A 60,948-nucleotide genomic window follows, 5' to 3' on the forward strand; every position below is an offset into this window, starting at 1 on the left:
GTCCAAAATAGGATATGAGATTGAAAATGTAAATTGTTTATGAAAAACGGTTTAAAAACATCAGGGCTGTTCTATGGATGTATCCTAAAATAGGCAAATTCGGTTGCTATCTCATTTCCTACATGAGCAAATACTGTAAAAAAAAAGCATACAATGTTAGTAGAAATTGGTCATCTACAGCAATGGTTCTCAACCACAGTCCTCTAGTACCCTCAACAGGCCATGTTTTGGAAATTTCTCTTAGATAAAATAGCTGTCCAAGATACCAAGTCATTGGGCCAGATTCTCAAAGAGATACGACGGTGTATCTCCTGATACACCGTCGTATCTCTGAGTTAGGCCGGTCGTATCTATGCGACTGATTCATAGAATCAGTTACGCATAGATATGCCTAAGATCCGACAGGTGTAACTGTGTTACACCGTCGGATCTTAACTGCAATTTAAAAATGGCCGCTGGGGGCGTTCTCGCTGATTTACGGCGACGATATGTAAATCAGCGAGATATGCCAATTCACGAACGTACGCGGGCCCGACGCAGTCACTTTACGTCGTTTACATAAGCGTTTTCCCGGCGTATACTTACCCCTGCTTCTATGAGGCGCAGCCAATGTTAAGTATAGCCATCGTTCCCGCGTCAATTTTTTTTTTCACGTCGTTTGCGTACGTCGATTCACACAATCGCTCGTCGCAAGTTACGCTCACGCCGAAACCAATGACGTCCTAGCGACGTCATTGGGAGCAATGCACGCCGGGAAAATTCGCGGACGGCGCATGCGCAGTTAAATCGGCGCGGGGACGCGCCTGATTTAAATGCTACACTCCCCCTAACCACGGAATTTGAATTCCGCCGGGGGATTTAAGATACGCCGCCGCAAGTTTGGAGGTAAGTGTTTAGTGAATTACCCACTTGCCACTAAAACTTGCGGCGGCGGATCTTAAATCAGATAGATTACGCGGATCTAAAGATCCGCTGATCTATCTGAATCTGGCCCTCTGACTCTGTTTTAAAGTACCTATGCAAGACAAGGAGAACCTGCAAACATGGCCTGTTGGGGGTACTTGAGGACTGAGGTTGAGAACCACTGATCTACAGTTTGTTTCTTTTTTTTTCAATTATTTTTTCTAAGTTTCAGTCACATGATCCCTACTCAAGCTACTTAGGCTGGCCTCCTGCATACTAAGGCCCAGATTCACAGAGAGCAAGGCGCACATTACGCCGTCGTAGAGAAAACACTGTACACCACACCAACGTAGCGCGGAGAGGCAAGCATTGCATTCAGCAAGCCAGTGCTCCCAACGCTGCACCAGCGTGGTGTGGGGTTTCGAAGGCGCATGCCGGCATAGGTGGAAGTGGGCGTGAACCCATGCAAATGAGGCGTGAATCCATGCAAATGATGGGCCGAGCACCAAACAGGTACGTATCACGAACTGCACATTGCGCCATGACGTGGACGCATGCACAGCACCCCCCTGCGCCTGCTCACAACTACACCGGCACAACTGCCTAAGCTATGCCGGATCACGCGTACGCCGTGAACATAACGTACGCCCAGCCAGACACACGTCCAACGCACAATACGCCGGCTTGTGTTCCCTGGTATAGACCTGTGCATGTCTGTTGCCGGGTTGCACCTCATTTATGGGGAATAACTTTACTCCTGGTGTACAACTTACGCGCATCTCACGTAGCATGCGCCGGGCACACGCACGTTCGTGAATCGGCGTATTTCCCTCATTTGCATGTTTGAATGGCTAATCAATGGGAGCAGCAACATGCGCCCAGCCCATATGTGCGCCCACCCTACGCCGGCGTGTGCAAGCTACGTCGGCGGGGTGTAGCCTGTTTTTAGGCGCATGTTGGTTCGTGGGTCTGCCGCACACATACGACGGTGCACATTGGCACTTACGTCGGCGTAACGTGTTATACGTCAGCGTAAGTGCTTTGTGAATCTGGGCCAATATCTTCACAATTTATTGGAAAACGTAATTGTTGGCAGCACAGGCACATACATTTTTTTTAAGGTATACTTTTCATTGTTTATATACAAACAAACAAATACACAAATGCACATGTAACATTATTGGAGCAAACAGTGCTCAATCATCAATGAGGTACAGTTACATGGTATCCAGTTAGTGAGTCTCATTGTTACATTCCAAGTTCCAGTATGACGACAAAGAGTCAACTTATATTTTTTGAGAACTCAAGGAGCAGGTTATATATAGTTTAAACTGAACTAACCCAGGGATTCCAAATCTTATGAAAAAAATGTGGGCATCCTCTGGCCTCATATGTCAATTTGTATAAAGGTATAGCTTGATTGACTATAGTGAGCCAGAAGGCTATAGTTGGTGGGGATTGAGATTTACAATGCATAATTATCATTTTCTTTGCATAAAACAGGACAATTTGCAGAAATGTTTGCACATTCTTAGATATACCTTCATCATCTATATATCCTAGCAGGCATCTTAAGGGATTACAGATGTTAGGCAACTGAATGAGGGAGCTGATAAGGGGCGTGACCCCCGACCAGAACTTCCTAATCGGCACGCATTAAATAGAAAAATGTGCCATCGGCAATGCCACATCGGGAACATGTTACATATCTTTATTCTATAGAGTAAACAAGGAGTAAAATAGAACGTGTATAATAATTTGGTTTGAATAACTTTATTTCGGGAAGAGATGACAGACGATACCTAAAGGGAAAGCACTTCCTGACACATATCCTCCGTCAAGTTTTGTGTGAGAAGGGTCAGTCAATAAACGTTCGAGTGGGGAGGGTTGAATATCAATGTTTCGAAGGCCAAACTGTGCCGTAGCAGTATGGCGTATCTGCAGATATTGGAAATAGGCCATAGGAGGAAAGCTATAATCCCTGCAAAATTCGAAAAATGTTCACTATAAATGAATGGAAAATCAATCTTACCCCCTGCTTGAACCAGAATTCTACATGTAATGTATACCATAAAGAAGGATATTTACAATATTGCAGTGAGGTTAACCATATCTAACATAGCATGAGTCAATAAAAACAATGGGGCAGATCCACAAAGATCTGCCCCGGCGCATTGTATCCGAGATACGCTACGCCGCCGTACCTTACCTGGCTTTAAATCGAATCCTGGAAGAATTTGCGCCGTAAGTTACGGCGGCGTAGTGTATCTCTGGCGGCGGAATTCAAATCGGCGATTAGGGGGCGTGTTTCATTTAAATGAAGCACGTCCCCGCGCCGAATGAACTGCACATGCACCGTCCCGAAATTTCCCGCCGTGCATTGCGCTAAATGACGTCGCTAGGATGTAATTTTTTTTAACATAGACGTGAATTAAGTCCATCCTGATTCACGGACGACTTACACAAAAAAAAAAAAAATTCAAATTAAACGTGGGAACGACGGCCATACTTAACATGGCAAATCTAACTATACGCCGCAAAACACCAGCTTTAACTATATGCCGGAAAAAACCGACTAGAGACGAACGTAAAAGAATGTGACGGCCACACGTACGTTCGTGGATCGTCGGAAATAGCTAATTTGCATACCCGACGCGGAAAATTACGCAAACTCCACCCAGCGGACGCCGAAGTATTGCATCTACGATCCAAAGGCGTACGAAGCCGTACGCCTGTCGGATCTAACCCAGATGCCGTCGTATCTTGGTTTGAGGATTCAAACTAAAGATACGACGCGGGTAATTTGAAAGTACGCCGGCGTATCAGTAGATACGCCGGCGTACTCGCTCTGTGGATCTGCCCCAATATATAGATGCAAAGGAATAGTATTTCTCTTACATCTGTAGACTGGATACCATGGCGATCGATCCGGCCAAAAAACATTCACAAAAAAGGAAAAAAGGGGGAACATGTCCCAAAAACAAGGGAAACAGGTAAAACATACCTAACCCTCCTGGCCCCCAACTCCAAACACTTGGGGGCTTTGTTCCCAAAAACAAAACCATAAAGCATGAGGGACATGGTGTAGTCCCGCAACCAACAAACCGTGGCGGGTGGCGATAGAGTTCTCAATAACTGGGCTCTGTCATGGGTTTTGGCGAAGATAATAATAAGATATTTTAATATTTTCCGACAAAAATATGAAAGATCCATTAGGCCTAAAATTTGAGATGAAACACTGAAATGAGAAGTGTTAAGAAGCTAAGCCATATTTGCCCAGCATCCAGGACACTAACAATTGACTTAGCAATATATAACTTTTACAAGCTTGGGTGAAAGTCTGAACAATGGAAACTTTCATCACAGAACAAAAATAAGTGTTGTCCTAACTTTGTTGAATAAACAAGAAGAGGTGTACTATCACCGCTGGTTAGTCATCCTGCCATCGGGAAAGTTTTCACAGATACCTAACTGGGCTATTATCACACTGAAGTAAAATAACTCCCATTGTTTTAGAGAATAAGGTTGCCCTAAGGAAAACAGGCAGTATTGTCTCAGCTGTGTCTAAGGCCGAGTACTCACGGCAGGACATGTCCGATGAAAACGGTCTGCAGACCGTTTCCATCGGACATGTCTGGCCGGGGCCTGCCCGGGGACTTCTGTTCGATGGCTATACACACCATCGAACAGAAGACCGCGCGTAAACAATACGCGGGGCGTGTCCGTGGTGTCGACGCGTCGATGACGCGGTGTCGCCGCGACAATGACGCGCCGGCGTGGGCGGCCTGCCTTGAAAATGCTTCCACGCATGCGTCGAAGTCATTCGACGCATGCGAGGGATGGCGGGCGGCAGGACATGTACGGTAGGTCTGTACAGACGACCGTACATGTCCGGGCGGACAGGTTTCCAGCGGACTGTTTTAAAGCAAGTCCGGGAAACAGTTGTCTGCTCAGAAACGGTCTGTCAGACAATTGTTTGCTGGAATCCTGTCCGCGCGGCTGTACACACGACGGAACATGTCTGCTGAAATTGGTCTGCCGACCAGTTTCAGCAGACATGTTTGGTCGTGAGTACGGGGCCTAAGACAATGGCAAAAGAACCCAGTTAATTAAACACCAAGGACAACGATAGGCCTCCATCTATGAGACGGACATATAATATGATACAAGTCAGAGATATTTTAAAATACACATGATATTAAAAGAATATATGTTGATATGAAATAAATAATAAGTAATGTTTAGATGATCAATGACATCTTAGGACAGAGGGAAATATATCCGTTAAGTTAGAACTTTGTTCGAAGAAAGAATTATATGAGAAATTTGTTTTAAAAATAGAAGTGCATTATACAAGCTAATCAACATTATGAAATATATCACATTGTGATTATAAAAATGTGAATTAACCTGTAACACATATCCATCAAACACATATCAAAATGATTAATGTATCCACATTAATAAGTATTTCGCATTGATTGAAATATAAACCTATGCATGATTGGAAAGAATGTTGTTGGGAAATATGCGGTTATACAGGAATATAAATAAGCATATTATGTGGGATACAAAGGTATACTAATTGTATTTTATGAAATGTAGAGTTGCCAGAATGGGTATGTGTATAGGTATATATAGATATATCTATGTATACATATATATAGAGAGATAGTTTCCCCAAAAATATAAATATTAACGAATGGATTATCTCACAATAAAGGTGAGACACCTAGTGGTTGGAAGTGATATTACTTGAGGTTCTCCAAGCCCAGAGAACAAGTTACTTATTAAGCTGTCAGCCAATAGAAACCAGACACGTCTTGACAGGAACGCCCATATGTGCCACAGGCCTATGAGTTAAGGACAGTTGTCAGATGGGCAGAACTGAGTATGATCTTTATGGTCCTATTGTTCTGATCAATATAAAATTAGAGAGTGAGAGATCTAAGAAAAAAAAAAGAGGAAACTCAATGGAAAGAATGAAAGAAGACCCCAAGGAAGACCCCATCAATAGGAGCACCCCATGAGAGCAGTAATGAAGCAATGACTGAAGTATGATACAGGGAGGACTGACTCCGATGGGAAGGGGCACACTTGCACTATGCATGAAGACTGCAACGATTTTAGCTCTGGTCACTTGCCAGTAGGAAATAGCCATTTTTGGAATTGGTAACTATGTCATTTTTATTTTATCTGAAATCTATTATTGTTCCCAAGAAATGTTGAAATATTGAAGTATTGAATATCGCGTAGTTATGGTTTGTTCTCATAACAAGAGATAGTTCAGTCAGTCAGATCAGTCAGTCAGTGTCAGCGGTGGAGTAGGGCGCTTCGGACCTTCCGCTTACGAGCCTGCTTCCACCCAGACCTGGCAGTCAGAGACCAGGCAGCTGCTAGGCTAGACGCTCCATGATACAAGCTCCCTGGAACCTGGAATCAGCATCTCGCTCTCCACAAGGACTCCTCTCCTCCGCAGGTAAGACCCTGCCTCTCAGGGCCTGATATCCTGGGGATCCTCTGACGGCCGTCCTTATCAGGGCAGCCGTCACACAGACCCCACACTGCGGCTTTCTAGACTACTTTTCGCCGGCATCTATCGCCCGCACGGCCACCCGCTTTCTGGTGGTCCCAAATCACCCCCCCTGGGTGTATTTCCGGCGTTTTTGGGTGTTTTTTCACCCCCGCGCCAGCCTGCTTCATCTCGCGGCGCCGCACCTTAGGAAAGTCCGCGGCTTCAGCCGCGGCCTACCGGCGCACCGCTCGTTTTTACCTTACCCTTAATTCCTAAGCACAGTTTGCTTTGGCTATTCACCCCCACATCCCCAGAGGCCCCCTGTTCAGCAACTTTATCGGTAAATAGCTTTTTTACCACGCTGACAGCCCCCCCCCAGCCCGGGTCCTGTGCTTTGCCTGGCAGCCATTATTTTGGTACACCCCAGCAGCAGTGACACCCAGCATCCCCCCCCCCTTTTTTTCCCCTCCACAAGCCGTTAGTTTTTTGATCCAGGGCTTTGTGCCGATCGCCGTCAGGGATCAGGAAGGAATTTTTTTTTCCCTGCCGCAGCACATTGGCCAGCTTGCCCAGGGTTTTTTTGCCTTCCTCTGGACCAAAAACCAAATCCCAATCCCCTTGAGCTAGGATTCTCGAATCCTCTCTCACCTTACGCCCGCACCCCAGCCCTTGGTGACTGGCAGCAATGGTTAAGTTGCGTTACTCGCCAGAAACCATTTGGGGTCTGAGACAATTCGCTACTACATTGCCTGCCGCCACCACAATAGCTTTAAAATCAGATCAACTTTTGAGGTTCGATCATCGATCGATCATCAAATATTTCAATCATTCAACACAGCTCAAGCACATATCATGTGCTTTGCTTAACACTAGATCAGCAGTTAAACACCGATCAGAAATCCATGATTTCTTACTTCAATACGATCTAGACTGCCTCTTTATTACGGAAAGTTGGCTATCGGACGATTGCAACACCATTCTCGGAGAAATGGTGCCTGCAAACTATCGCATTTTAACGGAAAATAGAATAGGGCAAAGGGGAGGAGGACTGGCGGTGATTCATAAGTCGCATATTGCAATCATTAAACCGGTCCTCCAAAATCCTCTACCTTTTATGGAAACCCTTACGCTTCAACTTCAAGCTCACTCTCAGGAGACTGTTCATATTCTCCTCTGCTATAGGCCCCCTGGGCCAAAATCGCAGTTGATATCAGCATTAACGGAGTTCATTTCCACCTACACCCTTAGCGGTAAGCACCTTTTGCTGCTCGGGGATTTTAATTTGTGGGCTAACTCCTCACAGGATCCCATCGCGGATGCCTGCATCAACCACCTGGAAGGATTTGGACTTCAACAACTTATACACGGACCAACGCATGTTTCAGGTCACACACTCGACCTAATTTTCAGACAAAATCTGAAAATTAACATTGTGGGAAATGAACCTTTGCCATGGACAGACCACCATGCAATCAGCTTCATAATCCCCAGAACTCCATTAGTCAGGAAAGTACCCAAGCCGGTGACAATACACTGGGCTAGATCTCAGAGGAAGCTCCACTCGGAACTCTTCAGATCTACCCTGGGAAACCGAATTGGGGCTATTCCTCCTCAATTAGCAGCCTCAGATACTTTGGATGCCATTAATGCAGCTCTGCTACAGTCAGCCGACTTAGCAGCACCAAAGCGCAAACTCCGCAGCCGGGAAAAAAAGTCCAGCTGGTTCAATAACCAACTGTCGCTATTGAAGCAAGAGCGCAGGAGAGCGGAAGCCTCCTGGAAAAGAAGTCCGTCAGAAGACCATCTCAACATCTACAAAGCAGTAACTACGCGCTACCACAAGGAAATTTTCAAAGCCAAAAAATTTCACTTCTCCAGGGTGATTAACAGCGCAATGAATCGCCCTCGCGAACTCTTCAGGATGGTCACCCAGACCATGAATCCGGGATGTCTAGAAGTCCCCACTTCAGACACCCAAGAGTTCTGCAATGAACTATCGGATTTCTTCATCGACAAAATCGAGAAAATTCGGGTAAGTATTCGGCAAAACAATTCTCCACTCAGCCCCGTCTTCAATCAAAACAACGACCGAACGCCTCTACAATCAACTAAGTTCACTTTGGAACCCATCTCCATCGATACAACAAAAAAATTTATTGGCCTGCTGCGCAACAGCACAGCACCGAATGACATCATTCCCACCAAGCTACTGAAGGAATGTGCCGACATCCTGGCGCCTCCGATCACGCAGCTTATAAATCAGTCATTTAAGGAAGGCATAGTGCCTTCCCTGCTGAAAGAGGGCACAATTCTGCCGATCTTGAAAAAACCTAATTTGGATCCTATGGACCCAACTCACCGCCGTCCCATAACAGGTCTAAATGCTCTGTCCAAGATAATGGAGAAAGTGGTGGTAAATCAGCTGCAACAGCATCTGGACACCCACAATCTACTCGATCCATTTCAATCCGGGTTCCGTCCCGGACACGGGACAGAAACGGCCTTACTGAAAATATGGGACGATGCGCTGGAGGCCGCAGACGAAGGAGAATCATGTCTCCTGGTTCTGCTGGACCTAAGCGCTGCTTTTGACACAGTAGACCACAAATTGCTACTGAGACGACTAACAGAAGTCGCCGGAGTCTCAGAAGATGCCTTACCATGGTTCTCCTCGTTTCTTGGAAACCGATCACAAACAGTGAAACTGGGATCCTTCACATCTGAAAAACGCACGGTGACATGTGGGGTCCCCCAAGGATCCCCCTTGTCTCCAGTGCTGTTTAATATCTATCTTCGTCCTCTCTTTGATATAATCAGTAGCCATGAACTACTTTATCACTCTTATGCAGACGACACGCAGTTGTATTTTCGCATCTGCCACAAAAAGGATCATCATCTAAGATTAGAGAAATGTCTCTCTTCAATAGAAAACTGGATGTCTAAGAGTTATCTCAAACTCAATAATGCTAAAACAGAACTCTTTATCTTTGATGCCAGGCGGAAGAAACCACCGACAACAAACTGGACACCATCTCCCATTCTGGGACAAATCATCGCACCTAGCTCCAAAGTCAAAAGTCTGGGAGTCACGTTTGACACCTTCATGACAATGGACGCACAAATAGGGTCCGTAGTCAGCGGGGCGCACCATTTGATGCGCCTACTACGCAGACTGATTCCATTTATTCCTAAAGAAGACGTAGCAGTCGTGGTGGGAACAATCGTGAATTCCAGACTGGACTATGCAAATGCCCTTTACCTCGGGCTACCCAAGTACCAAATCGCTCGTCTCCAAGTCGTACAGAATACGGCCGCCAGACTGGTGACTGGGAAAAAATCTTGGGAATCAATCTCACCTTCACTGAGATCCCTTCACTGGCTGCCAGTGAAGGACAGAATTGCATTCAAAGCACTCTGCCTGACACATAAGTGCATCCATGGGAAGGCTCCTAGATATCTATGCGACAAGATCAAACTGCACAATTGCAGTCGCATTTTGCGTTCCACCGACCAAAATCTGGTCAAGGTTCCTATAACCAAATACAAGTCCAAAGGAGAAAGAAGGTTTGCTTTCCAGGGCCCCAGGCTTTGGAATGCCTTACCAACCAGCATTCGGTTGGAGCAAAACCACCTGTCTTTCAGAAGGCAGATCAAAACCCTGCTTTTTTGAAAGGCATGAGACTTAATCAACAAGCGCCCAGAGGCGATTCAGTTCGCATGTGCCGCGCTATATAAATTTTTCATTCATTCATTCATTCATTCATAATCAATAACTGGTAATTTTTCGTTAAAGAGTACAATTTTTATTATATTTGTATTTTTACATAGTTCCAATTTTATTGACAAAACAAACGTCCAATATATTTCACATTGTTAACCACTTAATTACCTGCAGTATAGTAACGGTTGGGCATGTGAAATAGACGCTTTTGTTTCATTGTCATTTACATAAAGTTATCTTGAGAACTTACCATGACACAAATCAAAGGTATTGCATGCCCATTTTGGGGGTATTTTATTGAATTTCAAGTCGTTAATGCAACGCAACTGGTATTTTAATTTCATGTAAATATTCATATTTTGTCTACCAATAAATGAGCTATTTTGTATGATCATACGTCTCCGTGAATACGTTTCATATTACAGACTATGGCATATAGATTGTCTTGTATTTAAAAATATCTTCATTATAAAAGAATTCAAAGTAAATTACTGTGCGGGTAAAAATGACCTTAAAAAAGCACAACAGCTCTCAAGTTAAATTATGGTAGGTGACCCGGGCCCTACATGGAATGGGATTTACCTCATTATGATATTATCAATGGAACTACTGTGACAGTTATCCAGGAGTAGTCTTGTCTGGTTAGTAGATGGCAGCATGAGGTACAGTAATGGTTCATTAGTATCAAAAAGAGAGATCATGAATAGGCATGAGTTCTCTGTTAATAATCATGCAGAGTGGTGCATGTGAAAAAAGGAAATCTGTGAAGAAGGCTAATCACAGGTCTGTGAGAGAGAGAGAGAGAGAGAGAGAGAGAGAGAGAGACTTGTAAAGCGCAACACATGCGAACTGAATCGCCTCTGGGCACTGTATCCATTTCATGGGTAAGGAGGGGATCTCTGGTTCTGGTGTCCCTGATCAGGAGGTCCCAAGGTATCGACCCAGTGGGCTGCTTCTTTCTAGTCTGTGAAGAAGTAGCCCGTTCCTTTATGAATGATCCTCAGTCATGCAGGATGCAGCATGCTATAGGGTAGTTGGAGGTCTCACAGTCTCCTTTTAATGGTCAGGAAAGTAGCCCTCTGTTTCTGCATAGTCACTGAGAAATCAGGGAAGATAGTGATCCTATTGCCATTGAATACCAGGATTGAATTCCACACAGAGTGCAGAGCTATAACCTGCAAGCACAGAAACCGGACGTCTGTGTTTACAAGTGATTGTGGTGAGCAGGCACCAAAGGGTCTGAGCCAGAGGTGGTGGGAACTGAGTTCCACCAAGTTCCCCCTGAAAAAAAGCCCTGGGTGTCCCTCATTCCCATCTCAGAAAGTTGGGAGGTAAGCATAAGTGGGTTGAGCAGGACTGATACCCCTCATTCCATTTTTTGCATGAGAAATAGCGTTTAATGTAACATTCACCTCTTTTCAAAGGGCGAGTGCTAAATTTCACACACATTGTAATTTCATTTTGTAATGAGAGTAAAATTAATACTTTTGGAGAGTTCTGATTCTAGGATTTTAATACAGGTTATGCAACTTTAGGGTTAAAGTGTTACTAAACCCAGAACCCTGCATTCTCTACATCTGGTCTCCCACATTACACAGAACATGGAAATGCAATGTCTTTTGTAACTATAAGCTGCTAAATACCTTTTCTCTTTAGCAGTAAATAGCAGTGTTGTGACTCCTATAAGTTCCTGGTTAAAGCTTGTAGGAGGAGTTTTCATACTGCACTCAGCCTTCGTATCAAGATCCAGGACCCCTGATCCTCTGTCTGGACAGTGCTGATTGGCCCTGGGCTGATTACATGAACTATCCCAAGAAAAAATAAAAACTCTCTTTACATATGTATGCATGGTTATATATATTTATACTGTATGGGGTAGATTCAGGTAGGGAGCACGTATTTGTGTGCGGGCGTAACGTATCCTATTTACGCTACACCTCCGCAACTTTGACAGGCAAGTGAAGTATTCACAAAGCAAAGTTGCGTAAGCCTGCCTAATTCAAATGTGGAAGATGTGGGCGTGTTTTATGTAAATTTATTGTGACCCCACGTAAATGGCGCTTTTTACGAACGGCGAATGCACCGTCCGTGAAAGTATCCCAGTGCGCATGCTCCAAATTAACCCGCAAAAAGCCAATTCTTTCGACGTGAACGTAAATTATGCACAGCCCTATTCGCGAACGACTTACGCAAACTATGTAATTGACGGAAAATTCGACGCTGGCCCGGCGTCCATACTTAACATTGGCTGCGCCTCATATAGCAGGGGTAACTTTACGCCGGAAAAAGCCTTACGTAAACGGCGTATCTGTACTGTGACGGCCGGGCGTATGATCGCGAATAGGCGTATCTAGCTGATTTACATATTCTAGGCGTAAATAAGCGTAAACGCCCCTAGCGGCCAGCGTAAATATGCAGTTAAGATACGACGGCGTAGGAGACTTACGCCGGTCATATCTTAGCAACATTTAAGCGTATCTCAGTTTGAGCATACGCTTAAAGTTGCGACGGCGCGAATTTGAACTTACGACGGCGTATCTACAGATACGCCCGTCGTAAGTCTTTCTGAATCCGGGCCTATATGTATAGTACTGTGCAAAAGATTTAGGCAGGTGTGAAGAAATTCTGTAAAATAAGAATACTTTCAAAAATATATATTTTAAGTGTTTTTTTTTATCAATTTACAAGTGAGAGAACAGAAGAAAAATCCAAATCAAATTGATATTTCGACAATTAGTTCATGTATTATAAAGGATGATGAATATTTCATTGGATGCGATTTTTTAAAAGAATTGAAAATATAAACGGCACGCTGGGTTCAATCAATGAGGTTGCCAGTCAAACAAGAAATGGGTATCAGGATATACAATTAATGCAAGTTTGAGACGAACATTTATAAGGAACAGATCTTTTCCAAAGATCGAGAAGCCGGTGGATCAGCCAGAAGAGATATACTGGGACTGGGATGGAGGTCCCTGATTATATGAGATCCGCAACAGACCTAATAATGTCCGCTGTCAAACAGTACACTGTATTCTTGGATCAACCTCACAGCTTGACAATCCAACAAAGAATGCATTTATTTTCAATTCTTTTAAAAAACCACATCCAATGAAATATTCATCATCCTTTATAATACATGAACTAATTGTCCTTCTCTACACACCCCTAAAGAAGGTTACCCCGAAACGCGTTGGGTGTAAAGAAGGTTCTTCTTGTATTTACTTATATGGTGACAATCATTGGAACTGTATATTTTAATTCAATATTTCATCTTTTTGATAAATATGTACAATTGTGAATAAAACTATTTTTTTACTCTCAATATCCTGTATATTTTGGAATACTATTAGGGCCAGATTCACAAAAGGGATACGATGGCGTATCTGCTGATACGCCGTTGTATCCCTGTTTCTATCTATGCGACTGATTCATAGAATCAGTTACGCATAGATATCCCTAAGATCCGACAGGTGTGAAACCCCGTACACACGACCAATTTCCTCGGCAGAATTCAGCTTCCGACCGAGTTTCTGGCTGAATTCTGCCGAGAAACCCGGCCGTGTGTACAATTTCGCCGAGGAAGCCGACGAGGAGCTTGACGAGGAAATAGAGAACATGTTCTCTATTTCCTCGTTGTTCTATGGGAGCTCTCGGCCCGCCGAGCTCCTCGGCGGCTTCAGGGCTGAACTGGCCGAGGAACTCGATGTGTTTGGCACGTCGAGTTCCTCGGCCGTGTGTACGGGGCCTGATAGTTTTACACTGTCAGATCTTAGGATGCAGTACCGCGGCCGCCGCTGGGGGGAGTTTGCATCGTAAACCAGCGTCGGGTATGCAAATTAGCAGTTAGGGCGATCCGCAAAACTTTTTCCCGTCGTTACGTCGCCGCAAGTGTTAGTTTGCCGTCGCAAAGATAGGGCACCTTTTACAAAGTGTAAAATTAGTACACCATGTAAAAGTATACCCGTCTTTCCCGCGTCGCTTTTGAATTTAAAAAAAAATTAAAAAAATTCCCCCGGCGCAAGTTCATTTTTTCACGTTGCGATACACAAAACGTTGGCGCGTCGTAATTTCGCGCAAAGTACTTCAGGAAATTTGCGTCGGGAGCATGCGCAGTACGTCCGGAGCGGGAGCGCGCCTAATTTAAATGGTACCCGCCCCATTTGAATTGGCCGGCCTTGCGCCAGACGGATTTAGGATACAACGCCGCAAATTTCCAGGTAAGTGCTTTGTGGATCGGGCACTTAGCCAGAAAATTTGCGGCGGTGTAACCTAAATCGGTTAAGTTACGTTGCGCCCGGGCTACGTGAATCTGGCCCTTAGTGCCTTAAAAGTCCACCCAGGGGAACCCCCTTTTTCTTTTCTCATATATACTGAATGTGGCACAAGCATACATTTGCCATTCACCCCCCTTTCTTTTATTGTGGTTGATAGAAAAGGAAAACCAAAATCCCTTCTTTGCTGTTAGGCCCCGTACACACCGATGAGACTGGCCCTTTGGACCGTTTTCATCGGTTCACCTCTGAAGTGGCCGTACGGCCTGATATGTGTACACACCATCAGTTCAAAATCCGATTGGGTCAGAACGTGGTGACGTCAAACACACAACGTGCAGAATAAACGAAGTTCAATGCTTCCAAGCATGCGTCGACTTGATTCTGAGCATGCGCGGGTTTTGAACCGATGCTTTTCTGTACTGACCATCGGTTTGGTTCAATTGGGCAGCGGTCCATCGGTTCGGTTTTGAAGCATGTTTAGAAATTTTGGACCGAAGGAAACCAGACCGATAGCCTATACACATGGTCGGTTTGGTCCGATGAAAATGAACTTCGGTTCATTCTCATCGGACCAAACCGACCGTGTGTACGGGGCCTTAGTGTTGATTCAGAAGGGAAAACAAAATCTCACCAGGGCATCTGCTCATTTATTTACTCTCTCTAATAATATTTAAACTGGCACCATGTAACCCTTTCACGGGCAAAGCTGATTTTATGCTTTTTTCCCCATATATTTAAAAATATTTTTTAGGTGTTAATATTACTTTAACCACTTAAGACCCAGACCTTTATGCAGGTAAAAGACCTGGCCAGTTTTTGCGATTCGGCACTGCGTCGCTTTAACTGACAATTGCGCGGTCGCGTGATGTGGCTCCCAAACAAAATTGGCGTCCTTTTTTCCCCACAAATAGAGCTTTCTTTTGGTGGTATTTGATCACCTCTGCGGTTTTTACTTTTTGCGCTATAAACAAAAATAGAGCGACAATTTTGAAAAAAAAAACAATTAGCCAGATTCAGGTAACTTACGACGGGTCGTATTTCGGGTTGTAAAAAATGATCGTGTGTGGGCTACAACAACGTTTTAAACCCGCGCATGCCTAGAAGCAAGTTATGAGATGGGAACGCTCGTTCAGGTAAAACTACCGTTCATAATGGAGTAAGCACATTCATCACGCTGTAACAGACAAAAAAGAGCAAATCGTCTTTTTCTAACAAGGAATCAGCTAAAAGCAGCTCAAAGGCGAATAGAACTTCCCCTTTAGAGTGCCGTCGTACGTGTTGTACGTCACCGCGCTTTGTTCATCATTTTTCAAAAATGATGGTGTGTGGGCAACATCGTTTTTAAAGATGAAGTTGGAAAAACGTTGTTTTTTGTACATGCTGAAAACCCCCCAAAAAAATGTATGCCGAAAAACGATCGTGTGTACACGGCATTAGTCTTTGTATTGTGTGTCTGTGTGCGCCACACTAAGCATGGACAACAGAAAGAGGAGAAGAGAACTGTCTGAGGACTTGAGAACCAAAATTGTGAAAAAATACCAACAATCTCAAGGTTACAAGTCCATCTCCAGAGATCTAGATTTGCCTTTGTCCACAGTACACAACATTATCAATAAGTTTGCAACCCATGGCACTGTAGCTAATCTCTCTGGGCGTGGACGGAAGAAAAAAATTTATGAAAGGTTGCAATGCAGGATAGTCCGGATGGTGGATAAGCCGCCCCAAACAAGTTCCAAAGAAATTCAAGCTGTCCTGCAGGCTCAGGGAGCATCAGCGCCAACTATCCGTCGACATTTAAATAAAATGTACTTGGGTAAGCCAAAATCCTTCTGGGAAAACGTCTTGTGGACAGATGAGACCAAGATAGAGCTTTTTGGTAAAGCACATCATTCTACTGTTTACCGAAAACAGAATGAGGCCTACAAAGAAAAGAACACAGTGGGCCAGATTCATCAATAGATACGCCGGCGGATCTCCTGATCCGCTGTCGTATCTGTGAGAGCCGACGGTCGGATCTGTGAGATCCCACGGTCGGAGCTATGCGACTGATTCATAAGAATCAGTTCCGCATAGATCTCCCTTAGATCCGACTGGTGTAATTACGTGACTTACACCAGTCGAATCTTAGGCTGTAATCTCCAGCCGGCCGCTAGTTGTCGTCGCTTTGTTTTACACGTCGCATATGCAAATGAGGAAAACCGCCGATTCACGTCCGTACGCCCGCCCGTCACTCTTTTTCAACGTCATTTGCGTTCGGCTTTTCCCGGCGGAGAGCTACTCCTGCTATATGAGGGGTAGCTAATGTTAAGTATGGCCGCCGTTCCCGCGCCGAGATTCAAAATTTTTACGTCGTTTGCGTAAGTCGATCGGGAATCCCGATGGCCGCAATTGACGTACCCGCCGCTAACAATGACATCCTAGCGTCGTCATTTGGAGCATGCGCACTGGGCTTTTTCGCCGGCGGCGCATGCGCAGTTAAATCGGAGCGGGAACACGCCTGATTTAAATTGTAGACTCCCCCTAGCCGCGGAATTTGCATTCCGCCGGGGGGAGTTACGATCCAACGGTGCAATTTGCGAGGTAAGTGCTTTATGAATCATGCACTAGCCTCGCTAAATTGCACCGGCGGATGGTAAACCAGGTAGATCTAGCGGATCTAAAGATCCGCTGAGCTACATGAATCCGGCCCAGTAACTACTGTGAAATATGGTGGAGGTTCAATGATGTTTTGGGGTTGTTTTGCTGCCTCTGGCACTGGGTGCCTTGAATGTGTGCAGGGCATCATGAAATCTGAGGATTACCAAAGGATTTTGGGTCACACTGTAGTGCCCAGTGTCAGAAAGCTGGGTTTGTGTCCGAGATCTTGGGTCTTTCAGCAGGACAATGACCCCAAACATACGTCGAAAAGCACCCAGAAATGGATGGAAACAAAGCGCTGGAGAGTTCTAAAGTGGCCAGCAATGAGTCCAGATCTAAATCCCATTGAACACCTGTGGAGAGATATTAAAATTGCTGTTGGGAAAAGGCGCCCTTCCAATAAGAGAGACCTGGAGCCGTTTGCAAAGGAAGAGTGGTCCAATATTCCGGGTGAGAGGTCTAAGAAGCTTATTGATGGTTATAGGAAGCGACCGATTTCAGTTATATTTTCCAAAGGGTGTGCAACCAAATATTAAGTTAAGGGTGCCAAGAATTTTGACCAGCCCATTTTTGGAGTTTTGTGTGACATTATGTCCAATTTGCTTTTTTTCCTCACTTTTTTTGTTTTGTTCCAATACACACAAAGGGGTAGATTCACATACCTACGCTGCGCCCGGCGCAGATGTCAGATACGCTACGCCGCTGTAACTTACTTTGAGTTGGTTTGAATCCTCAACGAATTCGCGCCGTAAGTTACGGCGGCATAGTGTATCTCTCGCGGCGTAAGGGCACGGAATTCAAATTGGGCGGGTAGGGGGCGTGTTTCATTTAAATGAACGAACTGCGCATGCGCCGTCCCTAAAAAAAAATCCGGCGTGCATTGCTCTAAATGACGTCGCAAGGATGTCATTGGTTTTGACGTGGACGTAAATTACGTCCAGCCCCATTCACGGACGACTTACGCAAACGACGTAAAATTTTCAAAATTATACGCAGGAACGACGGCCATACTTAACATTGAGTACGCCACCATATAGCAGTTTGAACTATACGCTGGAAAAAGCCGAACGGAAACGACGTAAAAAAATGCGACGGCCGCTCGTACGTTCGTGGATCGTCGGAAATAGCTAATTTGCATACCCGACGCGGAATACGACGGGAACGCCACCTAGCGGCCGCAGAAAAATTGCATCTAAGATCCGACGGCATACTAAGGTGTACGCCTGTCGGATCTTGTAGATACCAAAACAAAGGTAGGACGTGCAAAATTTGAAATTATGCGGCGTATCAACAAAGATATTTCTTTGAGGATCTGCCCCAAAGCGAATAAACACGTGTATAGCAAAACATGTGTTACTGCAATACTTTTCTGTGAGAAATACTTGATTTTCAGGAAAAATTTCTGGGGTGCCAACAATTTCAGCCATGACTGTATAATCAGCCAAGCATTACCAAATATCTTATGGTAAACAAGCAGATATCATGGGAGATACAAGTTTGACGTTTGGCAGCTGTGAAGTTGAAGAAACTCCCATAGAGACCTCACTGTCGCTAATGATGCCGTCTAAATTGCAGAGGCAGGAGACTATAAATATAGATCTAGCGGGTCAGACAATTTACACCGATTACTACTAAAGTCTAACCTTTAACCTCCACTCACCTGCGATCTACTACATCTACACAGAAGGTATGGGATGAGTAGGGCTCCACCAGATTCAAATGTAACTTCTCATTTAAACCCCATTTAGTGCTAAATTACCATCATATCACGAGTAGAAATATTGCGCTTTATTTTCCAGCTATTACAGAATTTCTACTTTGCCCCTTCTATCTAAACATGCTCATTACAAGTTGGGATTATCTTTTTGTTATGTTAAGCTTTGGTAACAAAGGGCCAGATTCAGGTAGGAGATACGACGGCGTATCTCCAGATACGCCGTCGTATCTCTGAGTCTGAGGCGTCGTATCTTGGCGCCTGATTCAAAGAATCAGATACGCCAGAATTTCTCTAAAATACGACCAGCGTAAGTCTCCTACGCCGTCGTATCTTAACTGCATATTTACGCTGGGCGCTAGGTGGCGCTTCCGTCGATTTACGCGTCGAATATGGTAATGAGCTAGATACGCCGATTCTCAAAACGTACCTGCGGCCGGCGCATTTTTTTACGTCGTTTGCGTAAGGCTTTTTTTCGGCGTATAGTTACCCCTGCTCTATGAGGCGTAGATGAGGCTTACTAATGTTAGGTATGGACGTCGGAACAGCGTCAAATTTTTCAAGTTTTACGTCGTTTGCGTAAGTCGTCCGTGAATGGGGCTGGACGTAAGTTACGTTCACGTCGACTAGGCATTGAGCGGGCGCAATTTAATTTGAAAAATCGACGTGATACTGAGCATGCGCGCGCATGCGCCGTTCGATAAAAGCGTCATTTACGTGGGGTCACAATAAATTTACATAAAACACGCCCACATCTTCCACATTTGACTTAGGCGGGCTTACGCCGGCCAATTTACGCTACGCCGCCGCAACTTACGGAGCAAGTGCTTTGTGAATACTGCACTTGCCTGTCAAAGTTGCGGAGGCGTAGCGTAAATACGATACGCTACGCCCGCACACAAATGCGCGCTCCCTACGAGAATCTGGGCCAAAGTTGATAAAATACTGCTTTTGTTGATTCAGAAAAAGAAAATATTTTGTTGTGGTTGATGAAGAAGACAAACCAAAATCCCTTCCTTGCTGTTATTGTTGATTCAGAAGAAGGGAAAACTTAAATCTGACCAATGTATCTGCTCATTTATTTACTCTCTAATAGGATTCAGACTGACACTTTCCATTGCCAGAGCAGGTTTTGTGTTTTTTTAGCCATGTGTTTCACAGATTTTCAGTATAAAAATGATTAAAGTGAATTTTAGGGCACACAATCACAATACATATATATTACCAAAAGTATTGAGACTCGTACAGTTGGGGCCAACATCCAATCTAGGTCCCCTACATACTAAGGGCCAGATCCACGTTGATCGGCGTATTTTTAAGCTACTACGCCGCCGCTACTTTGAGAGGCAAGTGCTGTATTCTCAAAGCACTTGCGTCTAAAGTTACGGCGGCATAGCATAAATGTGTCGGCGTAAGGGCGCGGAGTTCAAATGACAAAGATGTGGGCGTGTTTTATGTTAATTCTACTTGACCCCACGTAAATGAAGTTTTTTTTTAACGGCGCATGCGCCGTCCGTGGGGGTATCCCAGTGCGCATGCTCGAAATCACGTCGCAAATAGTCAATGCTTTTGACGTGAACGTAATTTACGCAAAGCCCTATTCACAAACGTTTTACGCAAACAACGGAAAATTTGATGCTGGCCCGACGTCCACACTTAACATTGCGTACGCCTCATAGAGCAGGGGTAACGTTACGCCGAAAAAAGCCTTACGTAAACGGCGTAAAAAAATGCGCCGGGCGGACGTACGTTTGTGGATCGGTGTATCTAGCTAATTTGCATACTCGACGCGGAAATCAACGGAATCGCCACCTAGCGGCCAGTGTAAATATGCACCTTAGATCCGACGGCGTACTAAGATGTACGTCAGATGGATCTAGCCCAGCTTCAGGCGTATCTTGTTTTGTGGATACAAAACAAAGATACGCCGGAGCATCCTAGAAGTTACGCCACGTATCAATAGATACGCCAGCGTAACTTCTTTGTGGATCTGGCCCTAACTATATATAACTATATATATTATTCTATCTTTTCATGTGACAACACTGAAGAAATGGCACTTTGCAACAATGTAAAGTAGTGAGTGTACAGCTTGTATAACAGTGTAAATTTGCTGTCCCCTAAAAATAACTCAACACACAGCCATTAATGTCTAAACCGCGGGCACCCCTAAGTGAAAATGTCCAAATTGGGCCCAAATTTGCAAATATTTTGTGTGGTCACCATTATTTTCCAGCACTTCCTTGAACCTCTTGGGTATGGAGTTCACCAGAGCTTCACAGGTTGCCACTGGAGTCCTCTTCCACTCCTCCATGATGACATCACAGAGCTGGGGGATGTTAGAGACCTTGCGCTCCTCCACCTTCCGTTTGAGGATGTCCCACAGATACTCAATAGGGTTTAGGTCTGGAGACATCCTTGGCCAGTCCATCACCTTTACCCTCAGCTTCTTTAGAAAGGCAGTGGTGGTCTTGGAGGTGTGTTTGGTGTCATTATCATGTTGGAATACTGCCCTGCAGCCCAGTGTCCGAAGGGAGGGGATCATGCTCTGCTTCAGTATGTCACAGTACATGTTGGCATTTATGGTTCCCTCAATGATCTGTAGCTCCCCAGTGCCAACAACACTCATGCAGCCCCAGACCATGGCACTCCCACCACCATGCTTGACTATAGGCAAGACAAACTTGTCTTTATACTCCTCACCTGGTTGCCGCCACACACGCCTGACACCATCTGAACCAAATACATTTATCTTGGTCTCATCAGACTACAGGACATGGTTCCAGTAATTCATGTCCTTAATCTGCTTGTCTTCAGCAAACTGTTTGCGGACTTTCTTGTGCATCATCTTTAGAAGAGGCTTCCTTATGGGATGACAGCCATGCAGACCAATTTGATGCAGTGTGCGGCGTAAGGTCTGAGCACTGACAGGCCGACCCCCCATCCCTTCAACCTCTGCAGCAATGCTGGCAGCACTCATACGTCTATTTCCCAAAGACAACCTCTGGTTACCTGACAGGACCGTGGATCTGTGTGTTTACACACACAGATTCACAGTCCTGCCGTGATTACGGGCAATCGCGGGTGCCTGGCAGACACTGCCAGGCATGTACACCGGATCTCGAGCGATGCCGCGGGCACGCGTGTGCGCCCCCTAGACAGCCGGGAAGCCCAGGACGTCATATGACGTCCACCCAGGATGGGAGATCACATCTGTGGATGTCATTTGACTATGGGCGGGATGTCAAGTGGTTAAAGGGGGCAATACACGGTATTAACAACTGGAGTATGTAAACTTTTTATCAGGGTAATTTCTGTTGCCATTATGATTTAAAAAGAGTAAACACAGTTGATTGATAATAAATGGATTTAGCCAAACACTAAACATGAGTGAAAAAAAAGTTTTTGTGTTATCATTTATATTCTCTGAAAAATGGCCAAAAAATCGTAAATTCTGCCAGGGTATGTAAACTTATGAGCACAACTGTATATCCCATAGTTTGTAGACGCTATAACTTTTGTGTAAACTAAAAAATATACAATTGGGAAACCGCAAATACCACCAAAAGAAAGCTCTATTTGTTGGGATAAAAAGGACCTCAATTTTATTTGGGTACATCGTCACACGACGCTAGGAAGGTAAGTGGCTCCTGTCTAAATTGGCCCTAGTATGGCCCTAATTGGCCCAGGACACCATATGACTTCCTGGAATTTGAGTGGAGATATCTGAATGATGGGTGCAGCTACAGGCATCATCCAGATATGGTCTTTTTTTCAACTGACAATTTCCTCCCATGTAAAAGCCACCAGCACCCATCAAATGCAGCCTCACCATCGCCCATCAAATGCAGCCTCCCCAGCACCCATCAAATGCAGCCTCCCCAGTGCCCATCAAATACAGCCTCCCCAGCGCCTGTCAAGTGTCAATGAATGTTTGCTTGCTTCCATTCATTCAGGAGTTTGGATACAGACACAGTCCTCGGCCACCGCTGCGCCTCTGACATTATGTGTGAACGGAGCGGTGGCTGCTGCCTGCGGATGCTGAGACTTAGTTGCTTGCTGCAGAGAGAAGAGAGTAGGAATACCAGTGGCCAGGCGCCCTAGGCAGCAGTGCGGCGGCCCTGATGCCTTACATTGGTGGTCAGTGAAGTTGTGATCCCTTACATTGGTAGTCAGCTAAAAAGCAAACCCCTACATTGGTGGTCAGTGGAGAAGTGACTGCTTATACCGGTGGTCATTGGAGATGGGCTCCCTTCATAGGAGGTCATTGAGACATAGGCCACTAAAATTTGTGGTCAATGGGAACAGGATCCCTGTACATCGGTATTCAGTTTTAGTAGGGGCCCTACTTTGGTGATCAGTGGAAAGTATGCCTCTTATGTTGGGGAACACTGGGAAGAATGCCTCTTACACTAATCAATTTAATGCCCCCTTACATTACTGTTCAGGGTTGTGCCCACTTACATTGGGGGTCATTAAGATCCGACATCTAAAAAATCAATGCGGTCATCAGTTACTTACCTGAAACACAAGAACAAAGGTTCCACAGGTTTCATTTAGTTGACTCTGCTGAGTGATGTCAGTGCTGGTGGGAACTAATAGCCAGATTCAGGTAGGGGCGCGCATCTTTAAGGCGGCGTAGCGTACCGTATTTACGCTACGCCGCCTTAAGTCAGAGAGGCAAGTAATGTATTCACAAAGTACTTGCCTCCTAACTTACGGCGGCGTAGCGTAAATGGGGCTGGCGTAAGCGCACCTAATTCAAATGAGGATGAGGGGGGCGTGTTTTATGTAAATGATTGGTGACCCGACGTTGAATGACGTTTTTTAGGAACGGCGCATGCGCCGTCCGTGTACATATCCCAGTGTGCATTGCTCCAAAGTACGCCGCAAGGACGTATTGGTTTCGACGTGAACGTAAATTACGTCCAGCCCTATTCACGGACAACCTACGCAAACAACGTAAACATTTTCAAATTTGGACGCGGGAACGACAGCCATACTTAACATTGACTAGGCCAGCTATTTGATGGAATAACTTTACGCCGGAAAACGCCTTACGTAAACGGCGTATCTGTACTGCGACAGGCGCGCGTACATTCGTGAATCGGCGTATCTAGGTATTTACATATTCTACGCCAAACTCAACGGAAGCGCCACCTGGCGGCCAGCCTAAATATTGCACCCTAAGATACGACGGCGCAGGCTGTCATATCTTAGCTTGGTTTAAGTGTATCTCAGTTTGAGAATACACTTAAACTTACGACGGCGCAGATTCCGAGTTACGGCGGCATATCTACTGATACGCCGGCGTAACTATTTCTGAATCTGGCTATCAGTGGGAAATCTATCCAACGCAGCTCAAGAAACACCTAGCTACCTCTGAAGGAATGCAAGGGTTCTACAGAAGCCTGGTTGAGAAAAGATGGCATAGGGTGATGATTGGGTTATAGAAGTCAGATTTTTTTAAAGGATTTTTTATTACTAAAACATGTATTCATATTTTGGCAGTTTCCACCTCCTTTGGTCATGACAAACATCTCGGATCTCCAGAGAAATACAACCCAAGTAGTCGGTCTAAGCAATTTTGAGATAGTGAGGTTGATCTTACTCAGCATAACACTTACAAATTTCGTAATCTTCTCCTATTTCATGGCAATTATGCTAAGTGTCGGCTTCACCAACGCCATTGCCCGCCAAGAAGTCCGCTACATCTTGTTTACGCACATGCTTTTCAATGACTCGGTCTATCTCTTCTTTAGCATGTTCTTGTTCTTAACTTCCTATTTTTCCACCAAGTACCCTGCACCTTTCTGCTATATATTTATCATCGTGAGCTCCACTTCTCTGAAGATCACTCCCTACAACCTGGCCATCATGTCTTTGGAGCGCTATATCGCCATATGTTTTCCGTTAAGACACAGCGAGATCTGCACTTTACAAAGAATGGGTATCGCTATTGCAATTACTTGGGCCATTGGAATCTTACCTAATGTTGCAGATGTTTTTGTTTTGACTTTGACCGTCGAGAAAACATTTTTTGCTAGGATTGTAATTTGCAGTCGCTCTTCCTTCATTGTCGCATCGGTCCAGGATACCATAAGACTTGTAAGCCACGCCTCAACGTTTTCTTTGGTGGGGCTCATAATCATCCTCACATACATCAAGATCATGTTGGTGGCTTTCAAGGTTGACTCAAGAAAGTCGTCTGCCTCTAAAGCTGGAAGAACGGTCATGCTCCACGCCATTCAGCTCCTGCTGTGTATGATGGCTTACAGCTACAGCATCGTTGAGACCATTTTTAAAGATTATATCAATTTACTCCCCATCATCAACTTTTGTTTTTTCATGTGCTTGCCGAGGTTCCTCAGCCCTTTCATTTATGGGATTAGGGATGAGCTCTTTCGTAAACAGATTAAAAAATTTACTGTGTGCTATTTAAAAAAAAAACCATAGTCTAAAATAAAATGTAAAAGACATGGGATGTGGAATTAGAATGTTTGAAATACAATGTTTTAGCACAAAATAAAAGGTATCTATTCTATTCAATGTAAAACCAAAACAGCCAATCACAGTAGTCACGTGATTGGAAAGTCCGTCTAGCCCCTAAAGACCCACTAAAAGGGGCATAGTGGGTGGAAAGTAATGCCGCGTACACACCATCACTTTATGTGATGAAAAAAAAACGACTTTTTTAAAAATGTCAATTAACCACTTGCCCACCGCCGCATGTATATGTACGTCCACAAATGGGCGTACAGGTACGTCCCCGCCTTTCCGCGGGTTGGGGGTCCGATCGGGACCCCCCCCCCCCCCGCTACATGCGGCGGTCGGATTCCCGTGGGGAGCGATCCGGGACAACGGCGCGGCTATTCGTTTATAGCCGCTCCGTCGCGATCGCTCCCCGGAGCTGAAGAACGGGGAGAGCCGTATGTAAACACGGCTTCCCTGTGCTTCACTGTGGCGGCGCATCGATCGAGTGATCCCTTTTATAGGGAGACTCGATCGATGATGTCAGTCCTACAGCCACACCCCCCTACAGTTGTAAACACACACTAGGTGAACCCTAACTCCTACAACGCCACCTGTGGTTAACTCCCAAACTGCAACTGTCATTTTCACAATAAACAATGTAATTTAAATGCATTTTTTGCTGTGAAAATTACAATGGTCCCAAAAATGTGTCAAAATTGTCCAATGTGTCCGCCATAATGTCGTAGTCACGAAAAAAATTGCTGATCGCCGCCATTAGTAGTAAAAAAAAAATAATTTATAAAAATGCAATAAAACTATCCCCAATTTTGTAAACGCTATAAATTTTGCGCAAACCAATCGATAAACGCTTATTGCGATTTTTTTTACCAAAAATAGGTAGAAGAATACGTATCGGCCTAAACTGAGGAAAAAAAATTATTATAGCAAAAAGTAAAAAATATAGAATTTTTTTCAAAATTGTCGCTCTATTTTTGTTTATAGCGCAAAAAATAAAAACCGCAGAGGTGATCAAATACCACCAAAAGAAAGCTCTATTTGTGGGAAAAAAAGGACGCCAATTTTGTTTGGGAGCCAAGTCGCACGACAGCGCAATTGTCTGTTAAAGCGACGCAGTGCCGAATCGCAAAACCTGGCCTGGGCATTTAGCTGCCTAAAGGTCCGGGGCTTAAGTGGTTAAAATGACCGCGTGTGGGGAAAACTTTGTTTTATGTCTTGTGAAAAACGACAAAAAAAAATTGAAGCATGCTTCAATTTTTTGTGTCGTTTTTCAAAACGTCGTTTTTTGTGTCACAAAAATATTACCGTGTGTAGCTAAAACGACGTTTAAAACAACGTTTTTAAACCCGCGCATGCTCAGAAGCTAGTTATGAAGCGAGCTTCAATGGAAAAAAGTGCTGAACGTAACCTCGCTTTGCTAGAGCATTTTGAAAAAACGATGGTGTGTAGACAACGTCGTTTTTGAAAATGAAGTTTCAAAAACGTCGTTTTTTTACTTCACAAAAAATTTCGTTTTTTTTCATCACATAAAGTGATAGGGCTAGATTCACATAGATTAGCGGATCTTTAGATCCGCGTAATCTATGTGATTTACGATCCGCCGGTGCAATTTAGCGAGGCTAGTGCAGTATTCACAAAGCACTTACCTCGAAAATTGCACCGTCGGATCGTAACTCCCCGGCGGAATTCAAATTCCGCGGCTAGGGGGAGTGTACAATTTAAATCAGGCGCGTTCCCACGCCGATTTAACTGCGCATGCACCGCCGGCGAAATTTCCCAGTGCGCATGCTCCAAATGACGTCGCTAGGACGTCATTGTTTTCGGCGGCAACGTCAATTGCGGCCATCCGTATTCCAGACCGACTTACGCAAACAACGTAAAAATTTGAAACTCGGCGCGGGAACGATGGCCATACTTAACATTAGCTACCCCTCATATAGCAGGGGTAACTATCCGCCTGAAAAAGCCAAAGGCAAACGACGTAACAAAAAAGCGACGGGCGGGCGTTCGTTTCTGAATCGGCGGTTCTCCTCATTTGCATATCCGACGCGTAAAAGACCGAGGCGACACCTAGCGGCCCGGCGGGAGATTGCAGCCTAAGATCCGACGGTGTAAGTCACTTACAACAGTCGGATCTAAGGGAGATCTATGCGGAACTGATTCTTATGAATCAGTCGCATAGATCCGACCGTCGGATCTCAGAGATACGATGGCGTATCTCTTTGTGAATCTGGCCCACGGTGTGTACGCGGCATAAGAGGTTAAGGTATGGAAATAAGCAGTGCTTTAAGTGGGCCAAAAGAGGTGCCGGTACTCTATTAGGCGCCGGTGCTCCCTCCCCCCCCCCCAATACTGAACATGAAAATACCCTTGGCTGCGTGTGATGGGCACAGTGGCTGCATTTGATGGGCACAGTGGCTGCATTAGATGGGCACAGTGGCGACAATTGATGGTGGCACAGTGGCTGCGTGTGGTGGCACAGTGGCTGCGTGTGATGGCACAGTGGCTGCGTGTGATGGCACAGTGGCTGCGTTTGATGGGCACAGTGGCTGCATGTGATGGCACAGTGGTGACAATTGATGGCACAGTGGCAGTGTGAGTTGGCACAGTGGCTGCATGTGATGGCACAGTGGCGACAATTGATGGCACTGTGGCTACGTGTGTTCGCACAGTGGCTGCATGTGATGGCACAGTGGCTGCGTTTGGTGGCGCAGTGGCTGCGTGTGATGGGCAGAGTGGAGACAATTGATGGCACAGTGGCTGCGTTTGATGGGCACAGTGGCTGCGTTTGGTGGCACAGTGAGGCTGCAATTAATGGGGGGGTTTTTTAGTTAGAGAAGGCAAGCTCAAAATAACTCAAAAATATTTTTTTCTGCAATTTTTTTATTAAAAAACTGATGGTCACCTCAGTCCAACCCCCCCTCCCTCCAATACAGTCAATTATTTTCTTACTTTCTTCTGTTGCAGTCCTGAGTCCAGGATCCAGACAGTAGCAGCACTAGGAACTGTAGACGCAGGCTGAGCTGAGGCTCCTCGTGACTTGGGCTTCTTTCCTTGCCGCCGACACAGCTCCCTGCGCGAGTCCTCCTCTCACCTCTCACCTCGCCTCCGGCGTGACGTCACGCGGCGCACTCCGGGGAATGAACCAACTCTCCTCCATGGGGGGGGGGGGGTCGAGGAAACGCACAGGACAGGAGTGACAGGACAGAGGAAAGGGAGCCAGGAGCGCACTCGGCAGCAGTGAGTCGGCTCCGGCGGGGCGGCATACAGTTTCTATTGTGACTGCGCTGCCTGTCTGACACACATTACCGGCCCGCAACTCGACAAGCCCACCGGCTGCGTTCCGGTACTGTAAACCCACGTACTGGGCGCACGGAGAGGTGCTGGTACTCTCCAGGGCCATTTTTGGAAGTGGCGGTACTGAGTACCGCCGCGTTCCGGCCCAGTTAAAGCACTGGAAATAAGTGTTGGAGTAACTTTGTGACACTCAAATAAACTGAAGAAGTAGCATGGAGAATCTGTGAAACATTATAGAACAAGTCTAGTTGAATGTGACTACTGCTAGCTATACTAAAACCTGAAAAAAAAAGAACCTTTACAGACATATAGCATTGCTAGCGGTTAGATGTTTTTGGTGGAAGAGGCTTTGTATTTAAAGAGAAAGTAAACTTCCTCTGCAGACATTTACCTATAGGTAAGCCCAGGGCATTTTTTTTCTGAAAATCGTTGCAGGAACTCAACCATGACAAATTTCACTTACAGAAGGGTCTTAAAGGTGCATTAAATACCAGGAGTGCATTACGTACAAAGTGCTGAGTTGGGGACACAGAGTGCAGAGTTCAGTGGTGTGCTACGTGCAGAGTTCAGGGGGTGTGCTACATACGTTGTGGAGAGTTAGAAGGATCTGCATACAGAGTGCAGAGTTCAGTGGTGTGCTACGTTCAGAGTTTAGGGGGTGTGCTACATAAATTGTGCAGAGTTAGAAGGTGCTCTGCATACAGAGTGCAGAGTTCAGTGGTGTGCTATGTGCAGAGTTCGGGGGGGGGGGGTGCTACATAAATTGTGCAGAGTTAGAAGGTGCTCTGCATACAGAGTGCAGAGTTCAGTGGTGTCCTACGTGCAGAGTTCCGGGGGTGTGCTACATGAATTGTGCAGAGTAAGAAGGTGCTCTGCATACAGTGTGCAGAGTTCAGTGGTGTGTTACGTGCAGAGTTTGGGGGGTGTGACACATACATTGTGCAGAGTTAGAAGGTGCTCTGCATACAGAGTGCAGAGTTCAGTGGTGTCCTACGTGCAGAGTTCCGGGGGTGTGCTCCATAAATTGTGCAGAGTTAGAAGGTGCTCTTCATACAGAGTGCAGAGTTCAGTGGTGTGCTACGTGCAGAGTTTCGGGGGTGTGCTACATGCGTTGTGCAGAGTTAGAAGGTTCTCTGCATACAGAGTGCAGAGTTCAGTGTTGTGCTACATGCAGAGTTTGGGGGGTGTGCTACATACATTGTGCAGAGTTAGAAGGTGCTCTGCATACAGAGTGCAGAGTTCAGTGGTGTGCTACGTGCAGAGTTTCGGGGATGTGCTACATGCATTGTGCAGAGTAAGAAGGTGCTCTGCATACAGTGTGCAGAGTTCAGTGGTGTGCTACGTGCAGAGTTCGGGGGGTGTGCTACATACATTGTGCAGAGTTAGAAGGTGCTCTGCATACAGAGTGCAGAGTTCATGGGTGCACTTTGCCTTCTTCCACAGCTGCTTACCTCTGCATCTGTAGGTCGTGTACCGGGTGGGCTCTCCAAGATACAGTGAAGTCACGAACGAGGAAAGCAAATTTGACACCAACTTTTGTGAAACAGTTCTTTTCTTTTACTGTAACAAGGTATTAAACCGAAACCCCAAAATGAACACAGTAATAAGGTTACATACACCCAGCCGTAGCTGAGAACCCCTGTGCTGCACAGCAAGATGCCCCCGGGTGGATACCGAGGCAATTTGCCGTAATTTGCCTATTGGAGGATACAACTAGGACTGTCCCTCCGTACCTTTTATTACCCTTATCAGAACGCGAACGATTGTGTATATGCTTCGTTTCGGGGTCATCTGCGGTACAGCACAGCAGCTTACAAACGTATCACTTCTATGCAATATTTACCCCCTCCCTTTTGCATAACCAGTATGATAACACGGGTGTAAGTTTTACTTCCTTAATGAAGACACTAAACAGGTTTGTAGTTTGGAAGATTGCTCTCCGTATGTAATGTCTCTTTAAAGTGGTTGTAAACCCTCGGATACAACATTATAGAAAAAATTAGCACATAACACAAGCAGCTGATCGCTGCATGTGAAAGTTTACTCACCGCCGTCATTAGCTGTAAATTATTTTTTTTCGTTTTGATGACGTCACCGCGCTTGCGCATTGTAGCCCCGCAAATCCGGCCATTTGAAGCCTTGCCGAGTTTTCATCTACATTTCCGGCAGTAAATGTGAACGAGCTCCATGAGCGAGCTTCCCCTCTGTCCTCAGAAGAGAAGTCTCGCGATGTTACAGTCCTCCTGTTTCTGAAAACTCCTCCCCCCCGTGTGACTGAACAACACTGCAGCCTCAGACATTGGAACGAGTATATTGGTTGCCGTGGTAACGGCAATCCAGATCGAGGCTTGGTTACCGCGGTACGATGCATGCGAAAGATTTCTAACAGAGACCCAGTAAGGGCGGAAGTGACATCAGAAAGAGAAGCAATGAACAGGAGCTAGAATGGCGATTTCTATACCCGGAAGCATTGAAAAAAAGAACGCTAGCCAACAGGTATTTGCGGGCCTCGTTTTTTTAAATAATAAATGTAATAAGCATTGCAATGACCTTGGCTAATAGAATAACTAAAAAATAGAAAAAGTAGCCAAGGGTTTACAACCGCTTTAAGTAGCAGGATCCTTGTACTAATGGTAGCAACACTTTTGGCCTGATACACTGTGATGGCCTTGACTAACTACAGGCCTAATCTTTAGGCGCCAAACATCACTAGGCGGTGCGTGCACGATATTACTGACCCGGGTCTTGACCGATTAACGAAAGTCCTTTCAGCAACCATGAGGTACTGCAGGTGAGGTAGTTCTCTGTGTCTCAACTCCTATCAGCCTTCCTGAAAAACGATCCCTTTTTTCTCCGGACAGGCTCTGTACTGAACGGTGATTACTCAGCTGCCGTTCCTGAAGCTCTAGGACGCACGGTCCCCCCTGGATGCGAACAGATTCAATTTTCACACAGTTCCACAAAACATGTCTGCTCCAACTGCTTCCTGATTGCAGCTTTTCCAGCTCAGCTCCACCTCCTCTAAATAAGCAAGTGCTTGCAGTCTGTAGAAACAGCGGCCTCTTGTGGTCAAAACTCAGAATGGCAATTATACACAAAGGGCCAGATTCAGTAAGAATTGCACATTATTTACGTTTTTGCCCTGCGCCCCCGCAAATTTGCTCCGCTGCCCTTGATTCACAGAGCAGAAGCTCCGTAAATTGCGCGGGCGCGCCAACAAAATGCCCGGCGCAATTTAAATGATCCCGTAGGGGGCAGGAATCATTTAAATTAGGCGCGTTCCCGCGCCGATCGTAGAGCGCATGCTCCGTCGGGAAACTTTCCCGACGTGCATTGCGGCAAATGACGTCGCAAGGACGTCATTTGCTTCAAAGTGACGCCATTCACGATTCACTTATGCAAACTAGGTAAAATTCAAATTACGCAAACTAGGTAAAATTCAAATTTCGCGACGCGGGAACGACGGGTATACGTAACATGGAAAAAAACAAAAGAACAAAAGCTGGACAGCCGCACTCCAAAATTTTCTTTAAAAGAGATGTCTTTATTTTCAACTGTGCATACAGTCACTGCAAGCCCACAAAAATCTGTATTGGCCATACTGATTTTTGTGGGCTTGCAGTGACTGTATGCACAGTTGAAAATAAAGACATCTCTTTTAAAGAAAATTTTGGAGTGCGGCTGTCCAGCTTTTGTTCTTTTGTTTTTTGCCATTACCGCATTGCCAGCACCCTGGTGGTTCAACAACCCCTGATCATCACGAGGCTCACCTGGAGCGGTGAGAATTCTGTCTATACGTAACATGGGCTGCCCCTGCTAATAGCATGGGCAGCCTTGCGCAAAAACCGCCGTACGTAAACAACGTAAATTGCGTACGCAGGGCTCGCGCAACGTTGTGAATCGGTGTTAGTATGCAATTTGCATACTATACGCTGAGCACAACGGGAACGCCACCTAGCGGCCATCGCAAGAATGCAGCCTAAGATATGCGGGCATAAGAGCCTTATGCCGCGCAGATCTTAGGCTGCAGTCGGCGTAACGAGGTTCCTGAATCAGGAGCACTCGTTACGCCGGGGCAAGTAAGCAATTGCGCTGTGTAACCTATGGTTACACAGGCGCAATTGCTTCTTGAATCCACCCCAAAGAGTGAACAATGGGAACTGCTTCACAATCTCACACATCCCCAATCCACATCTCACTTTCACCCCTCTTCAACTCTGACCTCTGCATGCAACCCCCACTTCCACTGCCCCATCTTCTCCCTCCCTCCTTAGAAGCTCCACCATCTTCCACTTGTCTTACTTGTGTTGCTGTATTAAGCTGAAACACCCAGCCAGCTCTAGTACCTCCCCACACACTGTAGGTGGCTCTGCCTCCATCACTTGCAGGGAGATCATCCAGTAGGGGTTTTGGAAGCTACACTGCACCCTGGGCACTTTCATATCCCTTGTCCCCATCTTGCACTCTGTGGGAGCCGCTCTGGAGATCAGATCTGTGGTAGCTGTTGGGAGACAAGCTGTCACTAATAAACACAGAAGCCGGACTTCTGTGTTTACAGGTGATCGTGGTAAGTATGGAGCAGAAGGCCTGAGCCAGAGGTGGTGGAACTGAGTTCCACCGAGTTCCAGCTGAAAAAAAAAGCCCTAGATAAGCCTATAATGATGCTTACCTATAGGTAGTGCAAATATCTCCTAAACGTGTACAGTTTAGGAGATATTTACATTGCATGCAGCCAGTGACATCACTGCCGTTCCATGCCGTAAACGGCAGCTCCCATGTGCATGTGTGGAAGTGACATCATGGTGGCTCCGGCCAATCACAGCGCCAAAGCCTGCGAACGCAGAGGAAACTCTTGGAAAGATGTCGGCTGTGTCAGCGGTGTGCGGGCGCCGCTGCAACAGCTTCGTTCTAAGAATAGTATTTTATAATGAGCTAGTATGGCTAGCTCATTATGCCTTTGTCTTGCATTTTTTTTTTTCTAAGGTTTACAACCTCTTTAAGATGCCAAGAATAAAGTCAGGGGGCTGGATTCAAGAAGCAATTGCGCGTGTGTAACCATAGGTTACACAGCGCAATTGCTTACTTGCCCCGGCGTAACGAGTGCTCCTGATTCAGGAACCTCGTTACGCCGACTGCAGCCTAAGATCTGCGCGGCATAAGGCTCTTATGCCCGCATATCTTAGGCTGCATTCTTGCGATGGCCGCTAGGTGGCGTTCCCGTTGTGCTCAGTGTATAGTATGCAAATTGCATACTAACACCGATTCACAACGTTGCGTGAGCCCTGCGTACGCAATTTATGTAGTTTACGTACGGCGGTTTTCGCGCAAGGCTGCCCCTGCTATAAGCAGGGGCAGCCCATGTTACGTATATCCATCGTTCCCGCGTCGCGAAATTTGAATTTTACGTAGTTTGCGTAAGTTAATCGTGAATGGCGCTGGACGCCATTCAAGTTCACTTTGAAGCAAATGACGTCCTTGCGACGTCATTTGCCGCAATGCACGTCGGGAAAGTTTCCCGACGGAGCATGCGCTCTACGCTCGGCGCGGGAACGCGCCTAATTTAAATGATTCCCGCCCCCTACGGGATCATTTAAATTGCGTGCTCTTGCGCCGGGCATTTTGCCGGCGCGCCCACGCAATTTACGGAGCTTATGCTCCGTGAATCGAGGGCAGCACAAAAAAATGCGGGGGCGCAGGGCAAAATCGTTGCCCTGCGCCTCCATAATAAATGCGCAAATCTCTTTGAATCCGGCCCAGGATGTGCAGGAGTTACCATCGGTGGCCATCAACTGGCTATAAGAAACCAGGTAAGGAGGGTAGCAGTGGAGTATGGAAAGTAGAGCTTGCTGGAGGAAGAAGAGCTAAACTAGGAGGTAAGTGTGAAATATTGCGCAGATATTTTGTGTGTGCACACTACAGTTTCACTGCAGCTTAGCTGTAGCTTTGGGGTACTTTCTTCTACCACCACCTCTCTGAAATGCCATTGATGTCCTTTGAACACCCATATGCCACCCCAATCACACATTCTACATTGCACTGCTTGGACAACCTGCTGCCAGGTCCAATCACTATGCATTTGTATGAGGAGGCCTCCACTGCACAGGCCCCACCGCCCCAGTGACAAAGGGGAACCAAGACATATGTGCTGCCTGCAGGGCTGCTGTTAGAAATCACGGGGGGCCCCGTACAGCCTACCTGGCAGGGCCCCCCTAAAATAGATATAAAAAAACATTTTCACAATAAATATACTGGGCCGGATTCAGAAAAGAGATACGACGGCGTATATCTCCTGATACGCCGTCGTATCTCTGAGTGCGCTCGGTCGTATCTACGCCCCATTCATAGAATCAGGTTACGCATGGATCTCCCTAAGATCCGACAGGTGTAAGTGACTTACACCGTCGGATCTTAGGCTGCAATTCCAGGGCGGCCGCTAGGTGGCGCTTCCATATTATTACGCGAGGAATATGCAAATGAGGAGTTACGCCGATTCAGAAACGAACGACCGCCCCACGCCTTTTTTTTTACGTCGTTTGCGTTCAGCTTTTTGCGGCGTATAGTTACCCCTGCTATATGAGGCGTAGCTAATGTTAAGTATGGCCGTCGTTCCCGCGCCGAGTTTTGAAATTTTACGTTGTTTGCGTAAGTCGTTCGCGAATACGGATGGACGTGATTTACGTTCACGTCGAAAGCATGACGACGTCATTTGGAGCATGCGCACTGGGATTCAGTCACGGCCGGCGCATGCGCAGTTCGTTCGGCGCGGGGACGCGCTTGATTTAAATGTTACACGCCCCCTACCCGCGGAATTTGAATTCCGCCGGGGGATTTACATTACGCCGGCTCAACTTTACAGGCAAGTGCTTTGTGAATAAAGCACTTGCCTGAAAAACTTGCGCCGGCGTAATGTAAATGAGATACGTTACGCCATTAGAAAGATCCGCTGATCTTTCTGAATCTGGCCCGCTGAAATCATTCTTAGCGGACACACAGCTAACAGAGAAGCTGTGTGAATTAGCCCTTTTTTAAATAACATAAAATAAAAAATAACATTACAATAAAATAACATTAAATAAAAACATTTTATATATTTTTTTTAATTAATAAATTATTAAATTTTCTAATTTTTACAATTTTTTTTTTACAAGGGATTAAAACAATACATCGTTCATTTTTTTTAACAGGACAAGGAAGCCAGCAGCTGTGTCTTTATATTAAAAAAAAAAATTTTTTAATATACTTTTTTTTTTTTTAAAGGGCCAATTTTTTTATTTTATTTTTTATAGGGGTCCGGAGGTCCCCAGGGGCCCGGAGATCCCCAGGGCCCCAGATGACAACCCCCCTTTTTTTATAAAAAAAACACCTTTTTTTTTTATAAATGTTTATTTAATTTTTTTTGTTTTTATATATATATATATATATATATATATATTTATATTTAAAGGGCCCAGAGGTCCCCAGGGCCCTGGATGGAAACTACCCTTTTTTTATTTTTATAAATGTTTATTTGTTTTTTATATATTTGTTTTTATTCATTTTTTATTAAAGGGCCCAGAGGTTTCTTTTTTTTTTTTTTTTAAAGGGCCCAGAGGTCCCGGATGGCAACCCCCTTTTTTTTGTAATTTTGTTTTATAAAAAATAATAATAATTTGTGTGTATATATATATATAGGACCCAGAGGTCCCCAGGGCCCCAGATGGCAACCCCCCTTTTAAAAAAAAATTAAAATTCTTTCTTTTTTTTTTTCTTTTTATTAAAGGGCCCAGAGGTCCGCAAGGCCCTGAATGGCTACCCCCCTTTTTTTATATATATTTTTCTTTATTTCTTCTTTTTTTTGTAAAGGGCCCCCCCCGCTTCTCAATTTCAGGTGGCAGCACCCCCCCCCCCGGTTCTCTGCTCCAGGGGGCCCATGCCTGAAGCTGTGTAAGGGGCCCCATAATTCCTAAAGGCGGCCCTGTAGGGACCCCACTGAGAAGGGCATATTTATGCAGACACCAAACAACCCTTCCGACTGAAACTCTCCACTAAGGATGAGCACAACACCCCCCCCCCGGTGTTGGGACACCCCCCCCGGTTCAGTTTTCACCAGAACTTGCGAACAGGCAAAAAATTTGGACGCACAAACGAACACCGTTAAAGTCTATGGGACACGTATGTGAACAATCAAAAGTGCTCATTTTCAAGGCCTACTGTATATGCATGGTATTGTCATAAAAAGTGTTTGGGGACCCGGGTCCTGCCCCAGGGGACATGTATCAATGCAAAATAAAGTTTTAAAAACTACTGTTTTTTCGGGAGCAGTGATTTTAATAATGCTTAAAGTGAAACAATAAAAGTAAAATATTCCTTTAAATTTTGTACCTGGGGGTGTCTATAGTATGCCTATGAAGTGGCACAGTTTTCGTGTGTTTAGAACAGTCCCGCAGCAAAATGACATTTCTAAAGGAAAAAAGTAATTTAAAACTACTCACGGCTATAATGAATTGTTGGGTCCCGGCAATACAGATAAAAGTCTTTGGGTCTGGTATGAATATTAAGGGGAACCCCGAACCAAAATAAAAATGGTGTAGGGGTCCCCCCAAAATCCATACCAAACCCTGTGAAAAAAATGTAAAAAAAAGAGGCTCCCGCCGAGTGAGGTTTCTTCTCGCTTTGACAGCTGTTATATAGCTGAGGGTGGGGCCACCTGGTGACGTAAATGGGTGACCCCGCCCCCTCTGACGCCATGTGATGTCAGAGGAAGGCAGGGTCAGCCGTTTACATCACCAAGTGGCCCTGCCCTCAGTTAAATAACAGCTGTCATCGAGAAGAAGCATCACTTGGCGGGTGCCTCCCATGGAGGCGGGCTGTTGCGTTTTTTTTCTTTTTTTTCTCTTTTCGGTCTATAGGGCGGCGTGTGATGGATTTTCATCACAAGACATTTTTATTTTTTAATAGAGGACTTGTCCCAAAGTGTCTCCTGTCTCAACACTTTTTTTGTGAATTAGTAGGGGAGACAATGTCCCCCCTACCAATTCACATTGGGGGGCTGCGATTTGGGGGTCCCCTTATTAAAGGGGGCTTTCCGATTCCGATAAGCCCCCCGCCCGCAGACCCCACCACCACCGGGCAAGAGTTGTGGTGATGAGGCCCTTGTCCCCATCAACATGGGGACAAGGTGTTTCGGGGGGCAACTCCAAAGCACCCTCCCCATGTTGAGGGCATGTGGCCTGGTATGGTTCAAAAGGGGGGCGCTCTCTCGTCCCACCCCCCTCTTTTCCTGTGGCCTGCCAGGTTGCATGCTCGGATAAGGATCAGGTATGGATTTTGGGGGGACCCCTACACCATTTTATTTAAATTTGGCACAGGGTTGCCCTTAATATCGACACCGGACTTGAAGGGCCTGGTACAGATTTTGGTTTGGGGGGAACCCATGCCGTTTTTTTCAATGAGTTTTATCTATATTGCCAAGACCCGACAATTCATTACAGCCACGATTCGTTTTTGGGCCGGTTCACACTGCGATTTGCACCGTACTGCAGTGCAAATCACATGCGATGTCTGTGAGATGCAAATTCAGCCATACAGATAGTATGGCTGAATTTGCATCGCATTCGGGCCAAACTCGCACAGGACCATTTTTTTGGTCCGCAGCAGAATCGGATCACATGGGTGTTCACACCAATGCAATCCGATTCCTGTCCGAATTTGCAGAATGCAACTGCGATATGCAAACTGATTTGGGGGGTGTCATTAACTTTTAATTGACACTCCCAGAAGTTTGCATAGGGCAGTGTGAACTGCTGCTGGGAGACATGCGATGCGGGATCCGCAGGCTTCCCACATCGCAGCAGTGTGAACCAGCCCTTTTTTTCCTTTAGAAATGTCAGCGTGACAGTTCTAAACACTGGAAAACTGCGCCACTTTACAGGCATACTATAGAAACCCCCCAGGCATGAAATTTAAAGGAATATTTAATTTTTATTGTTTCACTTCAAGCATTATTAAAATCACTGCTTTCGAATTTGCCGCGAACACCGCATATTGTTGGCTGTTTAAGTTCGGCTGGAACATCGGGCTCATCCCTACTGGCCACCACTTTCCCCATCCCGAACTGCCTTGTGTATACTGATGTTACAAAAGCACTTGAAACACTTTTATTCATATACACTTTGTTCCCCTCATTAAACATGTGCAATTCATTTAGTTCCGAATTAGATTTTTAATGTATTTTGGTAAATTCGAATTAACAAAAACCTATTTAACAAATTTTTCCAAATATTCTAAAATTACGAATTTACGAAAATGTTAAATTAAAAGATCCAAAAATTCTAAAATTTGGATTTGGTAAATTCGAAATTTGAAAATCTGAAAATTCAAAAATAAATGAAAATTCAAAAGAACGAATATCCGAAAATTCAAAAATCTGAAATAACTAACTAATAATAACTTAACAATTACAAGCTAATAAATTATAGGTATTGGATTTTCCTTTTAAATTTGGCTGTTAGTGAACGTAACGAATACGAATTTATCTGAAGTTACGAATATGTTCCGTTCCATTTGTTTAGATGTGACCTTCTTTATTTAGGATAATTCGTAACTTTGGGTAAATTTGTATTCGTTACGTTCACTAACAGCCAAATTTAACAAGGCAGATAGCCATTCTGTTAGTAGGAAAGATAGAGATCATGGCCATGATTCAGATACATTGGCGCATATCTATGCCGGTGTAGCGTATCTTTTTTACACTACGCCGGAGCAGCGCGGAGAGGCATGGGGCCAGATTCACGTAGCTCAGCGGATCTTTAGATCCGCTCGATCTACGTGAATTAAGATCCGCTCCCGCAAGTTTAGGAGGCAAGTGGCTAATTCACAAACCACTTACCTCCAAACTTGCGACGGCGGATCCTAAATCCCCCAGCGGAATTCAAATTCCGCGGCTAGGGGAGTGTACTATTTAAATCAGGCGCGTTCCCGTGCCGATTTAAATGCGCATGCGCCGTCCGGGGAATTTCCTGGCGTGCATTGCTCCCACTGACGTCACTAGGACGTCAGTGGTTGTGACGTGAGCGGGACTTGCGACGCGCGTGTTCGTGAATCGGCGTACGCAAACGATGTAGGAAAATTCAAATTCGACGCGGGAACGCCGGCTATACTTAACATTGGCTGCGCCTGATAAAAGAAGGGGTAAGTATACGACGGAAAACCGATACGGAAACGACGTAAGAACACTGCGACGGGTCCGCGTACGTTCGTGAATTTGCATATCTCACTGATTTACATATTATTTATCGTAAATCGGCGCCATTTTTAAATTGAAAAAAAGATCCGACAGTGTAACAAATTGTAACACTGTCAGATCTAGCCCTATCTATGCGTAACTGATTCTATGAATCAGGCGCATAGATAGGACCAGTTTACATCAGAGATACGATGGTGTATCTGTAGATACACCGTCGTATCTCTTTGTGAATCTGGCCCATGTAGTGTATTCAGAAAGCCATTATTCACCAAGATGCGCCAGCGTAACGTATTTTCGAAGGCGTAGGCCAGCGTAAGTGTAAGTGGGCGTCACCCCATGCAAATGATGGTCTGAGCGTGTCGCAGTGGTTTACGTCGGGCGTATCTTAAACGGCGCATGCGCTGTGACGTGGGCGAATTGACCGCACCCATTATTATCGATGCCATCTCCAAGTACGGCGCGTGCCTCCATGGGGCACAGAGTGGCACGACCAGCAAGGTCCAGAAGGATGAGATCCTGCAGGAGATCGCAACGCAGGTGAATGCCCTTGGCGTGGAGGTTAGGGCCCCAAGGGACATTTAAAAAAAAAATGATCTGCGTCGTTTGGTCCGAGAGAAGCTGGCCACGATCAGGAGGCATGCCAGGGGCATAGGAGGTGGACCAGCCACTAACATAACCCTCACTCCTGAGGGCTATGACTCCGTTGACCAGGCCTTGAGGACAGGTAGGTGTGTTTAATCTTCTCTCCGGTGTGTAGCATGTGAGGGGGTGGAAGGGAACATGTGACAAGTGTGTGGGTCCACCAACATGTGAATGTTTTGTGTCATCCACAGATGTGATGGAGGGAGCTGGGCCGTCGTCGGCTGCTGGGCGACTCACGCCATCCCTGGAAGAGAGTGCCCACACCTCTCCTCTAGAGGAAGTGGAGGAGGAGCATGGTACTCTGGTTGATGTTGTGTACCTCGTGGAGGATCCCACCATCCCTTCACCCTCCCAAACCTCCTCCCCCATCAGGGAAAGACCCTCAAGGGCCTCCCCCCCATCAGGGATATTCCCTCAAGGGCCTCCTCCCCCATTAGGGATATTCCCTCAAGGGCCTCCTCACCCATCAGGGCTAGCTCCTCAAGGGCCTCCTCCCCCATCAGGGCTAGCTCCTCAAGGGCCTCCCCATACACCTGGCCCCAAGTCTCTCCTGCCCCCCAGGAAGGCTACCCCGAAAGACCAGGGGTGATCCAGATGCCTTGGAGGAGAATCTGGCGAGGGACCAGGCCCAGCAGATCCGCCATATGGGTCCCTTAGTGGGTGACCTGCACCGTGTGGCAGAGAGCCTGGCCTCCTCGGCCCAGACCCAGGCTGCCTGCACCCTGGCTGTCCAGCAGGCCCTCACCCAGCAGGCTGATCAGTCTACCTCCATCACTGACAGCTTGCAGGATGTGAGTTCGAACTGCACAGCTATTGTGACCTGCCTGGGGGAGCTGCAGGCCACCACATCAGGGGAGCTGCAGGCCAACACATCAGGCCTTGTTACAGAGGTCAGGAGCCTGGCTGTGGCTGTCCAGGCAAATACAGCTGCCATGCAGGTGGAGGGGAGGAGCCTGGCAGCAGCCGTACAGGCGGAGGGGAGGCAGACAAGGCGCCATTGGCGCAACACCACCACACGCCAGCTGCGGATGCAGGCGGAGACCAATGCCGTCCTTAACCGCATTGCCCTGGCATTGGAGGGCAGGCAGCCAGCCAGGGAGAGACCAGGGGATTATCCTCCTAACCCCCCCCCACCTGAGCCTCCCCCCAGGCTACTGAGGACATGGAGCCTGGGCACCAGACCAGACGTAGCCCACGACAGGGCAAATGAGGGCCCTTTTTACTTTTATTTATTTTTTATTTGGACCACAGTGGTGTGCATGTGATGATTTTTTTTTTATTATTTGAAACTCAGGATATGAGTTTATTTATTTATTTTTTGATACTCAGGATATGAGTTTATTTATGTTTTTTTGATACTCAGGATATGAGTTTATTTATGTTTTAGTGACTGCACACGTAGGGCCAGATTCACGTACCTCGACGCATCAGGCGGGCGTAGCGCATCGCAGTTACACTACGCCATCGAAACTTCGAGAGGCAAGCAGCCTATTCAGCAAGCAAATGCGCCCTGCGCTGCGCCATCATAACTTAAATTGGACGGCGTAACCCAACGTAATTCAAAGTGGGAAGGAGGTGGGCGTGATCCATTTAAATGAAGCGTGACCCCATGCAAATGAATGGCCGAACGAACGGCGCATGCGCCGTCACGTGATAGCATGTCCCGCGTCCCACTGCGCATGCGCACAACTTTGCCTATCGTATCCCCCGAGATAAGCCGGCCTACTGCTGACGCCCCAGGGTATAAAGACGCCCAGACATGCGCCCGTCCAGCGCAAAAGTACACCAGCAGGTTTGGTTGGTTTGGTGTGGGTTTTTGTGCTGTTATTTTTGTCTAAAACATGGCTAAAGAAAGGAGGCTAAAAAATGTCAACAGACAGGAGAGGGAAATAATAATCGATGCCATGGTAAGGCATAATAAGTACCTCCATTGTTCAGAAAGTGGCTCTACCAGCAAGGTCCGGAAGGATCAGATCCTTGCGGAAATTGCAGCAGAGGTCAATGCCCTTGGCCATGAAGAACGGACCCCTGAAAAAATAGCAAAAAAAATAAATGACCTGCGGCGCCTTGTGAAGGAGAAGGTGGCCAAGATTAAGAGGCACAGAAGGGGCACCGGAGGTGGACCAGCCCTGAATCTATCGCTCACACCTGATGAGGAGGTCATTGCCAGGTGTTTGGAGAAGGAGCAGGTGGAGGGCCTGGAGGGATATGATTCGGTTGATCAGCCCTTGAGGACAGGTGAGTGTGTTTTATCTTTTATCTGGTGTGTAGCATGTGTGGGGGGGGGGGAGGTAATATGTGACAAGTGTGTGGGTCCTCCAACATGTGAATGTTTTGTGTCATCCACAGATGTGCAGGATGAAGCGGGTTCATCCTTGGCTGCTGGGCAACCAACCCCATCCCAAGTGGACAGTGTCCACACATCTCCTTTAGAGGAAGTCGAGGAGGAGCACGGGGACCTGGAGGATGGCATTTTCCTGGGGGATGAGACCACCATCGCAGGAACCTCCCATACCACCACCTCCATAGGGGATAGCCCCCCAAGGGCCTCCAACTTCAGGGGAACCCCCCCCAAGGCCCTCCTCCAATGTGGGAACCCCCCCAAGGGCCTCCACCCTTTTGGGAAGCCCCCCAAGGGCCTCCACCCTTTTGGGAAGCCACCTCCTCCATAAGGGAAGTACCCTCAAGGGCCTCCCCATATAATAGGCCCCAAGACAAACCTGCACCCAGCAAGGCTTCTAGGAAGTCGAGGGGTGATACAGAGACCCTAGAAGCCTCTTTATTGAGGGACCAGGCCAGGCAAACCCAGCATTTCGGTTCGGTGGCATCCGACATGCACCGGGTGGCAGCCAGCCTGGCCTCCATGCAGCAGACCCAGGCTGCTTACACTGCCGCCATCGTTGAAATTGTGCAGGAGGTCAGTGTTAATAGCAGTGCACTGGTGACCTGCGTGAGGGACCTGGAGGTCACAAATACAGGCCTTGTGGCAGAAGTGAGGAGCCTGGCAGTGGCCATATAGGCCAATACAGCAGTCATTGAGGCGGTGGGGACTCAGACCAATGCGGTCCTCACCCGCATAGCCGTGGCTTTAGAGGGAATCCAGGCAGCCAGGGAGAGACCGGGGGATGTTCCTCCTCCCAATGACCCCCCCCCCCCCCGCGGCTGCCACCAGGCAACAGAGGGCCAGGAGCCTTGGCACTAGGCGTAGTCCGCGTCAGGCCAGATGAGTGCCAGTTTATTTTTTGTTTTCAAGTACTCGATATGAGTGTTATTATATAATTTGTAAACTCGATATGAGTATTATTTTTAGTTGTATACTCATGATATGAGTCTTATTATTTAATTTGTAAACTCGATATGAGTATTATTTTTAGTTGTATACTCATGATATGAGTCTTATTATTTAATTTGAAACTCAATATGAGTATTATTTTTATTTTGGGGTAAATAATATACAGCAACATAATTGGAGCCTTGACGTGGCGTTGCTGCTCCCTAGTACCGTGTGCTGTACTTCGGTCTAATCCAATTTAATGTGGTTGTTGGGGGGGTGTGCCTAGGGACCACAGTGGTGTGCATGCATGCATTCTCATTGTGACATGTTTCATGTGTGTGTTGAACTAGAAAATAAGCCTACCACGAGGCATCTCCTGACTGCTCTAGCCTCAGTAGACGGGGTAGCCTCGGTTAGGGGGGGAATGTCTGGTTTGGGGGTCAGGTCATGACGTAGGTCAATCTCCAGGCCCCTTCTCATGGCGAAGTTGTGCAGAATGCAACATGCCCCGATGATCTGGCACACAAAGTTTGGGGCATACAACAGGGTACCCCCAGACTTATCCAGGCATCGGAAACGTGACTTCAGGAGGCCAAATGTGCGTTCCACCACTCCACGGGTACGTATGTGAGCCTCATTATATCTTCTCTCTCCTGGGGTTTGGGGGTTCCGGTATGGAGTCATTAGATGGGGTCCAAGTGCATATGCAGAGTCACCTGGAAGGGAAAAGACAGGAGGATGTTAGTCGTGCATGTGCCCCTCGTGATGTCTGCATCATGGGGGGGGACAGTCATACCTGACACCCATGTCACTCACCAACCAGCCAGCTGTCCCCATACACGTTCTATTCGAATTGTCTTGGGATGTCGCTTTGACGGTAGATGAAGCTGTCATGGCTGGCCCCTGGGTGTTTGGCACGGACGTGCCATATGAGGTATTGGGCATCGGCTATCACCTGTACATTAATGGAATGCCAATGCTTCCTATTTCGGCACATGTGCTCTGTGTCACGGGGGGGCTGTAGTGCCACATGGGTGCAATCAATTGCCCCGATGGTGCGTTGGAATCTGGCAATTTTGTAGAAATCTGTCCTTGCCTTCGCCTGCTGGACCTCCTGGGTGGGTCTGACAATGTGGTGGTACATGCGTCTCAGGATTGCGGGGACAACCTGGTGCACACATCTGCTCATGGTGGATTGTGACATCCCAGCCAAATTTCCACTTGTTCTTTGAAAAGATCCAGTGGCCAGGAAATGCAGGGTTGCCATGACCTTGAGCAGTGGCGGCACTGCTTGTGAGCGATGTGTTGGGCTGGTGAGGTCATCCTGCAGGGTTCTGACTATTTCCAGGATGGCTTCAGTGTCAAATCTGAACAAGCGATACACCTCCGATTCACCCATGGCAAAGAGGTCCATGCACTCTCGGTATACCCTCTCCTGTGCCCTCCTCCTCCTCCTACGTGCCCGTAGACGCAGTAGTGTCATGACCACGGCTGCCCCTGGCATGTTGGCACACAGATGTGTTGTCCTGCAAGTGTTGTTGCTCAGCTCCTCTGTCACGCTGCTGCTGTTGCTGCTCTCCAGCTGACCTGTGCAAGTCTCCTGCAAAGTTACCCCTGCTTTTATGAGGGGTAACTTTAGACCGGGCGTGCAGCTTACGCGCACCACGCGTAGCCTACGCCGGACAATCGTACGCATGTGAATCGGCATTTCTCCCTCATTTGCATAATTGAATAGGAAATCAATGGGAACAAAAGATGCGCCCAGCCTAAATATGTGCCTAAGTTCAGCCGGCGGAGGACAGTTACGTTGGACGGGTGAAGCCAATTTTCACGCGTATCTGCTTCTGTGGGTACGGCGCATAGATACGACGGCGCACATTTACATTTACGCCGCGCATCTCGAGATACACCGTCGTATCTCTTTGTGAATCTGGCCCGTATTGTTTACTCCCAACAATGTCAGGACATTTTTAACTCCCACTGGCCACAGTCCGGCCCTCCTAAACTTTGGAGGGCAGTAAACCGGCCCTTTGTTTCGAAAGTTTGGAGACCCCTGCATTAAGGTGATAAAACACAAATCTTTACAACCCCTTTAATGGAAAATTACACAAAAAAGTGCTTTTTTTTTTTACCACTGCTATTCGTTTATCGTGGATTTTGAAATATACAAATGCAGCAATGTAGAAATTGGATGTAGCCCTGGTTCACACTGGGCTGCGGGAGTGAAGCCGTGCGAGTTCAGCTGAACTCGCACGATTTCACTCCCGCTGGCAGTCCCGATTTCGGCCGCGATTTAAGAGACATCTGTGCAGGTTTCTGCACAGATGTCAATGTTAATCGTGGCCCGAAATCACAAAAAGTAGTACAGGAACTACTTTTTGAAATCGGTGCAGCTCCGCAGATGCGGCGTCGCACCGATTAGGACGGTGTCATTGCCGACAATTGCCGGCATATGCCGCCGATTTGAGATGCGATTTCACATGTGAAATCGCATCTCAAATCAAAGCAAATCGTACCCAGTGTGAACCTGGGCGAAAGCTTTAGCACCCCAAAACACTTTTTGAAAGATAAAAAGTGCATTTGATATACAACTATATAAATCAGACCAAAACGAGGGACAAATGAGACGGAAAGAGGGACGGGGGGGGGGGGGGACTTTGTTCCAGATTAGGGACATTCCTAGAAATCAGGGACATTTGACATAATAAATCGTGTCATATAAACATAGCAGGAGAGCAATTAAGACACTAAAATGGGACGCAGTGCACCCCTGAGACGTGTTGGTGCATAGGGATCATTTAACTCCGCACTTGCTAAAAAAAGGTGTTAATCCCTTTATCACATGACGCAACAGTTGTATCTCTAAAGAGCTAATGTGTAATTTTCTATCACCCCCTGGCACAGTACAAAGTATTTATATAAGGACGCTGTGACATGAGCACAAAACCTCGGGAGATCCATGTTCCAGAATATCTCGGTTGCTGACGGTCTTCATCAATTGCCTTGCTGTAAGTATAGAAGAGCCTGCCTGGCTGAAAGTCTTTCTGCTGAAGTGAAGGTTGTAGCACATCTACATCACTCAAGGCAGAGATTACACTGCGCCAAGCACGACGCATAGAGAAGATCTCAAAGGATTAATTTGTGTTTCATGACAGTGAAAACACCGGGGCTGATTATCTAAAGGTATAGAGAAGTGTTCACTTTCAATACCCATGTCTCAGGTGTCATTTAACCACTTAAGACCCAAACCTTTAGGCAGCTAAAGGACCCGGCCAGGTTTTGCGATTCGGCACTGCGTCGCTTTAACAGACAATTGCGCGGTCGTGGAAAGGGGCTCCCAAACAAATTTTTTTTGAAGAACGGGGAGAGCTGTTTTGTAACCTTGGATATGGTAAAAATACTTGTGTGTTTTAAACTAGGAGCAGTTATCCTTTATGAATGAGATCTTTAAATTGACCCGAGTGATTATTTTATTTCAATATGAGATACTCGCCTTTCACGCTCTGGAATACTTTAACTAGTTACCGACCAGCCGCCGTCGTTTTACGGCAGCAGGTCGGCTCCCCTGCGCGAGAGCCCGTAGCTATACGTCGGCTCTCGCGCAGGCCCCCTGCTCGCCCCCGCTCCCTGTAACGAGCGATCGCGTGTGCCCGGCGGCGATCGCGCCCGCCGGGCATTGCGCACGGGAGCGGGGGCGAGCAGGGGGCCTGCGCGAGAGCTGACGTATAGCTACGAGCTCTCGCGCAGGCCCCCTGCTCGCCCCCGACTCCCGTGCGCGTGCCCGGCGGGTGCGATCGCCGCCGGGCACACGCGATCGCTCGTTACAGAGCGGGGACCGGGAGCAGTGTGTGTAAACACACAGCTCCTGGTCCTGTCAGGGAGAGAAATGCTGATCTTCTGTTCATACAATGTATGAACAGCGATCAGTCATTTCCCCATGTCAGTCCCACCCCCCCTACAGTTAGAACACACCCAGGGAACATACTTAACCCCTTTCCCGCCCCCTAGTGTTAACCCCTTTACTGCCACTGTCATTTTTATAGTAATCCAATGCATTTTTATAGCACTGATCGCTATAAAAATGCCAAAAGTGTCCAAAGTGTCCACCATAATGTCGCAGTACCGAAAAAAAAACAACGCTGATCGCCGGCATTACTAGTAAAAAAAAAATATTAATAAAAATGCCATAAAAATACCCCCTATTTTGTAAACGCTATAACTTTTGCGCAAACCAATCAATAAACGCTTATTGCGATTTTTTTTTACGAAAAATATGTAGAAGAATACGTATCGGTCTAAACTGAGGAAAAAAAAGATTTTTTATATATTTTGGGGGGATATTTATTATAGCAAAAAGTAAAAAATATTCATTTTTTTCCAAATTGTCGCTCTATTTTTGTTTACAGCGCAAAAACTAAAAACTGCAGATGTGATTAAATACCACCAAAAGAAAACTCTATTTGTGGGGAAAAAAGGACGCCAATTTTGTTTGGGAGCCATGTCGCACGACCGCGCATCTGTCAGTTAAAGCGACGCAGTGCCGAATCGCAAAAAGTGCTCTGGTCTTTGACCAGCAATATGGTCCGGGGGTTAAGTGGTTAAACCAACCATTCTCAACCAGGGTTCCTCCTGTTCCTGTCTGACCTCTCATCCGATGTCTGGATAGTTCTGGGTCTAATGCCACACCACGCCAGAGCCAGCGGCATGACAAATTATTGTGACCGTTCTTCTGGGGTAAAAAGGTATATATAGGCGGATTTAAACATTTGAGGCCAAATAAATGCAGATTTGATATCAATTGGTTCAGATGAAATTTCTGCTCTGTGGCCAACAAAAAAAAAATGAAAAGAAAAAATTGAGATTTATTTCCTAAACAAAAAATAAGATTGTTGACCCAGAAAACGTAAGGTTCACTAAGCTTGGCGAAAGCGGCATTTATTCCAATCAACCAATTGTGCGACCAAAAATCCTATTTTTCTTATTTCTCTTGGACATGATTGGGTATTCAAAGTGAACGAGGTTCCACCGTATTCACTAACAGACACTTTACAAAGCGAACAGCCGCCAATCCTTTATTAAATCAGTTCTGTTGTCTTTTCAGGCATAAAGGGCCAGATTCAGGTAGGAGATATGACGGTGTATCTCTGAGTGTGAGGCTTCATATCTTGGCGCCTGATTCAAAGAATCAGATACGCCAGAATTTCTCTAAGATACGACCAGCGTAAGTCTCCTACGCCGTCGTATCTTAACTGCATATTTACGCTGGTCACTAGGGGCGTGTACGCTGATTCACGCCTAGAATATGTAAATCAGCTAGATACGCCTATTCACGAACGTACGCCTGGCCGACGCAGTACAGATACGCTGTTTACGTTAGGCTTTTTCCGGCGTAAAGTTACCCCTGCTATATGAGGCGCAGCCAATGTTAAGTATGGACGTCGGGCCAGCGTCGAATTTTCCGTTGATTACGTTGTTTGCGTAAGTCGTTCGCGAATAGGGCTGTGCGTCATTTACGTTCACGTCGAAAGCATTGGCTTTTTGCGGGTTAATTTGGAGCATGCGCACTGGGATACTTTCACGGACGGCCCATGCACCATCTCGTAAAAGGCGCCATTTACGTGGGGTCACAATAAATTTATATAAAACACGCCCACATCTTCCACATTTGAATTAGGCGGGCTTACGCCGGCCTATTTACGCTACGCCGCCGCAACTTTGCTTTGTGAATAATGCACTTGCCTGTCAAAGTTGCGGAGGCGTAGCGTAAATATGATACGTTACGCCCACACACAAATACACGCTCCCTACCTGAATCTGGGCCAAAGTGTATATATAATGTGCATTTTCATTCATAGGAAAAAATAAATAAATATATATAGATAGATAGATAGGTATACTGAATATATATATTTTTTAACTGGTACTATTAATTAAGGGAGCTTGCTTAGCTACATATGCTGATATACTATATACATATATATATACAGCTGTGCTCATAAGTTTACATGCCCTGGTAGAATTTATGATTTCTTGGTAAATTTTCAGAGAATATGAATGATAACATAATAAACTTTTCTATCACTCATGTTTAGTGTTTGGCTGAAGCCATTTATTATCAAGCAACTGCGTTTACTCTTTTTATATCATAATGACAACAGAAACTACCCAAATTACCCTGATCAAAAGTTTACATACCCCCAGTTCTTAATACCGTGTATTGCCCCCTTTACATCAATGACAGCTTGAAGTCTTTTGTGGTATTTGTGGATGAGGCTCTTTATCTTCTCAGATGGTAAAGCTGCCCATTCCTTCGTGGTAAAAAGCCTCCAGTTCCTGTAAATTCTTGGGCCGAACGGCACGTTTGAGATCTCCCCAGAGGGGCTCAACGATATTGAGGTCAGGAGACTGAGATGGCCACTCCAGAACCTTCACTTTATTCTGCTGTAGCCAATGACAGGTGGACTTGGCCTTGTGTTTTGGATCATTGTCATGTTGGAATGTCCAAGTACGTCCCATGCGCAGCTTCCTGGCTGATGAATAAAATGTTCCTCCAGTATTTTCTGATAACACACTGCATTCATCTTGCCATCAATTCTGACCAAATTTCCTGTGTCTTTGTAGCTCACACATCCCCAAAACATCAGCGATCCACCACCGTGTTTCACAGTAGGGATGGTGTACCTTTCATCATAGGCCTTGTTTGTGGTTGTGGCCAAAACGCTACATTTTGGTCTATGTGGCAGAAGGTTTGAGGCTTGTCTCTGTGCTGTTTGGTGTATTGTAAGCGGATACTTTGTGGCATTTGCGTAGTAATGACTTTCTTCTGGAGACTCGACCATGCAGCCCATCTTTCTTCAAGTGCCTCCTTATTGTGCATCTTGGAACAGCCACACCACATGTTTTCAGAGATTCCTGTATTTCACCTGAAGCTATTTGTGGGTTTTTCTTTGCATCCCGAACAATTTTCCCCTCATTTTCCACTTGATTAGAGTTTGAACACTGCTTATTGGAATTCTCAATTCCTTGGATATCTCTTTATATCCCTTTCCTGTTTTATACAGTTCACCTACCTTTTCCCGCAGATCCTTTAACATTTTTTTGCTTTCCCCATGACTCAGAATCCAGAAACATCAGTGCAGCACTGGATGAAAGATGCAAGGGTCTGTCAGGAGTCTGTCAGGAGTCCAGAAAACTCATTGACCTTTTATACACACACACACACTAATTACAAGCAAACAGATCACAGGTGAGGATGGTTACCTTTAATAGCCATTCAAACCCCATGTTATCAGGCCAAAATCACCCGGGTATGTAAACTTTTGATCAGGGTCATTTTGGGTAGTTTCTGTTGTGATTATGATTTAAAAAGAGTAAAACACAGTTGATTGATAATAAATTGATTGATAATAAATGGCAAAGACTAACCATGAGTGAAAGAAATGTTTTTGTGTTATCATTCATATTCTCTGAAAAATGGTCAAGAAATCATAAATTCTGCCAGGGTATGTAAACTTATGAGCATACCTGTATATACTGTATTGTCAAAGGTATTGGGACACCTGCCTTTTCACAGACTGGTGTGGATGTACAATATACACTATATTACCAAAAGTATTGGGACACCTGCCTTTACACGCACATGAACTTTAATGGCATCCCAGTCTTAGTCCGTAGGGTTCAATATTGAGTTGGCCCACCCTTTGCAGCTATAACAGCTTTAACTCTTCTGGGGAGGCTGTCCACAAGGTTTAGGAGTGTGTCTATGGGAATTTTTGACCATTCTTCCAGAAGCACATTTGTGAGGTCAGGCACTGATGATGGATGAGAAGGTCTGGCTCTGTCTCCACTCTAAATTCATCCCAAATGCTTTGTGCACTAGTGATGCTGGAACAGGAAGGGGCCGTCCCCAAACTGTTCCCACAAATTTGGAAGCATGAAATTGTCCAAAATTTCTTGATATGCTGACGCCTTAAGAGTTCCCTTCACTGAAACCAAGGGGCCAAGTCCAACTTCTGAAAAACACCCCCAAACCATAATCCCCCCTCCACCAAATGATTTGGACCCGTGCACAATGCAAGGTCCATAAAGACATGGATGAGCGGAGTTTGGGGTGGAGGAACTTGACTGGCCTGCACCTTAACCCGACAGAATACCTTTGGGATGAATTAGAGCGCAGAGACTGGGAGAAGGGCCTTCTCGTCCAACATCAGTGCCTCACAAATGTTCTTCTGGAAGAATGGTCAAACATTCCCATAGACACACTCCTAAACCTTGTGGACAGCCTGCCCAGAAGAGTTGAAGCTCTTACTCCAGTGTGCATGGCAATTGCTCATATATGTGGCACAATCATACTGTATATATGCAGGCTGACACCAGGTAAGCTCTTACGTCCAGACACGTGTTTTTGTTGAGGCAGGGAGCTCTAAAAATCGTTTTTGTGGGATATTTTCCATGGAATTAAACTGGCTAACTTTCCTTTGCTGACATGTTCTTTTGTGTTGGATAAAGAATGGTAAGATGTCCTCCACTATGTATTTACTGTCTCTATTTGTTCTGGTGACTATTGTCGCTGGGATTGGGCATCTACAATTTATTATTACCCGTAAAAAAAGCATAAAGGGGAAATTTTCCAATAAGGAAATTTGTTCTGATGATAATTGCCTTGGTGAGAAATGATCTTATGATATAGAATAGTGATGGGCTTGGGTTTGGTTCAAACCTAAGTTCATGCAAACCTGTAAATTAGTTGTCAGTGCTGGGCCAATGAACTGTGAGCGGGAGATTACCTGCCTTACAGCGGACATACTCAAAGGGACGGGGGTACTTATGATATAAACGACCTATTATGGGCACGTGGCCATATTAGGTCAGTGTTATCACAAGCATCCCCGTCCCTTTGTATACATGCCTATACTGTACATCTCCTGCCTGTTCATTGGTTCAGCAATGACCGCTAACTTCTGGGTTCAGACAGAACCCAAGATCATCCCTACTCCAGACCTACTATCACTTCCTGTTGTATTTTAAGATCAGGGGCGTGCAGTCAGGGGAGGCAGGTGAGGCAGGGCCTCACCTCCCATGAACATTAAAAAATAAATTCAAATTAAGCTTCGAGGGTCATAGCTTGGTGACCTGGGATCACAGAAACCCCTTGGGGGTATGTAGCCTAAGTCCTACCTCACCACTGGTAAAAAAAGGGGCTCCTACAACCTATGGTTCCAGAGATATGGGGCTCCTTGCACAGCCTGTCAGAAGCTAAATACAGAGCGGCCAGTTTAAATACAAGATGACACACTCTGTTTGCAGCAGACTGAGAGGATGAGCTCACAGTGCCTCTCCTCACTTCTTGTCAGAGGCACTGAGCTCAATGGACAGCTTGGAGTCCTGGACCAATGGCAAAGTACCATTGGTCACAGCTGTCCAATAAAAATGCTGCGGTGGAGGCACACCAATTATTGCAGGGTCATAGAAGGGGACGTGTGTCTAAAAGACACATGCTCCCTTCCAGCCTTAAAGGGTCACTAAAGGAATTTTTTTTTTAATCTAAATAGCTTCCTTTACCTTACTGCAGTTCTGGTTTCATGCCCTTATTGTTTGTTTTTGCTTTGAAGTAGCTGTAATTCTGCTGTGATCTCCACACTTCCTGCTTGTCTGTTTCCTTTTAACCATGGTACTGGGAGCTGTCTCAGGGTGGTCTAAGCTGTCATTACTGTGTGTCTAAAACTCCTCAGAACCAATCAGATTAGTTTTAAAAACAAAACACTGCCCTGGATTTGTTTGTTTTTGTTCTGTGTGTCTCTTTACTTCACAGAAACATAAAGCCAGTTTAAAAGTGAAAGTGAAACTAGAGGCACATTATATGATTGATTTTTATCTACTTTTAATCATTTTTAAAAGGAATCAGTTAACTTTTATGTCTCTATACCCTGTAAACAGTCATTTCTGCCAAACATTTTTTTTCCTTTAGTGACCCTTTAACTACAAGGAACAAAACATGTGTTTATGGGTATAAGATTTACCCACAACCCCATGTTTTTCTCACACAGTTAAGAGGGGGAATCTGATTCTGTTAAAAAGGTACTGTTATAATCAAATTAAATCATATATTATTATGCTATATGGTATAACATAATAAATAATTAAAGGGTCACTAAAGGAATTTTTTTTTTTAGCTAAATAGCTTCCTTTACCTTGCTGCAGTCCTGGTTTCATGTCCTCAGTGTTCGTTTTTGCTTTGATGTTGCTGTAAATCCTCTCTGTTCTGGACACATCCTGGTTGCCTGTTTCCTGATAACCACAGTACTGGGAGATTTCTCACGGTGGTCACTAATCAAGGAGGTGTGATTACTGTGTGTAAAACGAAACTGGATTGGTGCTGAGGAGTTTTAGACAAAGTATCACTGCTCTCTATTGGCTGACTGCCCTCAAGTGGCTCTCTGTACATCAGAGAACCAGCAAACAACAGCAAAAACGAAACTACACTGCAGGCACATTATATGATTGTTTTTTTATCTATTTGTAATAATTTTTAAAAGGAATCAGTTAAAGGAGTTCTCTGACCTAAAAGTTTTAACCCCCGCTGTGCCCGGGCTGTAAAAAAATAGAAAATAAACTGTCACTTACCTGCCAACGATCCCCCGTTGTTCCGATATCGCCGTCCCGTTCTCCGGGCCTCTTCCGCTTCCTGTGTGTCGGTGACTCATAGTGCGCTCAGCCTATCAGTGGCCGCGACGGGACATTGCTGCGGCCGCTGATAGGCTGAGCGCACTATGAGTCACCGACACACAGGAAGCGGAAGGGGCCCGGGACCGGAGAACGGGACGGCGATATCGGAACAACGGGGGATCGTAGGCAGGTAAGCGACAGTTTATTTTCTATTTTTTTACAGCCCGGGCACAGCGGGGGTTAAAACTTTTAGGTCAGAGAACTCCTTTAACTATTATGTCTCTATGCCCTGTAAACAGTCATTTCAGCTAAAAAAAATTTTTCCTTTAGTGACCCTTTAATTATTTATCTATTTACTGTGAAATTACTGGTTGGAAGTTAAAACTTCAAACTACAGTAATTTGTCCGTTAAGCCACCTGCTTGAGTACAGTTTTTGAAAAATATAGTATATTACCTTAAAAACAATATATAATAATTATTTGTATATTACTTACTTATGGTAATTAACCCCTTGCCACCCAGACCAGTTCTGACACTTCTCTCCTACATGTAAAAATCATAATTTTGTTTGCTAGAAAATTATTTAGAACCCCCAAATATATTATATATATGGTTTTAGTAGACACCCTAGGGAATAAAATGGTGGTCATTGCAAATTTTTATGTCACGCGGTATTTGCGCAGACATTTTTTAAGAAGCATTTTTTGGGGGGAAAAAAACAGTTTCAGAAATAAAAAAACAAACGTTAGCCTGATTTTTTTGTGTACTGTGAAAGATGATTTTACTCTGAGTAAATTATCACAGTATTATTATTATTATTATTATTATTTTATTATTATTATTATTATTATTATTATTATTATTTTATTATTTATTATTTTATTTATTATTATTATTTGTCACTCTTTAAAATTGTGCACACTTGTGGAATGAGGCCAAACTTCAGTACTTAAAAAAACTCCATATGTGATGCTTTAATTTTTTTTACAGGTTACATGTTAAAGCCTCGTACACACGGTCTGACTTTTGACCGTGCAAAAGTCCGCCGTGAGCCAGTCGGAAGTCTGACAGACAAAAAGAGAACAGAATCTCTATCTAAGGTCCGTCTGACTTCTGACCATAGGCGTGCACACAGGGTGTGCCTGGGCACACCCTAATTACCCTGTGTGGTGCAGATTCCCCCCTTTTTAGCCCTTGATATTTCACCATGTCCCCCTAAAAAAAATTTAAATAATAAAAAAAAAACTAAAAACTACTGACATTGTCCACTGCCCTACTGACCAATCTCTGCCCTACTGACACCGTCTATTGCTCTACTGACGCTGTCAGTATATATATATATACACATGCAAACATACGCATAGGTGTTTGATTTTTGGGGTTCACACCCTAATGCAATAGGCTGTGCACACCTATGCTTCCGACCAAAAAAGTCAGATGGAGGCTACACGCGGTCAGTCTTGCAGAGAAAAAAAGCCTGTCTGACTTTTTTTCTCGGAAAGTCCGGCCATGTGTACGAGGCATTAGAGTTACAGAGGAGGTCTAGTGCTAGAATTATTGTTCTAACGATCGCGGCGTATGTAACCTGTGTGTATCTGGCTCTGATACTAGCCAGTGCCTCACCAGCCACTGACCTCACCACACGTCCCTGTTTAAGCCCTGGTTCACACTGGTGCGATTTAAAATGCGATTTGACATATCAAATCGGTGGCAATAGCCGGCAATGGCACTGTCCTAATCGGTGCAACGCCACATCTGCGGCGCTGCACCGATTTCAAAAAGTCGTTTCCGTACTACTTTTTGCGATTTCGGCCCGCAATTTACATTGACATCTGTGCAGAAACCTGCACAGATGTCTCTGTAATCGTGGCCAAAACCGGGACTGACAAGCGGGAGTGAAATCATGCGAGTTCAGCTGAACTTGCACGGCTTCATTCCGGCAGCCCAGTGTGAACCTGGGCTTAGATAGGAATTGAAGGAAAAATTCCCCAAAGGGACAGCAAAAATAAATAAATTTGAATATTTATTGGAAGATCCCTCAAGGTTTTTTTTTAGCACGAGATAAGTATTGGAAAGCAAAAGATGTTACATAAAAATTGGTATTTATTTATTAGTTAAATGATATCAAAAATATTTTCCATAATTACATAGAAGTCGTAAAAATGATGACCCTTGATCATAATAATAAAGGGTACTTTGTAGAGCTTCACATAATCCCTTTATTATTATGATCATGTGAAGCTCTACAAAATTACAAAGAGTTTACACAACATGAGTTATGTGTAGTTTTCCATTTTTTAATGAGTATGTTGTCAATGTTAGGGTCAGAACTGTTTTTTACGACTTCTATGTAATTATGGAAACTATTTTTGATATAATTTAACTAATAAATTGTAACGGTCACCACCGTTTACGATATTCCCATTCCATCAACCACGACAGCTTATCCGACAGTCCAACAAGCCAGCAGACACGATCCATAAGAATTCCCTCAGAAAGACGAGACATACGTGTTCTTCGTCAAATGAAATGAGCCCTTAATGGTATCTTAGCTTTCTTATATACAGTACAAGCATGTTACAGTTAATAACAGGGACAAAGAAACTCTCCACCCACACATCACACAATGAGGCTTCAATCACATTCTTTTAGATAATGACATTCAGAGGAGTTAATTATCCCCCAGACGTTCTGTCTCCGACAATAAGTGATTCACCTGCATAATACACATTCCTTTACTAAACATAATTGACATGCTAATTCCCCACCCCTGAAAGGAGACATCTGACCTTTAGACTGCTAACTCACAACACCTCTATCATCAATAGAATTTTCACACAAAACAGTATTAGCATTGAAGGAGACACTCTTATTGACCGGTTGGGGGTCAGAATGAAATCACCTGTAATATGTCCACATCTCCTGCAATACATGAATTATCAGTAATGTCCCATCTCATGTAATTTATAATAAATATTTCTCAGTCACCCTATGCCCAAAAGGGGCACAGGGTGACCCTAGACCCAAGAGTCATTAGTGACGCTGACACAGGAGTACCCCCCATCCTTCAAAAGTCTCTGGGCGTCACAGGTCATTCCGTTACATTTAATAAATACCAATTTTTATGTACCGTATTTATCGCGGTATAACGCGCTCCCGCGTATACCGCGCACCCCTAAAGTGACCCCCAATCCTGTGGAAAAAAAGTTATTTTTGTACTTACAGTTTTGGTGTCTTGCGCGGCGTCCATCGGTCCATCGGTGGCCTCGTCGGGTCCGGCGTTCTTCTGCGGCTTCGGGTGTCCTCTTCGGCGGGTCCGGCATCCTTCTGCTGGTTCGGGTGTCCTTCTGCGGCTTCAGGTGTCCTTCTGCGGCGGGTCCGGTGTCCTTTTCGGCGGGTCCGGTGTCCTCTTCGGCGGGTCCGGTGTCCTTCTGCGGCGTCCTCGCGGCGTCCTCCCCGCTCGTTTCCCGCGCCGAGTTTTGAATACTGCGCCAGCATATACCAAGCGCAGTACACTCGGGCAGGCTCGGCAACTGTCGCGCTCACGTCCTGTACGTCCAGGACGTGACCGTGGAAGAAGCCGAGACTGGCCGACTATACCCGAGTGTACTGCGCTCGGTATATGTCGGCGCAGTATTCAAAACTCGGCGCAGGAAAGCGGATATCGGCGTATATCGCGCACCCACGATTTTGCCCTGATTTTCAGGGCAAAAAAGTGCGCGATATACGCCGATAAATATGCTTTCCAATACTTATCTCGCTGCTAAAAAAACCTTGAGGGAACTTCCATTAAATACTACAAATTGGGGTGTGCAGCATCCACAATTCACGCATATGTCGGATATGTGTTATCCATTCTATAATGAATTTGAATTTTAACCATTCTCTAAGTTTTGTTTTTTTATTGCAAAATGTTGCTAGAATTGGATTGGAGTATAAAGCAGTGGAAAGTTTATGGAAATATTAGTCGCTTTATGTGGTTGCATCCTTCTCGCAGCTCTTACCCCATTGTCTAGTTTCCCTTTCATCATATACTATTTTATATTACAGGTGTAGGCTACCAGCATAGTTCTCCAATGGAAAATACTACTTTTCTCTCTGCCAACCTTACCGATATGTCCTTGCTCAAAACTGCTGGCATTGTAAACATGGCCTGCTTTATCATCTTAGTACTGAGTCATTGCGTCTTCTTCTATTTTGTCGTGGTCATACTTTGCGCTTTCTTCACCACTGCTTATATTAAGGAGAAGGCTCGCTATGTCCTCTTCATCCATATGATTCTTAATGATAGCCTGTATCTCATAGTGGTCTTTGCCCTTTATGTAGCTTACATGTATTATGTTTACATCCCAGCCTCGCTCTGCTACACTATGCTGACGATAAGCACATCGACTTTCCGGGTCACTCCCTACAATCTAAGTGTCATGTCTTTGGAACGCTATGTGGCAGTGTGCTTCCCGCTGAGACACACTCAGATGTGCACGCCAAGGAGCACCACCATCGCCCTTGCTTGTATTTGGGCAATAGCTTTGATATTTAACCTGGCAGATATCGTGGTCCTGGGCTCCAAGGTTGGGAAGAACTTCTTCTCTCTGTCTGTGGTTTGTAGCCGAGGGTCAATGACGGCGACTCAGGCACAAGGCATCATCACACTCTGTAGCAGCACCATTAGCTTTACTGCTGTGGGACTCATCATCATCTACACTTATATCCAGGTGGTGCTGGTTGCTCGAAAGATCAGTTCTGACAAGTCATCGGCGTTCAAGGCAGGAAAGACGATCATGCTTCATGCATTTCAACTGATATTATGTATGATGTCCTTCAGCTCTTTTTTCACCGAAACCTACCTGAAAATCTATCAAGTCTTTTTGAGTATTATTAATTATCTGGTCTTCATGTGTCTTCCTCGGCTTATAAGCCCATTAATCTACGGACTGAGAGATGAAACCTTGCGCAAGTATATGATGACATTCCGATCGGCAGTACCATCAGTGGAAGAGGCTGGAAAGTAAATTAATATCTCTGATAATTTTTGTTTTGTAAATAAAATCTTGAAGGTCTTAAAAATATTAATGCTTTTCATACAATATTGTTTTTAATCTGCTTACCCTATATACTCGAATATAAGCCAAGGCACCTAATTTTACCACACAAATCTGGGAAAACGTATTGACTCGAGTATAAGCCTAGGGTGGGAAATGCAGCAGCTAGTGGAAAAGAGGGTCAACAATGCCCATTTGCATAGAAAAAGAAAAAAATGGCGCTACCCCTTAACCAAGTGAAAGCTAAATCAAAGAATCACTAAATTAAGAATGTCAAAGGAACAAAATCAGTGATATATAAATATGTGACCAATGACCTATGATAACGTGACAAATATGTCACTGTTGATTGAATAAATTCATAAAAAAACCTCAATTGCCATAAAACCAATAAACATGTGCCAATGGTGGTGTATGGCAAAAAAATAAAACAATTGACATACAATTCAAATATATATAAATGCTATATTAAAAATGTATACGCAAAATTATAGTCCATAAGTGCTGTATTATGAATACTCTGCACCCGTGCTCTGTGTCAGGATCCACAATCTAATAAAAAAACGTGTCCAAACAAAAAAGTGATGAATCCTCCACCAGTGAATAATGATGGCTCCTTACCGACTTGCCTTGATCCATTATGACAGCAATAGCTGCTGCTTTCTCCATGTCCTTTCCACTCTGAATCCTGATTGGGATTCAGAGTGGAAAGGACATGGAGAAAGCAGCAGCTATTGCTTCATAACGGATCAAAGGTACTCTTACTGGTAATTTGCAACTTTACGCTGGATAAGATCAACTGATTTAAAGATTGTGGTAGCCTGAGCTGCATTGTGGAGAGCGAGACTTCTAACTACACGCGCTTAATGATCCCCTGTCATAAGGGATCAAGGCAAGTCGGTAAGGAGCCATCATTATTCACTGGTGGAGGATTCATCACTTTTTTGTTTGGACACGTTTTTTATTTGATTGTGGATCCTGACACAGAGCACTTATATAGCATTTATATATATTTGAATTTTATGTCAATTGTTTTAGTTTTTTTGCTATATATTACCATTGGCACATGTTTATTGGTTTTATGGCAATTGAGGTTTTTTTATGAATTTATTCAATCACCAGTGACATATTTGTCACGTTATCATAGGTCATTGGTCACATATTTATATATCACTGATTTTGTTCCTTTGACATGCTTAATTTAGTGATTCTTTGATTTAGCTTTCACTTGGTTAAGGTGTAGCGCGATTTTTTCTTTTTCGATTTCTTTGCTCTTGTACCGATTGTTTACATGCTAATCGCAGCTCCCAAATTTAATATACTGTAACTTGTGTTATAGGTGTAGTATTTTTAGCGCAGTTTTTTTCCATTTTTCTATATAATGCCCATTTGCAGCCCCACTGTGCCCATTTGCATCCTCACTGTGCCCATTTGCAGCCTCACGTTGCCCATCTGCAGTCTCACATTGCCCATCCGCAGCCTCACTGTGCCCATTTGCAGCTTCACTGTGGCTCATTTTGCCCATTTGAAGCTTCATTGTGCCT

The 60,948-nt window shown here is 45.3% G+C and overlaps 3 protein-coding genes across 3 annotated transcripts in view; all 3 read left to right on the top strand.

Moving 5' to 3' along the window:
• The window catches only part of LOC120928501 (odorant receptor 131-2-like), a 919-nt gene extending 908 nt beyond the window's left edge, over positions 1 to 11 (top strand). The window contains exon 1 of the mRNA XM_040339596.1: positions 1 to 11. This exon is cut by the window's left edge and continues 908 nt beyond it. Coding sequence (XP_040195530.1) covers positions 1 to 11 — 11 coding nt within the window.
• A 24,276-nt stretch (positions 12 to 24,287) lies between these two features.
• On the top strand, positions 24,288 to 25,223 carry LOC120928192 (odorant receptor 131-2-like). The gene has a single exon (XM_040339301.1). The coding sequence runs from the start codon at positions 24,297 to 24,299 to the stop codon at positions 25,221 to 25,223; it is 927 nt and encodes a 308-aa protein (XP_040195235.1). The 5' UTR covers positions 24,288 to 24,296.
• A 33,067-nt stretch (positions 25,224 to 58,290) lies between these two features.
• Positions 58,291 to 59,435, top strand: LOC120928502 (odorant receptor 131-2-like). Its single transcript, XM_040339597.1, has one exon. It carries the CDS (start codon positions 58,439 to 58,441, stop codon positions 59,372 to 59,374), a length of 936 nt encoding a protein of 311 aa, XP_040195531.1. The 5' UTR covers positions 58,291 to 58,438; the 3' UTR covers positions 59,375 to 59,435.
• Positions 59,436 to 60,948: the final 1,513 nt, after the last annotated feature.

This window comes from Rana temporaria, chromosome 2, assembly GCF_905171775.1.
Source record: "Rana temporaria chromosome 2, aRanTem1.1, whole genome shotgun sequence".
Taxonomy (NCBI): Eukaryota; Metazoa; Chordata; class Amphibia; order Anura; family Ranidae; genus Rana; species Rana temporaria.

Bases quoted from the DNA above. Each gene is read 5' to 3' on its own strand.
- LOC120928502 (XM_040339597.1), top strand. From the start codon at position 58,439: ATGGAAAATACTACTTTTCTCTCTGCCAACCTTACCGATATGTCCTTG.
- LOC120928192 (XM_040339301.1), top strand. From the start codon at position 24,297: ATGACAAACATCTCGGATCTCCAGAGAAATACAACCCAAGTAGTCGGT.